This window comes from Ostrea edulis, chromosome 8 (genome assembly GCF_947568905.1).
Source record: "Ostrea edulis chromosome 8, xbOstEdul1.1, whole genome shotgun sequence".
Lineage (NCBI taxonomy): Eukaryota > Metazoa > Mollusca > Bivalvia > Ostreida > Ostreidae > Ostrea > Ostrea edulis.
Window position 1 is genome coordinate 58,206,527 of NC_079171.1, and position 61,153 is coordinate 58,267,679.

Below are 61,153 nucleotides of genomic sequence, written 5' to 3' on the forward strand. Positions count from 1 at the left end.
ATTCCGAATCGTTTTAATCAAAACATCAGTAAAGGTCATGTCCGGCCAAAAAAGTGTTTTAGATGAAAGAAAATTACATTACAACACCCATGATCCATACTGTAGTACAAGAACACAAACGTACGACACCTAGGCCTAGTCTAGATAGGGCCTAAATATGTGACAAATCTGTCAGTGTATGATCTAAATTGAACACCCTGAAATCATTAGACACAACAGAGATATGCACATACATTGTACATGTACATGTATATGCACATTTATTATGAATTCGGAAGGCATCGGAAGCGATTTTTGTCGTGTAAATAAATATAAAAACTATGATTTGCAGGGGGGGGGGTTACAATGTCGGTATAGCTTTAGAGTATGCATATATTTTATTAAAATCCTGACAACATCGGTCTTATTCTTTCAGGTTTAAATAAATTGAAGGGAAAACATAAGAAAAATATGTGACTGTCAGTATATGTAGCACACAAAAATTAGCATTTTGTTGAATAGAAGATTCGATATTTCTACCCATCATTAATGATTAGAAATCACACAAAACAAATGGCCTACAATAGATACATTGAAAGTTGGCAACACGATTTAACATCATAATCTGTAATATTTGCAGAAATCTCACGGGAATTACTGAACGACTGTGTGTCATAACGCAATGTGTATGGAGAGTTTACGACTTCGCGGTGTATATAACTATAAGTATTTTCTCTCCCGAGCGTTGTCTTGTATAAAACCGGCTTGTTTGTATTATTGCGATTCGTATGTTGTTTTTTAATTCTAAATTTTTGTTGTTTGCATTCAAACAATCAGTCTTAATATGGTCTACAAAATTCACCAAAATGCCATCGGGTTCGTTGAATGTGTGATAACGTTCGTGACTCGTGAATAACGTTTGAAACGTTATTTGACGTGGTATGGGGAATTACCCTAATTTATAAAACTTACCTTAAGGTACGTGTGTATACATGTATGATGAACTTTAACAACGAACAGATGCCTTACAACTCCGCCCAAATCTATTAGAATCCTCACCGTAATCTCTGAAGAACAGACATTCTCGTCAGCGTTATACTACATGTATATCGTCAATATCCGGTTTAAGTGCAATAACATGCATTGTAATATTATTCATCATTTCGATGTAAAACTAGTCAACAGGGGATGCTTACACCTCCTAGATATCTGATCCAACTTATGATATTCTCTAGAGTAAGTGTTTGACCCACTCGTAACTGTATATTCCTTATAGGATCTATAAGATTGACTGCTATTGATTGTCAAAACTTCATTTTATTCGATTTTTTATCATTATTCTTTATCATTTTGTTTCTTTATTATTATTATCAAGATTATCATTATATATTATTATCTTCTTATCATTTTCACCAACGGGATGATTTCAGCTTATCCATCGTCAACTTCCTATATTTATGTAACAATATTTCATTATCATCTGCATTTGATGTTTTTATCTCTCAATTGATTCAATACATAAGAGCTTGATCTGCGTATAATGAGTTTCTAGATTAAGGCAGGCTCCTGAAAAACAAGTTGATGCATGGGGATTTGCAAGTCTCGTTTAAAGTCAGCATTTCGTAAATTCTATTGTCGTTATAACGATCTAGTTCGTGACTACAACCTATCATTGGGTCAAATGCTGTCTGGTGTGTTCCATACCGATTGTTAAGTCGTTCTTGGCACACTGATTTTGACTGCGGATAGCTCCATTTACCTGATCAGGATATAGAGCTCACGGCGGGTGTGACCGGTCGACAAGATATGCTTACTCCTCCTAGGCACCTGATCCCACCTCTGGTGTGTCCAGGGGTCCGTGTTTGCCCAACTCGCTATTTTGTATTGCTTGTAGGAGTTATGAGATTGATCACTCTTCTTTATCCTCACCTTTGATAGATAAAATTAAATTATTCATTTATATAATAAATCCATTCGGAACTTATGTCTCAGTTCAAACATTTTTGAAAATAAATTTAAAACACGTGTATAACAAGACTTCGTCAACATGATTTGGGTTTAAGTCAAGCAATAAGCGATATATGTGATTTTTATCGTTACAAAAGAGGGGTATATGTAGCCCCGAATTTCAGACAAACTTTCCCCGTGAAAATAATATCTTAAGATGAACATGTTCTTCGAGTTTTCCACTAAACACTATTGCTTTGAAACTTTGTTTCACGGGACCATTTTCTTCTGTAAATTTCAAAACATTAAAATGATTTTACTAGTATCAATTTCAACTACATTTGCACGTAATTTTCCATAGGCTTTTATTGTCTAATGCGTGGTTAAGTGGATAAGGTCGTAGAATTTAATGTGTATATAAGTTTTCTTTCTTAATGACCTCACGGAAACAAGATTTGTTTTTATATATCATGTTTTCCTTCTAGATTTTCTTTCTTAATTCCCACATTTCAAGTCTTTGTTTAAGGTTTCGTGTCATATCTTTGTTTGTTACAATGATCACTGTTCGTTATATTTCCTATCAATGTGCCGAGCTTGAATTAAACTGTTAAACTGGACAATGTTCACAGCAAGCATGTGATACCTGTGTTTCAATAGTTAATGCTGGCAGCGAGAAACTTTTACGTTTTTCTGAGTGAAAAGTGTTGACAAAGGTGGCATACCTTTCACGAAAAACTGTTGTGAACTTTGCAAATCTTTGAAAGAAAAGAGTCAAACAATGCATATCGGGGATTATTCTGCAATTTACTGCTGGGTTAATGAAACTGGTAATCAATGATAAATAAACTTGGCATTAATGTCCCTATGAATATGACTGACAGGACCAAAACTCTCAACAGAAGAAAATTTACGACCATGTATTTAGATTAAACAATGATAATCTAATTATATATGTATAGGAAAATATGACTTGTACTTTTAAATTGAATTTCATGAAAAATGAATAATCTTCCCTTCCTTGTACATAGATGCAATATAGATCACTTGACTCTAGCAAACATGGAAGTGTTTATAATGTGTCAATGAATTATTTATATATATAATATTAGTGAACGCATATATCTCAAGGTTTTTTGGATTCTAATAATATATCATGAAGGTCAAAGTTCTTTCAACTTCCAAATACGGATGATGGATATGAAAAATAGAATTGGTGTCATTGATATCATATTTAATTGAGTGGAACATATTTCATTGACAAAACATCAAGAGTATTAGACAGAAGTTACAAAACCCAGACAGCGCTATCCCAGCACTATCCCAACAGAAAGGTTTATTGACAAAATCTCAACAGTTATAAGACAAAAGATGCAAACCCCAGACAGCACTATCCCTACACAAAGGTTTATAAGACTGTCACACAATATTACTAGTCTAAAACACAAAGGTTTATAACACTGTCATACAATATTACAAGTCTACAACACAAAGGTTTATAACACTGTCATACAATATCACCAGTCTACAACATAAAGGTTTATAACACTGTCATACAATATTACTAGTCTACAACACAAAGGTTTATAACACTGTCATACAATACCACTATAGTCTACAACACAAAGGTTTATAACACTGTCATACAATATTACTAGTATACAACACAAAGGTTTGTAAGACTGTCATACAATATTACTAGTCTACAACACAAAGGTTTATAACACTGTCATACAATATTACTAGTATACAACACAAAGGTTTATAACACTGTCATACAATATTACAAGTCTACAACACAAAGGTTCATAACACTGTCATACAATATTACAAGTCTACAACACAAAGGTTTATAACACTGTCATACAATATTACTAGTCTACAATACAAAGGTTTGTAAGACTGTCATACAATATTACAAGTCTACAACACAAAGGTTTATAACACTGTCATACAATATTACAAGTCTACAACACAAAGGTTTATAACACTGTCATACGATATTACTAGTCTACAACACAGAGGTTTATAAAACTGTCATACAATATCACTATAGTCTACAACACAAAGTTTTATAAGATTGTCATACGGATTACTAGTCTACAACACAAAGGTTTTTAACACTGTCATACAATATTACAAGTCTACAACATAAAGGTTTATAAGATTGTCATACAATCTTATTAGTCTACAACAAATACAGAGAAGTACACTAAAGGTACAAAAGTACAATTATAATTGTTCCGCCTTAGGTATATCCAGGGGTCCGTGTTTGCCCGACTCTCAATTTTGTATTGCTTATGGGATTTATGAGATTGATCACTGTTCGTTATCTTAACCTTTCATTACTCTCCATTCTTTTCACCTTTCATAGGGGCCGTGTTACTATTTATCATTTTTTTTCTTGAAACGGGCATCCCATTAATTTAGATAACATTTCTTGATGAAAATACATATCAATCATTTTTACATCTCATTTCATATTTTATGAAATCATATTTGAAACAATCAAAGTATTGTTAAATTATATATATATATATATATATATATATATATATATATATATATATATATTTAGAAAAAACAACTACATTCATTCACAAAACGTTGAATAACCTTGAAACGTTTTTATACACCAGAAAGAGAATATATCCCTTCCAATACGTGTAAGGTTATAATTTATACATCACTGAATGATACACAATGTATTAGAGTGTTCATTAAAAAACTACCTTGCTGCTGAATGAGTTTCATATATGCAAGGTGAAGATAACGAACAGTGATCAATCTCATAACTCCTACAAGCAATACAAAATAGATAGTTGGGCAAACACGGACCCCTGGACACACCAGAGGTGGGATCAGGTGCCTAGGAGGAGTAAGCATCCCCTGTTGACCGATCACACCCGCCGTGAGCCCCATATCCTGATCAGGTAAACAGAGTTATCCGCAGTCAAAATCAGTGTGCCAAGAATGTGTGTATAATTACGTGGGATGGTTTTCCATGCTTTAGATAGCACATAGAATATCAATGCAAATAATGAATATGAATATGATATCCATGATATCAAAGTAATATCGATATGATGTCAACGTAAGAATGAGGTATCAATGAGATCTTAACGTCAATTGACATCAGTAGAATGAAAGGTGAATGTCAATATGACATAAAATATACAACAAATTAGGCCCCATATCCCATATAACTGAAAATATAGCGCCTAATGCAAAGTGCTCAGTTTTTTAATATTCCACATGAAATTCATCTATTACTAAATGCACGTTAAAATCAATATCATGGTCGTTGTGAAAGGTGAAGATAACGAATAGTCATCAATGTCATAATTCCTATATGCAAGGTGAAGATAGCGAACAGTGATCAATCTCATAACTCCTATAAGCAATACAAAATATGTAGTTGGGCAAACACGGACCCTGGAAACTCAGCTGGGATCAGGTGACTAGGACTTGCATGGTTAACCTTCATCAAATGTCACAATTCACCTTCTCAAACCTTAAATCTGATCTCATGGTTAACCTTCAATGAAGTGTCACAATTCACCTTCTCAAACCTTAAATCTGATCTCATGGTTAACCTTCAATCAAGTGTCACAATTCACCTTCTCAAACCTTAAATCTGATCTCATGGTTAACCTTCAATCAAGTGTCACAATTCACCTTCTCAAACCTTAAATCTGATCTCATGGTTAACCTTCAATCAAGTGTCACAATTCACATTATCAAACCTTAAATCTGATCTCATTTTAAAGGTATTATTGCATTATATATTTACATCACACTTTGTAAGAAATATAGCAAAACCATAATTTCCATCTCGGCGTAAAACTAAAACGATCTCTGACATACACTGTTCGTTATCTTCACCTTGCATACAAACGAAAATGAGTCTAGTTTTTTTGTTTTTTTTTACTTAGGAAGTAAAACAAATATCTCCCGGAAATAGGATGGTAAAGTTAATCTGTTTATGTATTGCATTAAAGCGTTCTTTCCAGGGCAATACTTTGCTTATGTGGCTATAAGTACTCAGCTTTATTTATAATTTACATTTTGTAGCAGATGTAGAAAAAAAAACTAAAGATGCATGCTTTGCTTCTGCAGAAATTTTGAATGTCCTAATTTTCCTCAATGTTTGTTTTGTAAAGATTAGAAGTATAAATAAATTAAAGGACTTTCCCCGCAAAATCTCATTTTATGACATTGGAAAATATGACAACGAATACGGTCTGAATTTTTTTTTTCGCTATGAATAATGAAAGTAACGTCAAAATACAATGATTCAATTATTAATCATAATATCTGCAAATGTAAAAAAAAAAATGATTTACAGAAATATAAATGCAAAATCAAAGCTAGTTGGTAGGATCAAAATATTTTCTTTTCATTCAAATATAAGAAATCCAGCCTGTCTCTTCTGGTTCATGACATTATTCTTCATTTCGAAATAAAATATTGAATAGTAATGATACTATCCTTTATTAATACAAGATTATACAATTAATTATAGAAACTGTTATCAAATCCCTGTTAAATTCACATCATATTCAGGAGGAAGATGAAAAGCGTGATGTACATTCTCTCTGACTTTTTTTTTCTGCAGACGTAAAACATCTTATTCTTTTCTTGTACATAAATAAAACCGAAAAGTTGTATTTTTAATGCTTTTAAAGGGAATTTTTGTATCTTCAATCTACTTTCGATTTCGAGATACAATGATGACCAAATAATCTCAGAAAAGTGTTGGAAGTAATTACGAACACAAAGAGAAACCCCGATGATTGTTGTTTGGTATAATCTCGACAATTAAAGAATATACTAGATGCACCCATGTTTATTTCCTTTTATCAAAGAATGTGTTCTCAACACTTTTCAATTAATGTAAAGTAAGCTTTATAATGATACTCGGCGTGCATATTGCTGATATCGTTGCACTTATACGATTATTACAATCAGTTTAGTTGGCTCTAAATTTATAATGTAATGCGAGAGTAAACAACTGCCTCGATGAAAATGTATGGAAGTCTACTGGGTATCCATATCGACATCGATTTGTTCTCGGATATTTCTCATTAGATATTATCCATGTAAATCATTTAGGACTGTTTTATGTATATGTTTAGCTTATTTCTGTATGGGGCACCATCATTAAAATGAATAGTATGAAAGGTGAAGATAACGAACAGTGGTCAATCTCATAACTCCTATAAGCAATACAAAATAGTTAGTTGGGCAAACACAGACCTCTGAACACACCAAAGGTAGGATCAGGTGACTAGGAGGGGTAAGCATCCCCTGTATACGTTTATACATGTACATAAAACTGAACATATATTAGACCTGGGCATATTTTTTAAATAATATGCTTTCTTTGTTGTTTCATCGGGAGATGAACGTAGCTAGTCAATGCATATTTTGGCCTTCCCGACGCTCACTTTTTATTATACCCCCCGCAACAAGTTGTGGGGGGTATACTGGAATCGGGTTGTCCGTCTGTCTGTCCGTCCGTCCGTCCGTCTGTAGACGCAATGGTTTCCGGGCTCTAACACATTATCCTTTCCACCTACCGTCACCATATCATATATATGGACTACCCATGGGATGAAGATGTTCCCTATCGATTTTGGCGTCAAAAGCTCAAAGGTCAAGTGCATGGACATCGAAGTAGCAATATGGTTTCCGGGCTCTAAAGCGTTATCCTTACCACCTACCGTCACCATATCATACATATGGACTACCCATGGGATGAAGATGTCCCTATCGATTTTGGGGTCAAAAGGTCAAAGGTCAAGCGCACTGGACATCGAAGTAGCAATATGGTTTCCGTTCTCTAAAGCATTATCCTTACGACCTACTGTCACCATATCATACATATGGACTACCCATGGGATGAAGATGTTCCCTATCGATTTTGGGGTCAAAAGGTCAAAGGTCAAGCACACTGAACATCGAAGTAGCAATATGGTTTCCGGGCTCTAAAGCGTTATCCTTTCCACCTACAGTCACCATATCATACATATGGACTACCCATGGGATGAAGATGTTCCCTATCGATTTTGGGGTCAAAAGGTCAAAGGTCAAGCACATATAACATCGAAGTAGCAATACGGTTTCCGGGCTCTAAAGCGTTATCCTTTCCACCTACAGTCACCATATCATACATATGGACTACCCATGGGATGAAGATGTTGCCTATCGATTTTGGGGTCAGAACGTCAAAGGTCACGCGCACTGGACATCGAAGTAGCAATATGGTTTGGTTTGTCATGCCATTTGTTTTTACACTCAGAAAAGAGGTAGTTTATACCTATTACCAACACCCTTTGGGAGATTGGGGTAAGCGGGGGGTATTCTTAGTGAGTATTGCTCACAGTACCTCTTGTTTCGATACTAAAAAACCAGATCAAACAAGTTTGCAAGAAAAATGCATTATTTGTCGCATTTGAAAGGAATGTAAATTTCACTTTAAGGGAAATGTGAACTTTCTAGAGCAGGCAGAAATCCATTAGATCAGGAAGAAAAGTTTACAAATGATACAGTGCGCCCACGTTCAAATTAAATGATATTCCTCAAAATTATTTTATAGGGTGTATATTCTCATAAATTGAATACAGTGGCAGATTTAAGAAAGATCATCCAGGGCGCTTCCTCCCTACCACTTTATAAATACTTGTTAATGAAAGATGAAGATAACATTAAATTGATGCTTTATAGAATAATACATGACCGTGGGCCCAATGGCTGATATTGGTTGAGGGTTGATGTGGAGTGTAATACAGATTTGACCATGTATTGTTTGTTTATGTATTTGAAAATAGTTAATTTTTAGGGTTCATTAACGGATGAAAATTATTGTTACATCTTGTCCAATTTTATAAATATCTCAAGTTCTCCATTTCTTTACCCCATTTCTATCTTTCTCCATTGACTTACAAAATCATATCGCCTGCTTCCAAGTGGAAACATTCCGATGTACTCTGAATGAAAACTACAGAGGTGTTCCAGGAACGTCCGATAAGGGGCGGAAATAACGGCTAAATAAAAGGTGCTGATACATGTGTGTCTTTGGTCAGGGATGCAGAAATCCTGTATTTGTATAACAAAATATATAATAAATGAATTCATCATTCGATGTGGTACTTAGTAAGTATTATTTGTCATAAACCAACTGTAATGTAAACTTACATGTAACATATCATCTATAACAATATGGGTGTGCAGGGCGGGTACTTGCATATTGTACATATGCTGTAAATATGAACCTTAAAGAAGAAATATGGTTAGCAGAATATCACTATCGGAGTGGTTTGTTTGCGGAATGCCTACACATAGATGTTTAATGTATAAAAAGTTTTAAATGGTGATATTATACGGACCTATTCAAAATTGTTCTAAAGTAGTCAATTGTTAGGGATAGTTCAGAAATATGAGTTCTGCACGTAATTTGACTACGCCAACATAGTAAGAATGTGACATATTTTCAAAATTGCTGTTTATTTATTTATCTTATTTTTTTGTGTACCTCCGTCATTATTTTTGCAATGTAAGGAATCCCTTCATTGCTAAGAGAAAAAAAAAGTCACGGGTCCAAATATGATATATAATACCAAATAAACTTGGTTCTTTTATCCAAACTGATTTATTTTTAGCTATCTTTTTTTCTATATATTATTGATCGAATTGAAAATTTACACCAGAGAACATAATATAAAACTGGACGTTGTGGCTACTTATTAAGTTGTGTCTTGTCCGAACTTCACGAAACTTTGCATTTTTTAAAGATATATTTATATAAGTATATCAAAGATCGCCAGAGTTCACCAAAGCCATAGCACTCATTTGATATCTAAGTTAAATACTAGTGTACAGGAAGACTGAGATAATCGATACAAACGATGGTAAGTGGCGTTATTAAAATTCAGGAAGAAATGATGAATAGCTAGAATTGTTTAACAACAAGTATGTGTAAACTTTAACTGTCTTATATAATGTTAAATAATTACCCTTAAAATGTTCTATAATGTTATATAATTGCCCATAAAGTGTTATATAGTGTTATATGATTACCTTTAATGTGTTGGATAATGTTGAATCATTACCATTAAAGTGTTATATAATGTTGTATGATTACCCTCAAAGTGTTATGAAATAATATAGAATTACTCTTAAAAGTGTTATATGATATTCTATCATTACGATTATTTGTCATAAATTTTTTGACCATCCATTACTAATAAAAGATGTCCTACGTTTCATTTTACACACAATAAAACATAAATTATTTGAAGAACCTCTTTGTTAAAAAGAATGTGTTTGGTTCTCTCTCTCTCTCTCTCTCTCTCTCTCTCTCTCTCTCTCTCTCTCTCTCTCTCTCTGAAACAGACAACACATAAACAGCACACAGGCAATACATAGACAACAAACAGACAACACATAGACAACACATATAGAACACACAGAAAACACTCATACAACACATAGACAACACACAGAGAAATACATATACAACATATAGTCAACACAGAGACAACATATAGACAACACATAGGCAACACACAGACAAGACATAGACAACACACATACAACGCACAGGTAAAAGACAGACACCAGACATATGATAGACAGAAAATAAACAGACAGACAGCAGACAAGCAACATATTCACAATAGTCAGACAACACACAGACAACACACATAAAACACCCAGACAACGTATAAACAACAGACACATAACAAATTACAATGCAGTTATGCTTTTAAAAAGTTCTATCATGAAAACAGCCAACGTTTGAAATGTAATTTGGTATGATATTTAAGATATGTTAACAGTTTGAAATGTAATATGGTATGATATATAAGATATGCAGTTTGAAATGTAATATGGTATGATATATAAGAAATGTAATATGGTATGATATATAAGATATGTAATATGGTATGATATATAAGATACGTAATATGGTATGCTATATAAGATATGTAATATGGTATGATATATAAGATACGTAATATGGTATGATATATAAGATATGTAATATGGTATGCTATATAAGATATGTAATATGGTATGATATATAAGATATGTAATATGGTATGATATATAAGATATGTAATCGGTCTCAGATGAGGATATGGAGCGTGGAATGAACTTACTTTGATCGATACTCAATCAAAGATAGATGAAAATATAAACTGTTCAAGAATGCATGACTTTCAAAACTATATCTACTTACTGTTTCAGATTATTATATTTGTGAGTATTTTTCTGAGCCTTGTGGAGGGCGTTCTCAACAATCCCATTCAGCCACAGGAATCTCCCAGAGTTATCTTCTCCTTATCAACTCTACTTGACATTTCAAAGTTGATTGACGAAGCTAACCGGTGCCCTAGCCAAACCCAAAACATACTCTGTTCCTGGACCTGGGAACCCGAGATAAAGGAGAACAGAATACCGAGGGTTATTTATAAGGCTCAAAAACGCACAGACTCCCTGTGTGAACGCAACCCCAACACAGAATGCAGAAGCGAAAAGAAACAGTTCGATGTCATGTACCTTACCCAGAATTCCCAAGGAGTGTATGACCTTTTACCTCACGTTGAGGAAATACCGGTTGCCATGACTTGTGTTCAAAAACAGAGAGAGTATGTGGTGAACGGCGAGGACGTTGATTATAACGACTTTGACTAGGAATATGTCACATAGTCCCACACTGACTTCATTCATACGTGGAGAATAAATGTAGTTTATTGGGGCGGAATGTTTATTATCTGCCTAATTTTATCTCAATACTTACATTGTAGAGGTATTAAAACAAAGACGCATGGGCGGGTCCTAATAATTTTCAAAGAGGAGAGGTTTGAGAAGAGCGATTATTGGCCGCGAAATTGTTATTAGTGCTTAAATTGTTCAGGCAAAGGGGGTGGTACCTAGTCAAATCCCATAATCCACCCCTTCAGATCCGTCTCTTACAAAACTACGTCGAGGCTCAGATATATGCATGCTAGTGTGGTATTAAGTATGTGTGTGTCAGTGTGTTCGTTAAGTAGGTATGTGCGTGTTCGTGTTTGGGTGGTATTTGGTATGTGCGTGTTCGTGTTTGGGTGGTATTAGGTATGTGCGTGTTAGTGTGGTAGTAGGTATGTGCGTGTTCGTGTTTGGGTGGTATTTGGTATGTGCGTGTTCGTGTTTGGGTGGTATTTGGTATGTGCGTGTTCGTGTTTGGGTGGTATTTGGTATGTGCGTGTTCGTGTTTGGGTGGTATTTGGTATGTGCGTGTTCGTGTTTGGGTGGTATTTGGTATGTGCGTGTTCGTGTTTGGGTGGTATTTGGTATGTGCGTGTTCGTGTTTGGGTGGTATTTGGTATGTGCGTGTTAGTGTGGTAGTAGGTGTGTGTGTGTGTTTGTGTGCGTGCGTGTTAGTGTGGTAGTAAGTGTGTGTGTTCGGGTGGTTGTAGATGTTTGTGTGGTTTTGGTGTCAAATAAAATACTACTAGTGAAACACACCTACTTTTGTACTCTTATTTGGCAGAGTATTCTAGATTATGTACACTTACTCGGCGGGGTATTCTAGATTATGTACACTTACCCGGTGGGGTATTCCAGATTATGTACACTTACTCGGCAGGGTATTCTAAATTATATACCCTTACTCGGCGGGGTATTTTGGATTCCTTCGTTGCATTTTGTCAGCTTCAATAACCCAACAAATCACGTCTATGATGTCATTGTCCCGATTTCATTTTCTTCTCGCATCAACCACCATTGTATAAGGGCTTTTTCACATATTCATTATTTTGTATTTTCAACATAACTACATGTAAATTTTACAAAAAAGTAATAAATATGTGCAATCCAGTGATACTCTTTTATGTTTATTCATTTCAGAAATTAATGCAGTCTATTTTCTTCTTGTTCCACATGATTGACAGCACATTTTATTTCAAGGGTTCATGGGAAAATGCATCATTAGACCCAGTGTTTGTTTATAGAAATAAACTGTTTTAAACTGCGAGCTCCAAACCGAAAGAAGTGTAACTTTCACATTTACACATTTACGTTTGGCGGTGACGTCACTACCTATACTTTATGTTTTCTGTTTGACGTGATAAAGGAATGAACGGGTATTAAATCCATAGCCTTCCTAAATGTTTCTCCTTTTTTGCACATTTGAATACAAATGTATGAGAAAAAACCTGTAATAACGGTTTTCCACCATTTGAGGGAAAGTTAAATATAACTCACAAATATCAATAACTCTAGAATAAGTATCGATCTCATGAATAAGAATGAAATTGTTGTGTAGTTTTGAAAATATAGAACGGTTTCGCGCAAGTAACGTTCTGGGTAAGCTATTATTAGATCGGGGGATTTCCGAATGGTATAACCTTACTGTGACATGGGACCTCGGTTTTTCAAGTCTCATCCAAACATCCACAAATTCCTTCTAAATGTCAAGCGTTTTGAAGAGGAAGCAGTCACTAAATATTTCTTACGCCTTCAGGACAAAACAGGTGCGAGTTGGGCTCGAAACCCTGACCTCCTAAAATTAATATGATTCATCATTAACTCTTTCATATACCTCTTTAATAAAAGGTGAAGACAACGAACAGTGATCAATCTCATAACTCCCATAAGAAATACAAAATCGAAAATTGGGCAAACACGTACGGACCCCTTGATACATCAGAGGCGCGATCAAGTGCCTATGAGGAGTACGTATTCCCTGTCGACCGGTCACACCCGCTGTAAGCCCTATGTCTTAAGCAGATAGATGGAATAATCCGTCTTCAATCTCAATGTACAAAAGAACGGTCTAACAATGGGCATGAAACCCGTCAGAGAGCATTTGATCCCACGAGAGGTTGTGTTGACAAACCAGATCATTATAACGACCATATAATTGACTTTGATTCATCCATCATTGTTTCATTCATTCTTTATTTCCGCATTTCGTTAGGTGGTCAAAATGTGTGTCAGGTTAGGAGGAACAAAGTTCTAGGCGAAAACTGTTTAATCAGATAAGAAAACTTCCGCATGGTATATTTAGTATTGACAGTCAGAGTTCAAGAGGTCGCATTCCGTTTTCTAGAGAAGACAGACTGGTGTCGCTAAGGACAGGGCATTTCTGTGTACTATATATAAATTAAACGTATGTATATATTAAGACTTTTTCCAGAAGAAATAAGATCCCGAGAGAAAAAAAAAGTGTTATGTCATAAGTAATGGATATCTTAACTTCATTCATAATTTAAGTAAGTAATATGATATAAATAGTGCGTGTAGTTGAGGGTAACATGGAAATTTTTCACCCCGAGAAAACCATTGTCAAACGAGGAGTATCCGAGGTTGACAATGGTTTATCGAGCGGTGAAAATTTTCAATGTTACCCTCAACTACATGCAATATTTGCTTTATTATACTGAATGTTATATAAACAACAAAGCAGAAAGACTTACGTCTGTTGACATTTGATCAATCACTGTCATGTGATATTTCGTATATCGATGCGGGTATTCGTGTTTGTTACAAACGCTCAAACGACGTCGTCTAACAATCTACGGCGAACCGTACGCGCATAAATTTAACGCATGTGATATTTTTTTTATAATATCACCCGTTGTCAGGTACTATTATCCCTTGCTAGATACTATCACCCTGCAGGGCGTGCTTTCTGTTCTCAGAGGGTAACGCTATCTTTTTTCAAATGCTTCTCGACCAATCAGATTAGAGTAGTTTACATGAAAGTATAATAAAGTGAAAATATAATGAAAAATCAAAATATGGGACTTTTTCTTGGCCTTTTTTTTTCGTTTTTCTTTTGCGAAGGGGGGGGGGTGCCTAACGCTTTATTTTGTATTTCTTATAGGAATTATGAGATTGATCATTGAAAAATGAAAATATGGTGGTTGTTTTGGGGTTTTTTTTTCGTTTTTGTTTTTTGGGGTTTTTGGGGCTGTTGTAGCTGTTGTTTCTTTTTTCTTTTTCTTTTTGTTGTTGTTGTTGTTTTGTTTTGTTTTTTTGCCTAACACTTTATTTTGTATTTCTTACAGAAGTTATGAGATTGATCATTGATCACCGTTCATTACCTCCACCTTTCTTTTGAATCATTTAAAAAGAACTGTCATTGTTAGAGTTTGTTGTAAACAAGCGTTTATAATTGAATTTTACAAGTAGTTTCACCCACACAGAAAATTATTCCTGGAACAAAGAATTATATCTTTAAAAGATTGACGGCTTCGGTATACTTTATGGATTTTATGACCTAATTTGTATTTAATGATTTTTTTTTAATTTTTCATTGTTTTACGTCACTCCGAGATATATCTTTTTAGCAATATCAATGCGTAACTATATGTAGCACATATTTTAACCTTTGACCTGTACCCGGCGTATAAGGATTGTAGCTGTGTGTGTTCTTCATAGAAATGTAATCATGTATTACAGTGACATGTAAGGTGAAGATAACGAACAGTGATCAATCTCATAACTCCTACAAGCAATACAAAATAGACATGTGTAATGTTTGAGTAATATACATGTTGATATGATATTGCACCCGACCCAACGGACCTTTAATAGTATATGTCACTTTAAGAAATTTTAACACCATGAATGATGACTTCGCATTTACAGGCATTTGAATAGATACTGTTATATATAATTGAATGATGTGGCTTTCTCTAGATATTTTTGTCTTGTATCATAAGTTCTTTAAATAGATTATGCAGCTTGTTTTGGGAAACTACAAGAAATATTGATAAACACTGAGCCACCAATTGGTTTTCAATTTAAATTAAGTCCAGTTTCATTATATAGGACCTCTTTATAAAAGGAACAAAATAAAAGAAACTGGATTTTTTTTTTTGATGTCAATTTCAGTTAGGTCACTCATAAAACATATTTTATCCTCTAATGGTTTTCCTTATCTGGAGCCGTCTCTATCTGAAGGGGCAGAGTTCTACATCTGAACATGACCATAGTATATCTTAATGGTTTGGAATGTCCAATGTTATGTGCCTTTCTCCCTTCTAGCGTGATTTCAAACTAGTGTAAACTTTGAGTTCTGGAATATTGTTCGAAATCAATAAGTCAGTCCATTTCCATATTCAAACCTCTTTTCTCCTATGTATGCTGTCAAATATAAGGTGTAGATTTTTGCAGATATTTTCAAGGTGGAGAGAATCCATGATGTTTCTTATTTACAAATTCCAGTTAAATTGATTGTTTTGGGCCGTTCCCAGAAAATTACACGTTTTGTAAGTCGCCAAATATTTATTTCGTGACGACAGAATGACATCGTCCATCCACATTCCCCTTGGACTGCTAACAATAGGGTAAAACGATGAACAGCGAGGAAGCATCTTAAAGCCTGGTTGTGAAGCATCTTACTCCATTTCTTATATACCCAAACTCCGCTGCTGTAGTCTAAGACAAAGTTGTTGATTAATATTTGTCAGATGAGAATCCAACATATTCAATTGTCTCAATGTTTGGAATGATTTATCCAAGATCCCGCCCCGTTTGTTTGTTCTATCTTCTTTTTTTTTTTTTTTTTTGTCGAACATAACTTTTGAATAGTTGTTTGTATGACGCTTCTTAAGAATGAAGAACTATTCCCTATAGAAAATTAAAGTACCTCCATTTTGATCTATAATTCCTTAACTTAACTACTTTGGATTTCTTCACGTTCATTCACAGTCATCATTTGCCACATTAATCACATACGGCAAGGCCAAAAAAATATATGTTGGTTTCCACTTTCCCGACCGACCTTAGAAATTTCTGCCGACCCTCACACATTTCTTTCCATTCTCAGAGATTTTGCGAATGTCATCACTACAACAAGAGTATATTCATTGACTTATTATGTGCAAGTTATTTATTATGAACTAAGAGATTTAAAGTACCGTGGAAGAAATAAATTGATTCATCATATAACTTTTATTTGATTACCAGACAATCACTATGTTTAATGCATAGTAGAATACTAAATCATTAAAAAATAATTCAACCTAAAAAAAAAAATAAAAAAAATATCAACCTACTCATCCTTAAAAATTTTGAGGTGAAAGTGGAAACCAATATATATTATTTTTGGCCTTGTTGGTTGATAAATTGTTTAACGTCACACTCTAGAATCAAACGTCACCATTGCCGATGAATACATGTAGCTGCAAAATATTGGCCTATGATCGGCGCTTACGGACTATGAGCAGGAAGGGATCTTTATCGTGCCACATCAGCTGTGATAGGGAGTCTCGGTTTTGAGGTTTCATCCTATGGACCGCCCCATTTAGTCGCCTCTTACGACAACCAAGGGGTACTGAGGACCTATTCTAATCCGGATCCCTACGGTGTTTGGCATGAGTTGTATATCATTTTCAGAGTGAGAGATTAATTCAACACAGTGATGTCAGCATTCAGAAGTACAGTTAAATGGTAATTTTTTGTTTGAACTCCTCAGTTGTTTTAAGATTTCAGTTTCACTGCTAGATGTATATAAACCTAGTAAACAATGGAGGAGACAACCTGTCACCCTGCCGAACTCCAGCGCTACATCCAAACTAGTCTGTGTATGTAGATTAACTTAATATTGTACACGTTATATCATACTGTATCAACGGCTGTCACGACATGGTATATAGCTTTATATGCCTGAGTTTTGCTGTCTTGTCTTTTGTTTTGTTTTGGCAAGCATACCGGGTATGTGTACATTTAAAGCTGAATTGTTACAATCTTGTAAATATGCGAGACATTTGTTTTTGTGGGTTTTTTAATTCCATACCATCTTTCATTCACCTTCGCCGGATACCCATTTCAATAATAATAACTTTATACAGTGCCTTATACAAAACAAATTACTCTAAGGTCCTTTCCAAGGGTATAAAAATTAGGAACTCTACAGAAAAACAAGTTACAAAAGTCATGCGTCACTTTGGGCAACGATCGGATCACGCACTCGTCTTTTTCCGTTCATTTACGGTTACGGAAATAGCCGAGTAGTTACACAAGTTTGGTCAACTCATGTATATATAAATAAGTCATGCTAAAGACGACTGATTTCTATACTATACTATATTTATCTAGAACTTCTACATTCACACGTGCATTGCTCACAAGTGTAGTACATCTATGAGGAAATGCTCCACATTACAAATTGTAAAGATATCAAAGGTAAACACTGTGGAAATGTAGATATTGAGATACACAACCCATACTGAAGGATAAAGAAGATATTGTAAGATATTATAATTGATAAAAATCAGTGAGAAATTAATGTTCAATCAGTTAAACTCACAATCACAAATGTATGTTACACACCACAAACACAAATACATGTTACACATCACAAACACAAATACATGTTACACATCACAAGTACATTTTACACATTACAAACACCATTACATGTTACACATCACAAACACAAGTACATGTTACACATCACAAACACAAGTACATGTTACACATCACAAGTACATGTTACACATCACAAACACAAATACATGTTACACATCACAAACACAAATACATGTTACACATCACAAGTACATGTTACACATCACAAACACCATTACATGTTACACATCACAAACACAAGTACATGTTACAAATCACAAACACAAGTTACAAATCATAAACACAAACACATGTTCCACATCACAAACACAAGTACATGTTACACATCACAAACACAAGTAGATGTTACACATCACAAACACAAGTACATGTTACACATCACAAACACAAATAGATGTTACACATCATCAACACAAGTACATGTTACACATCACAAACACCTTGCTGGGATATACACATGACTGTAATTAACAGGCAGACGTAAGTAACGAAACGATTGTAAATAGCACTGTTTTTTAATACACGCAATGAACATGTTTTAGACATGTAATTAACACTGTGTAGATATATGTTATTAACACTGTGTTTAGATATGTAATTAACATTTTGTTAAGCTGTATAATTAACAATGTGTAGATATATGTAATTAACACTGTGTAGAGATATGTAATTAACACTGTGTAGAAATATGTAATTAACTCTGTGTTTATAGATATTGGATTTTCTTCACTTTAGCAGTGAACCACTCAGCCACAAAGAGGTTGTCTCTGATATCCATACATAAACTGTATGGATACTCTAAATCACAGTGAATGTAACGGAGGAACTGTCCGTCCTGATCTAGGATGTGGATACGGTGAATGTACCAGTCTGCTGTCAGGATGTGACTCTGGCTGTCTGTAGTGATGCCGACTGGAGTAAATGATTGCTCGGTATTGGAGGGATGACCAGTGTATCTAAATCGGAGTTTTCCTGACTGATTGACCACCACTACTGCACTAGCTGACTGGTCAGCCACACAGATATCCAGGTTCCTGTTCTCACTTATATAACCATCAGATGAATAGAGAGGACGACCCTGATCATCAAACTGAATGGTTTGTGTCTCTGTGGAGCCGGAGTAACGCACGACTTTGTATTGTTCTCTTTCATCACTGATCATGGTAACCAGGAGATCATCAGAGGCGGTACAGCAGACAGAGAAAGGTACCCACCCCTGTAGTGTGATCAGGGTCTGTATCTGTTTATTCTTTACTAAGTTCACAGTTCCATCATTATCGTCAGTATAAACAAGATTTCCGCCCCGTGTCACTGCTATGTCTATTGGCATTCTCCCTGATTTGGTATGTATTGATGTAAGCAGTTTACTCTGGAGGTTGAGGAGCTTCATGATTTCGTTTTCCCCGCATGTCCAGATTTGATCTTCACTCAGACAGCTAACACTGCTTGGTGTGTATGATTTATATCCAGTGTCTATGGTGGCGGTGAGGCGCGGCTCATCAAGCAGTGGTTTGACTGGAGGAGACGATACAACTTTTGCTGACTTCATCGTGTCGCCATGTTCTGTGTTAATGGATAATGGCGACAGAGAACCAAACATTTCATTGAGCTGATCTTTGTTTATTTTATGAGCAATAAAACTTGGTACTGCAACTCGGACTTTAGGCGGTAATGTTCTAAATTCGGAATTCCTAGATTTGTAAGTAGAGGTTAAAAAGCCTTCATTTGATTTTAGGATTGATTTCAAGTCGGAAATGATCTGTTTGAGTTCAGTAATTTTCTGTGTGATTTCGTCTGTATTTTTATTCAGGGTAGATAGGTGTTTGTTTTTCATCTCCTGAATCTCAGATTTCCATCGGTTGACAATGGCGGTGATCTCCCGGTGTAAGATTTGTCCTTGTTGATCGGCAATTGTTGTTAGATCTCCGTAGTTCGTTTCTAACTCGGCTTTTTCAGTTTGGACATTGGACGCCATTTCTTCATATTTTGGGTAAATTCTGGTCTCGAGTTCTTCCAGATCTTTTTGTAAACTTTCTGTTTTAGCGTTGAGTTTTTCCACAAATTCTGATAATTTGTGACCTTCATGCTTGATAGAGGTGACGCAGGTAATACAGACAGGAATGTCACATTTTTCACAGAACATTTCACAGTGTTTATGGGCGTGCTCTTCACATTTCAGATAGTTAGGAGTAGATTTTCTGTGTAAAAACGGCACGACTTTGTGTCTTTTAGATGATACTGAGAGATGCTTTCCTACACAGTTAACACAGATATTTATATTACAAAGTTCACAGTGACTCTGTAGGGGGACAGTTTCACAGAGGTCACACAGTAGGACTTCCAGGGCACTGTGCCGGGAATGCATTTCTGATGTCACACAGGAAGTTCACTGTCATAAAAAAGGGAATCTCAATTAGCGATTTGACAGGTCAAAGTAATTGACAAGTTAGAATTAGAGCAACATATTAAAATTGGGTTCATTAACTTTAATATTTCAGTTTGGGGGAAATTTGATTCAAAACTTAAACTTCTGTAAAACACATGGTTGTGCCCTCGATATACCAAGTATCCCCCCCCCCCCCCATTTAAAAAATGATCAGATCTATCCCATTGGTCTCAGAAATATCGTTATTAATGGCTCTACAATGTCCATATGCGTATATGTAATTTTGTCTCACCTTAAAATCCAACATGGCCTCTCTGTTCTGTCGACTTTCCGTCTAGTCCTGAGAATTAAATACCTATTGTGTTAATAGCTTTAAAGTTTGTATTGACCTAGTTTATGTTGGGGAGCTTTGTCAACGTTGACTTCAGAAATCATAAACAATACATTTTGTATATATAGAAAATCCCTGTGTATATTAAACCCTCAATTCAATTTCAATTAATGATTTATTTCTTTGCGCCAATTGATTCATCAGAGTGACAATTAAGCATACTAATAATTACAAGTAATTCAGAGAGAGAGAGAGAGAGAGAGAGAGAGAGAGAGAGAGAGAGAGAGAGAGAGAGAGAGAACAGAGTTAACAGGTTAAAATTAAATATCAATGTGACTTTTTCTTGACAGCAGCACTCGTACATTTTCCCATTTTCAAAACATCGCTTTAATACTTGATAGTTGAATTGATGTAATAACTTTCAGACAGTACTCCACCCCGTGTAAAAATACTGCACTATCAGCTGAAGGGGGGGGGGGGGGGGGGGGTACCAAGCTTAAGCTATTCACAGTGGTGAGATCACTTTACTTCAGCAAGATGACATATGTGTCTGCGTGCATTGGATAAAGCAGTCGCTCATTTTAAATGTTCCCCCGTCACTCTTTTTTATCCTTACATATATTAATTGCTTGTAGCTGTATGAAAATACCTTTTATATCAATTATGTATTGATGAGTTTTCTAAAAAAAAAAAAAAAAATTTCTGTTGTAGAATGAGCTGAGTAGAATAATGAACCTTCAGATGTCTATGCACATGTGTATATTTTATTGTATATATATAAACTTATGTTGCAGTCGCGCATGCGAGATTACTCTACATTACGTGCTCGAGTTTTATTTCCTGAATATGTATGCCTCCTTCAAAAAAGAGAGGAACAACGGTTTGTACCGGTCGGTCGGTCGGTCGGTCGGTAGACCACATGCTGTCCACTTAATATCTTGAGAACAATTCATTTGATGATAATGACATTTCACATGTGGGCTGGTAATGAGTATGTGACAGGAAGGGAGAAAATGCAGCGGACCAGACCGGGATTTGAACCCGGGCGCCCTGAATCTCTAGTCAAGTGCTGTACCAACTGAGCTATCTGGCCACCGGCGATCGAATCCGGCTGACCGCTACAAGTAGAAGAGGATCCCTGTTGTTTGTCAAGTCAAAAGGTAAAACGTCAAGGGTCAATCTACTCAAGACATAGGAATGTACTGTCCACTCAATATCTTGAGAACCCTTTGTTTGACAGACATCAAACTTGGTACATAGGTGTATCTTAAGAAGTAAACGACCCCTATTAATTTTGAGGTCACGTGGTCAAGGGTCAAACTGGACATGGTAATATACTGACCATTCAATATCTTGAGAACCCTTTGCTTGACAGACATCAAACTTGGTACATTGGTACATCCTAAGAAGTAAAGGACCCCTATTGATTTTGAGGTCACATGGTCAAGGGTCAAACTGGACATAGGAACATACTGACCATTCAATGTCTTGAGAACCATTTGCTTGACAGACATCAAACTTGGTACACTGGTACATCTTCAGCAGAAAATGACCCCTATTGATTTTGAGGTCACATGGTCAAGGGTCAAACTGGACATAGGAATGTACTGTCCGTTCAATATCTTGAGAACCCTTTGCTTGACAAACATCAAAAATGGCACACATATATATATGCAGGAGAAGATTACCCCTATTGATTTTCAGGTTGCATGGTCAAAGGTCAAACTGTACATAGTAATATACTGTCACCTCAACATATTGAGAACCCTTTGCTTGACAGACATCAAATTCGGTACACTGGTACATCTTAAGGAGAATATGACTCCCATTGATTTTGAAGTTCATGGTCAAGGGTCAAACTGGACATAGTAATATACTATCCACTCAATATCTTGATAATCCTTTGCTTGACAGACATCAAACTTAGTACTAGTGGTACATCTTCAGGAGAAGATGACCCCTTTTGATTTTGAGGTGACGTGATCAATGGTTGAACTGGCCATAGTAATAAATTGTCTCCTATGTTTTAAGAATTATTTGCCAGATTGGCACCAAACTTGGTAAACTGGTACAGCATAAGGAGTAGATGACCCTGTTTGATTTTTAGGTCACATGGTCAATCCACTCTTGACATAAGAAGATATTGCCTGCTCAATATTTGGAATTGATGATGCATTTACTACTATCAATTGAATGATGTGTGTGTATAACTCATTTCAATTATGCACCAGGGGGGCATATGTGTTTTACAAACATCTCTTGTTTATATTCTGTTTAAGCCGAACTTGTCACCAAGCATGTTTTGTTAAGAAAGAGTTAAGTTTGTACAAAAGAAATGCTATGCCTTAGCACGAATTGTCTATGGGTGAAGGGATTCAAATATCTCCAAACGAAGGGATATGCTACATTTAAAGGGGAGATAAGCAAGAAAGAGCAAAAATAGAGTGTAGTCATTTCAAAATCTCAAGAACCACAGAACCAATTTTAATCAAAGGGAATTCGTGTTTGTTAAACAAAAGACTTTTGGGGTGGGATGTTGTGTGCTGTCTTCTGAAACGTGTACCCTCCTTTAACTTCAGAATGGCGAGTGGTAGAACTGTGATATCTCATAGGTGTATTCCTTGTGAAAAAGCCTTTTATGGCATCAAAGTTTGTTTTACCTTGACCTTTGAGTCTGGCCTATTTTTAAGAAAATCTAACATAGGCAATATATACTGAACTATTTAAGATAAGGCTTTCACATTTTGTATAGATATTACTTATGTCAAGAAACATTTTCTGATGCCATGATGTTTGACCTTCACGTCGACCAAAGTTTTAAAAGTTTGATTTAAACATTTACCTGCTCGCAACTTTTCAATAATGAATGATACATCTTTCATGTATGCATTCATTGTGACAAGACTTTTCTTGATTCTGACATTGTAACCTTGATCTTGGATTTTAATTGACTTGTAAGAAAAGTTAATTGAAGCAATATCCTATGAACTGTTTAAGGTAGGAATTCCATGTATTGTTATGGAAAGACTCTATACTTTGTACCTTGATTATTTAACTTTTATCATAGATGTGTCGTGACTATGGGGTTAGGTTGGAACCACAACAAGGTTCTAATTCTTTCATTGGAATAAAGATTACAAAAACCCCTTTAAACAAGAGGCCCATGAGCCACATCGCTCACCTGAGTCGCCTTGGCTCACATTTAGATATATTTTCTATATATTTGCATATAAAACTTTGATCCCTACAAATGCATATTGCGGTCTCCAACCTACAGCTGGGCCCATGATCCTAACAAACTTGAATCTGCACTATGTCAGGAAGCTTTCATGTATATTTGTTCGATTTTTTAAAGATTTTCCCTACATATTCCAATCTGGAACTTTGATCCCTTCTTATCGCCTCAATCTACCCCCGGCTGTCACAATTACTTGAATCTGCACTATGTAAAGAAGCTTTCGTGTAAATCTCAGCTCTTCTGGCCCAATGGTTCTTGAGAAGATATTTAAAGACTCAATTTATTCCCATGTAAAATTATGATCCCCTATGGTGGCCCCAACTACTCCTGGGGGCCATGATTTGAACAAAATTGAATCTGCACTATGTCAGGAAGCTTTCATGTAAATTTCAGCTCCTCTGGCTCAGTAATTCTTGAGAAGATTTTTAAATGACCCCACCCTATTTTTGCATTTTGTGATCATCTCCCCTTTGAAGGAGCATGGCCCTGTATATGAAGGTTGCTTTTGGCCAAGTTTGGTTGGAATTGGCTCAGTGGTTCTGGAGAAGAAGTTTAAAATGTGAAAAGTTTATAGACGAACAGACACACGACGGACAACAGGCGGTCAGAAAAGCTCACTTGAGCTTTCAGTTTAGGTGAGCTGAAAATTCACAGTAGCTGAAGAACAGATGGTCAAGGAGATTCAAGTGAGTGATGTAACCCAGGGGTCTCTTGTTTTATAGGTCAATGCCTGCTTCGACACAGTTCCTGCATTTTCAAAGGGCATGGACACAATTTGAGCTGAAGAAAATTCTTATTTTCTTTTTCCCTTTTTAATGTTTAGGATGCTTAACTAAGGTATTTCTAATGGTCAGCAAAAAATTTGAATGTCAGTTACAGAGCTCATAATTCTTTGATATGTAAACAAGGCTCATGCCATGGTTTTATTTACATGCCAGGTTAAGAACTTTTAGTAAACTTGAAATCGCAGAATTTTTCCCAAATCAATAACATTAAAACCTATGACTTTTCAACACTATACACAACCATTCCCCACGATAAATTAAAGACTAGACTTTTTGACATCATAGACAGTTGCTTTTCTTCAACAAAAACGGAAAACGGAAATATTCATATCTAGTGATCAGTCATTCAAAAACTTACTTTGTTAAATACCACTCTGATTCCCCGCACAAGTACTCTGGAGTTGAAATAAAAAATATGCTAGAGTTCCTCATTGACAATATCTTCGTGGTCTTTGGTGATCAGGTCTTCCAACAGTCTGTTGGAATTCCCATGGGCACGAATTGTGCTCCTTTGTTAGCTGACCAGTTTCTACATTTATATGAAGCAGAATTTATTCAAAAACTTCTACGCGAGAAAAAATCTCTCGCCGTGGCCTTCAATTCGACATTTAGATATATCGATGACATTTTGTCTATTAACAATAATAGCTTTCATTCATATGTCGATTTGATATATCCCTGTGAGCTCGAAATAAAGGACACCACAGAGTCGTCCACTTCTGCTTCATACTTAGATATTTTATTGAAAGTAGACATCAACGGCAAACTGACAACTCAACAGTATGACAAACGGGATGATTTCAGCTTTTCCATCAACTTCCCATATTCATGTACATGTAGCAATATTCCAGTATCACCTGCATATGGTGTTATATATCTCAACTAATTCGATATGCAAGAGCTTGTTCTACGTATAGTAAGTTTTTAAATCGAGGTAAGCTACTGACAAACAAGTTGATGGTACAGCGGTTTCAACAGTCTCGATTGAAGTCAGCATTTCGCAAAGTCTCTGATCGTTATAACGATCTAGTTCGTCAATACAACCTCACATTAGGTCAAATGCTATCCGACGTGTTTCATGCAGATTGTTAAGCCGTTCTTGGCACACTGATTTTGACTTCAGATAACTCCGTTTACCTGATCAGGATATAGGGCTCACGGACGGGTGTGACCGGTCAACAGGGGATGCTTACTCCTCCTAGGCACCTGATCAAACCTCTGGTTGTCCAGGGGTATGTGTTTCCCCAACTATCTATTTTGTATTGCTTATAGGAGTTATGAGATTGATCACTGTTCGTTATCTTCACCTTGCATCTCACTTCTAACTCAAAAACTGACATTCAAATTTTGGTTGACCATTCGAAATACTTTACTTAAGCATTGTAAACAATAAAAATGGAAAAATAATATTTAAACAAGAGGCCCAAGGGCCACATCGCTCACCTGAGTCACCTTGGCTCATATTTAAAGATTTTCCCTATATATATTTGTTTGCAAAACTTTGATCCCTCCTTGTGACCCTATCCTACCCCTGTGGGCCATGATTTTAGCAAACTGAAATATGTCAGAAAGCTTTCATGTAAATATCAGCTTTTCTGGCTCACTGGTTCTTGAGAAGAAGATTTTTAAAGATTGTCCTTATATATTTGTATGTGAAACTTCAATCCCCTATTGTGGCCCCATCCAACCCCCGGAGGCCATGGTTTGAACAAACTTGAATCTCCATTATGTCAGGAAGCTTTCATGTAAATCTCAGCTTTTCTGGCTCAGTGGTTCTTGACAAGAAGATTTTACCTATATATTTGTATGTAAAACTTTGATCCCCTATTGTGGCCCCATCTAACCCCCAGGGCCCATGATTTGAACAAACTTGAATCTGCTCTATGTCAGGAAGCTTTCATGTAAATTTCAGCTTTTCTGGCCCAGTGGTTCTCGAGAAAAAGATTTTTAAATGACCACACCCTATTTTTGCATTTTTGTGATTATCTCCCCTTTGAAAAGGACATGGCCCTTCATTTGAACAAATTTGAAAGCCCTTTACCCAGGATGCTTTGTGGCAAGTTTGGTTGAAATTAGCACATCGGTTCTTGAGAAAAAGATGAAAATGTGAAAAGTTTGCGACGCCGACAGACAACGGTCAAACTTTTATCAGAAAAGCTCAAATCATGTCCATGCCCCTTTGATGTCCTATCAGAAAAACCCACCACCCTAAATCTCTAATAATCACTTAGTTTCGCCACAACATGAGGAGGTATCAAACCCACAACTTTCCTGTCATGTAAAGAGCAAAGCAATCAAACCACTGAGCCACCACGATCTGTCGAATAAGTTTATAATCACATGTATTATATTTCAAATGACAATCACTCAATAATTACATGTATGATATTGATGTCAATCTGCCAATAAATATAATGTAATATAAATGCAAATCATCCAATACAACATGTATTGTAGTATGTCAATCATTCAATAATTACAGGTATTGATATGAAGAAGTCGACTATAACACGTACAATCAATAATAATTATTAGTAAACATGTATTGTATTATGCAAATAAATTGATAATTACAAGTATTATGTGAAAGGTGAAGATAACGAACAGTAATCAATCTCACAACTCCTATAAGCAATACAAAATAAAGTGTTGGGCAAACATGGACTTTAAATTAGTCAATAGATAAATGTAAAATATCTCGTGTGTTTTATTCGTAAAAATAAATTGATATTACAAATGAATCGTTTGATACAATATCTCATGTTTTTTCATCATATAAATAAATTGATATTACAAATGAATCGTTTGATACAATATGTAGACAAAATTGACGCAGAAAAGCAATAAATCTATCAGGATATGTAAAAATGTTAAAGTTCATTCAAAACAATGATGAGCTTCTAGTAAAAAAGAAATCAACTTTATGAGAATTTAAAAAGAGTGCTTTTAAATTACTTTTTCATATATAATTTATATGTGTCAATAATATGAATGATTAAATTCATCGACAATACCCGTATGAATTACACTAATATTAAATAAAATAGAGTTCCAATTCATGGATTGCGGATTTCTCATCTTGAAATATTAACACAATTAATATGTTACACGTAGAAAGGTCCTTGAAGTTGGATTGCACTCGACAAAAGAATAATACAATTTGAATATACATGTATTTGGTTCTTGGAAATTCAACAAAAATTAAGATGCCAAGGGACAACACTGGTGACATATACATAACTACGATTACATACATGTTGCACAAAATGAAGCAATTGAACATTGTTCACAGAGAAATTGATATGCATAAGATGCCAAATTATAAACATGACCCGATACGACTAAAAAATGAACGGGATGAGGGATTTCCGGTTTGGTGGATAGGACTCGAACTGTGATTTGTACCTGAAAAGTTTTATTAAAACACAGATTAATAAAGGACAAAAACAGACATGTATATTTAACAGGTAAATGTCTAAAACAGAACATGAGTTACATGTATATTTAACAGGTAAATGTCTAAAACAAGACTAGAGTTAAATCGTGATGTTCATTGGCTACTTTACGTGTCCTTACCAGGCGTGATTATGCCGTGCTCTCGGGAAAAAAGTCGCCGCTGCAAACAGTGTCCATACCAGGCCAGCTGCAGACCACGTGGCGATTGTCCTATAAAATTGAGAGATCTTGTAGTTATCAGACGTTATGGGGATTAATGATCTACAGAATATATAGAACGAAACATGAAGGCTTGTTATTGACTGTCTGTGTATTTTCATTAATTGTATAGTTCTTGTCTTCTATAAATGTTTATCAGATTACCACCCCGTCCATTCTAGGAGTTCTCCAAAGTAGTTCGGACATGTCACTAGTTCAAACAGGCCTCCATATGGTATATAGTACCCCGTGCATCCTGTAAAAACAGAAATACAAATACAGGAATAAATCAATCTACAATAAATTAAGGAGGCATGCTACGCCTGAGAAATGGATGAAAGGTGGACGAAATGTAAAACAATATTTTAAAATTGAAAACTTTAAAATTTACTTTTTTAGTCAAAAAATGCAGTTTTAGTAGAGAGCAATTTGAAAAGCAAATTAAAACCCCTGCTGGTCTCGAGCCCGCGATCTACTGTACATTCAGCTCTGCAGTTGACGTGCTAACCTCCTGAGTTACTCAGTTAGGCAATGATAATTGAAATGAATAGGGTCTATTGCTGATATTCATATTTTTATCCATGTTTTAATTATAAGTCAGCCATTTTGATGATGAGGAGTACCTCAATATTTAAAGAAATTTGATTTGACAACATAAGAAGACAAAACAAGAAGCCAAGATTTTCCCTATATATTTGTATGTAAAACTTTGATCTCCTATGGTTGCCTCATCTTCCTCCCATGGGTCATGATTTTAACAAACTTGAAGCTGCATTATGTCAGAAAGTTTTCATGTGAATTTCCACTTCCCTGGCCCAGAAGTTTTTGAGAATAATATTTTTAAAGATTTTCCCTATACATTTGTATGTAAAATTTTGATCCCCTATTGTCGCCTCATCTTACCCCCGGGGCCATGATTTTCACAAACTTGAATCTGCACTATGTCAGGAAGCTTTCAAGTAAATTTCAGCTCTTCTGGCCCAGTAGTTGTTTAGAAGAAGATTTTTGAATGACCCCACCCAATTTTTTTCATTTTTGTGATTATCTCCCCTTTGCAGGGGGCATGGCCCTTCATTTGAACAAGTTTGAAAGCCCTTCACCCAAGGATGCTTTTGTTTAAGTTTGGTTATAATCGGCCCAGAGGTTCTGGAGAAGTCGAAAATTTTAAAAGTTTACAGACGACGGACAACAGGCGATCAGAAAAGCTCACTTGAGCTTTCAGCTCAGGTGAGCTAAAAAAAAAATGAAAGTCCTACCTTAAAGACTTCAAAAAATACTTCAAAGTAGGTCAAACTTTAAGGTCAACTTGGGTACCAAAAATAGTTTAATATCAAGGAATATGAAATATGAGTGTCTTATCATTCACTATTAAAATTTATGCGTTAGGTTAGAATTTGGGTCAAGGTCAAAACATCATGTACAAAATGGAGGGCCTTACCATATGGAATCTAAATGCAAATTATGAAAGCCCTAAATTAAATAGTTCTGAAGATATTGAATAGATTAGGTTTGGTTTTCTTTAAATGTAGATCAAACTCCAAGGTCCTGGTCACATGGTTAAAATCGTTTGTACCAAAAAAAGTGTCTTGTTACAAGGACTGTGGATCTGAAATATGAGAGCGCTATCATCCACCATTCAAACATCATGAGCATTCAAGGGTAACATTTCAGACAAACAGGACAAACAATATGCAGCTCTTGACAATAGTCACAGGGATGTAAAAATAACCTTAAATCCACAAAACTAGGGAGGATTTGCATTTCAATATGATTGATTTCTGCTACTTTTGAAAAGAGTTTGAGATGGAATAAAGTGTCCTTTTCCAATTTCTTTCCCCCAGAGTACAAGTCTGCCTCTAATCACCTTAAAAACCCCTTCCACATCATATCATCACCATGTCATAATGTTTTACAGTGTTCAGATGAGAGCTGATCCTTAATATTTTACAACACGACTTTAGACAATTGATCTATATTCATAAAACACTGGAAATAAAAGGCACTCGACATACACAGTGTTTCGTGAGAAAAAAAACATTTAAATCAAGAAATAAATGAATGTAGGAATGAAAAAACTTGTCTAGTTATCAAAATTATTTGTGGTACGTTTCAAAAAGATTTATTTGCGGGTTTTTCTATGAAGTAACACAGTGACAATGACATTTTTCAGCAGATCATGTGACTCACATGTGTAATCATTGGGTGGTACACGGTTTACGACAAAAGCTTCGTTCACTATTAACATCAGTAGAATGTTTTAAAAATGACCACTTGAAACCCAGCTCTGATTAAGCAAGCGACCTCGGATGAACATCCCAACACCACGAGAATATTGCAACATACAGGGCGAAATAGTGTGGGGAAAAGGGTTGGTTCTTTATATATTGTTTAAAGTCCCAGTCAAGAATATTTCACTCGTATGCAGACTTAACAATTGCTGGTGAAGGGCTGCATTTAGGCCTATGATTTGAGGGAGGAATTTTTCATGCACACCTGCTGCAACATGGGCCTCGGTTTTTGCGAACTCATCCAAAGGACCACACATTTAGTCGCGCTTACTGAGGACCTATTCTAACTCTGACCCCCAAGAGAATAAAGGAAAGAGGGATATACAATATAACAGCTATACTGTACGGCCAAGAAATATACAGCGGACAGACATGACATCAGCTTATCACCACAGCTTCATAAAATGCAAGAATCTATGAATTATTCTTCATAATACAAGCTTAGGGGCAGAACTAAATTATCTGGAGATGTACAAACAATGGATAAAACAAACAAACAAATAATTCTCAACAGATGCTCATAGAAAGACAGATAAATAGCAAAAAGACTGCTAAATAGCGATCTTACTTAGCATGCATTGTTGACTACCAATTTTTTGTTAAACACGAACATCCACAAACCATGACAACTGCATGCACTAGACTAGCAATTCCCTGTGAAAACATTGCGCATCCACGAAAATTGGATACACGTTGAACTAATTATAAAAGAAATTATAAGCTTTATGTGTTAGTATGCATTACAAGTCAAACACATATATGATTTCTACAGAATTTTACCTGGTGGTTCGTTACTATGCTCTTCTTTATTTGTACTTAGAGAACCGTAGCTCGCGGCCCGCTTACTTTGTTCATCTGAAGAATCGATCAAAATGTCGAATGTTATGTCAGCAGAGAGAACCGATAACTACTACTATGAGTATTGTGTGAAGATTTATATAAAGGAGAAGGGGGGATAAGGGTCTTATGTGGCCCCTATTTTGAGAAGTCATCATGGACAAAAACTTCGATCAATTTTTAGTAACCTAGGCCAGATCATGTACATGTAATCTTTAAACTGAGAACTCTCCAGAATTGGACGAACACCTATGATGGGTTTTTAGAGAGAAGAATGTTACCACGTCATTGACAGTTTTCTATAGCTCTGGATTAATTATTTACCGTGTTGACACTGACAGACAAAATCTAATTATATGAAATATCTGGAGTCTGTAATGTTGACATCAACAAACAAAGAAAATAATTAGAAAAGCTCTGCCTTACTCAGTATACGAATCACCTCCATGAAGACGTGAATTTTTATGTTACTGTGGAATCGCTTTAATTCGCGGGGGCCAATGTTCGTGGGTATGCAAAAATATGCTGGTTCTTGGGGACATAATTTCGTGTGTAAGCGATACAATGTCACTAGGAGATATAACTCTACTTGGTTTAAAAATGTTCAAGGACACATAAATTCGTGGGTAAGAGTGACCCACGAAATCTACGAACATCAATCCCCCACGAACAATGGTGATTCCACAGTAATCAGTGGCGGATCCAGGAATGTTTAATGCAATTATATTTCTATCACACGACTACATTTTCTCCCTGTGACACATCAAAAGTCGCATAGTGTGTTCTTGAACGTCATTGGTTGTGTGTTGTGATGTTGGTTTTGGTTGGTTTTATTGTTGTGGTATTTAATTACTATGTTAAACGTGAGCAATTGAATTCGATTTTAGTAGTTGTAGATATAATTCTGTAGACTTAATGTAAACTACAGAGTCCACATCCACGTCCACAATCAATACTGTACACACTGTATTTGTATGTGGAAGCTTTTTCCCATTGAATATTTAAAAGTTTAATGATAATGTATGTTTATGCCTATTTAAGGGAGAAAATCTGTTCATACCAGTATATGTGTACAGTGTATGTAACACCTAAGAGTTGCCTCCCTTGACTGTAATTTTGAGATATGCGATATATCTATCTTGATGGAAATAATTGTAAATCCATATACACTGTGATATGACATAAATCTTATGCATCATGTACTTCACTCTGTAATCTCTCTCTCTCTCTCTCTCTCTCTTCTCTCCCTCTCTCTCTCTCTCTCTCTCTCTCTCTCTCTCTCTCTCTCTCTCTCTCTCTCTCTCCTCTCTCTCTCTCTCTCTCTCTCTCTCTCAGTATGTATATAACATGTTTTCCTTGACAGTGTATTTGTATGTTTACCCTTTCTAAGTTTATATGTATATGACGTGTATGTGTGTATATGTATATGACTTGTATGTGTGTATATGTATATGACTTGTATGTGTGTATATGTATGTACATATATATGTACATGTATTTATATATGTATGTGTATGTATATCTATACATCTACTTATTTTGTGTTCCACTTTCATTCTGGCCCATGGTTGTCTAGAGGTAGAGCATTTGCCCCACATGCAGAAGATGGGGGTTCAAATCCCGGCCATGACAAACCTAAGTGGTTATAACAGTTCCATCGCCAAGCGCTCGGCATCAGGTGTGAATGTCACGGTTCCTCGGAGATGACCTTAAAAACGGATGTCCCATGTCACAGTAGGTGTGGCATGCTAAAGAACCCTCACTGCTCAATGGCCGTAAGCGTTGAGTATAAGCCTAAATTTGAAGCCCTTCACTGGTATTGGTGACCTCTCCATATGAGTGAAAAATTCTCAAGATAAAGGTTAAATAAATTATAATCAATCACTCAATCCATTTTCAACTTGATGTGGGAAGAGATCTAAATAAGCTGTGCCTGCTGCCCAATCCCATTCATTTTGAATAAAATACTGTTTGAATAAAAAATGTTATACAATATTTCGCAATGTGGTTTTAAACTCCCTGAACCCATACAAAAGTTATTCTATTTAACTACAACCCTGGGATCACCTTGAAATTCAATTTACCAGGTCTTATGGTTTTCAGCGTATTTTAAGTAAATGTGGTGACATATGGGGCCCTTCTAATTTTACCCCGATTAATTTTACAACATATTTTACAGTTATTTTATGTCATTTCATGAATACATAGTTTACAGTTATTATATGACAATACATTATGACTAGTACATATTTACAATAACGTTATGATTGCTACTTATTTTACGACTATTTGATGACTACGTCTAAATGACAAAATTATCTACACTGGTATAGTGCAATAAAATGTTTGAATTTTGCTGACAGTGTGCATGCTACATTTCGTGTAAAAATTCAAACAAAGTTTACGTCCACAATTATCATGCAAAAGCTTAATCAAATAAATTGCACAAATTAATTGAGAACTGTTCCTACTCCAAGCCATATAAATACACCAAGCAACAATGCCCACTAAAACAATAAATCATATTTCTTTACATATCATCAAATTCACTAATTATCCTCTTTATACAGAAACACTGGGTTCAATCTGAAATAATTTCACTTTCAAAATGCATTTGAATTTTATACATACTTAAGTAAGATGGGACAGTTTGCACATTTTATAAACCACATTCCAGTTTAGGATGTGACAACTGCCCCATCTTACTTTATTATGACATTGTATTAAATACGTAAAAATTATGTTCATTTCCTTGAATAACGCCAACATCCAAATTTAGGTCGTTCCCTAATGCATTTATCATTGTTTTCCCTACACACATATAAAGCCAGGCACATGCTTCAGTGCAAACACTAAACTTGTTTTTGTCACGACTATACATCTACTGTAAATTTCCATACCTTTAGTTTCCCGTAACGATCGTAATTTTAGATCCGCCCATCTGTTGATGATGTACCCAGCACAGAACATTATAATACCAACCAAAAAACGAGGGTCACTGAAAAAAATAGCGTAAACAAATATTTACCTTTTCGTCATTCAAATGTAAAACTCAAACAACTGTCTATCTCTTACAACACATGGAAAATCCTTCTCCAAACAAGAGGCCCATGGGCTGTCACCTTCACCTGAGTGTTGCTCTTTACAAATTATTGTTACCTATGTTCTTTTTATATTTCTCTATTTTCGTATCTTGTACAAGATGATTAATATGAATTGTTTAACTATCATACACATTTGATCATTTAGACTTCTTTTATATGTGAGCAAGCCTAATCAAATCAAAGTTTAACAGAGAGAAGTTATGCCTCTGATGGGATTTGAACCCGGGTCTCTGGTACACACGTCCAGCACTCTACCAATCGAACTAAAGGGTTAACCCACCAGCCACAGCAAGTACAACGCAATATTACTCACACTACCACAAAAGCAAAACGCAATTTTCTTTTTGGGTTCTTAAAGTGCAAATTATTTTTCTTTCCATTTTTCAAAGAGGGCTCATATTGCTTATTACGGGAAATCACACAAACAGTTTGTCAGCTTGAGGTCCTGGAGTAAAGATTTTTTAAAACTAGATTGCATTTTCAACATATGATCAACTAAGCCCCACCCTGAGACCTGAATCTTCTGATATAATGTAATGCATTTTCAATATTTGACCAACTCAGTCACACACTGAGGCCTTAACCCAGGGATCATAAATTTCACAGTTATGGTAAAGGACTCATTGCTTATCAAAATATTTCAAATAGTTTGACTGCTTGATGTCCAGGAGTACAGAAAAAGATTTGAAGATTACCTACTACCCCTTGGACCCCAGAGAGGAAGGGTCCACGAAATTCACAATTTTGTTTCCGTTGATCCATAGAAGTTATATCGTATGTACCAATATTGGTTGAAATAGGTCAAGCCATTTTTAAGATGAAGCTAAAAATGTTCAAAAGTTTACAATCGACTCCCAACTCATGACGACAGACAAAAATAGATAGCAAAATATCACTCAAGTGGCTAAGGTGACCTAAAACTAGAAACAAATCTATTGCCTACTTTCTGAAATGATGTTTAAGACCAGAGAGAAACTCCACTATTTCCATGAGTTTTGAGTTACTTGTAGACACTTACTAGTAATAATTTGTGTAAAATTCTGCTGATCCTATAAAGTCAGCATTGATAAAATGATAAAGACAATTTGGAAAAAATCCTCCCAGCGTTATCCTGAAAAATAAAAGATAAGATTCAGAGATCAATTTCTATCATTGGATGATATCAGATAGACGAAAAGACATCAGACAGATGTGATCCCTCCGTACCCATCATGCTTTGCAGGCAACACAACACAAAGACATGAAACATGAGATAGTCCCTAAAGGCCCGATTTTACAAAGTTAAGATAAAGACTTCTAAATGAAATAAAAACATCGAATCGCAATATCATAATTACACAAAAACTCTATATAAACTTGTTTTATCTATACTTTAGGAGAAAGTTAAAATTCTGCTCTTCTAAAGTTCTTAAAATATATGAAAATAGACACTAAGACTTCACAGAAGAATTATATCAAAATCTGCAATCAATTACAAGTTCATTGCCACTTTGACCTTTACCCTCTATGACCTCAAAATGGGTGCAAAGGTGTCATTTTGTAACTATATGACTGTCCACGATGACTCATTATGCAGAAAATGAAGCAAGCAGTTTGACATCTTCAATCATTTCGTTGCTGGGCCAAATGAGTGAAATATTCTCGAGAGGGACGTTAAACAATATTCAAATATATTCATTGCTGGGCAGAAGAATGAAGTAATTTTACATGTTTGACGTCCTACCGGTCGCAGTAAAGCAGCGCTCAGAAACAGGATGTTTAACATAGAAAACTGAATGGTCCTGATCATGCATAGTTATTGCCGCTTCACCAAACACCCGATATTATTAGTGAAAGATGCTGGTCTTTTAAACATGACCTTGAAATAGGTCACATGTCATGGTTGGCATTGCCATAATAAAGACCCCTCACTGCTACCACCTTAAGTGCCACACATTGTTTAAAACTTTTTGGCACCTCATGATATCTACAACTGGTGATGTCCCTGTGCAAGTGTGAAATTCTTCAATGTAAAAACAAACAAAAGACATCTTCAATGTCGTACACTTACCCTAAAGCCACTTTAGAACTTCTGTATCTCATTATAATAGGGTGTATTATACCTCTGCAACAGAACAAATAAAAATTGTTTATTGATTCATTTTTTTCAATTGATATTCAATTCAACAACTTTCTAATTTTCCAATTTTGTCTTCTTTTTTGCTTCAATTAGTAACTCTCAGAAAAGCCAAAATCATTTACTATCAAATTAATCTTTTTATAAATCAATACAATTTTACAATTATAAACACTTTAATTTTTCAAATAAAAGTATAAGAAAACTATGATTTCACATTAATATTGTAGATAATCCATGCCTAAATCCTCACGGAATTAATTATGTAAATGTCCCCTCTGATTAAGGGAGATAACTCTTAGGTATACTTTCACTAATATCTTACCTGTATGTTTATCAATTAAATCTTACTTGTTTATCACCTGTATTACTTACATGATATTACCTGTCTGTCATGTATTAACTACCTTACTATCTTACCTGCATATCACCTATTTTACCTGTGTATCACATATTTTACGTGTGTTACTCCTATTTTACCAGTGTTACTCCTATTTTACCTGTTTACACCTATTTTACCTGCATATCACACATTTTACCTGTGTTAGACCTATTTTACCTGTGTTACACCTATTTTACCTGTGTATCACCTATTTTACCCATGTTACACCTATTGTACCTGTATTACACCTATTTTACCTGTGTTACACCTATTGTACCTGTGTTACACCTATTTTACCTGTGTTACACCTATTTTACCTCTGTTAGACCTATTTTACCTGCGTATCACCTATTTTACCTGCATATCACTTATTTTACCTGTGAATCACTTATTTTACCTGTGTTACACCTATCTTACCTGCGTTACACCTATTTTACCTGTGTATCATTTATTTTGCCTGCATATTAGCTATTTTACCTGTGAATCTTTATTTTACCTGTGTTACACCTATTTTACCTGTGTTACACCTATTTTATCTATGTTACACCTATTTTACCTGCATATCACATATTTTACCTGTGTTACACCTATTTTACCTGTGTTACACCTATTTTACCTGTGTTACTCCTATTTTACCTGTGTTACTCCTATTTTACCTGTGTTACACCTATTTATACTTGTGTTACATCTATTTTACATGTGTTACTCCTATTTATACCTGGGATACATCTATTTTACATGTTACTCCTATTCATACCTGGGATACATCTATTTTACCTATGTTACACCTATCTTACCTGCATTACTCCTATTTATACCTGTGATACATCTATATTACCTGAGTGACACCTATTTATACCTGTGTTACATCTATTTTACCTGTGTTACATCTATTTTACCCGTGTTACACCTATTTATACCTGTGTGACACCTGTTTTACCTGAGTGACACCTGTCTTACCTGAGTGACACCTGTCTTACCTGTGTATATAGTGTGACAGAAACATGGCCAGGAACACATAGTTCACATAGGTTTTGTTCTGTATTCCATAAAATATGAAAACCTGAAAGTGAAGTGAATTTTCGAAATCAAATGTATCGGTATTTCCCTTTTTAATGTAAAATGTTCTATTTCTTTCTTTTTCTACATCACCATACATTATCTTACTAGTTTATTTTAAAAAAAATGTTTCTTGAAACAAAACTTAAAATCATGCATATTTAACAAGAGGTCCATGAGTCACATCACTCACCTGAGTCACCTTGGCTCATATTTAAAAATCTTACCTATATATTCACATATATGTAAAACTTTGATCCCTATTGTGGCTCAAACCTGCTCTCGGGGCCATGATTTTTTTCAAAATTGAATTTGGACAATGTCAAGAAGCTTTCATGTAAATGTAAACTTTTCTGGCCCAGTGATATTTCAGAAGATTTTTAATGATTTTCCCTATATATTTGTATGTAAAATTTTGATTCCCTATTGTCATCTCATCTTACCCCAGGGGCCATGATTTCAAATCTGCACTATGTCTGGGAGCTTTCATGTAAATTTCCACTTTCCTGGCCCAGTAGTTTTTGAGAGAGATATCTTTAAAGATTTTCCCTATATATTTGTATATAAAACTTCGATCCCCTATTGTCGCCTCATCTTGCCCCGGGGGGCCATGATTTTAAAAAACTCGAATCTGCACTATGTCAGGAAGCTTTCATGTAAATTTCAGCTCTACTGGCCCAGTGGTTCTTGAGGAGATTTTCAAATGACCCCACCCTATTTTTGCATTTTTTTGATTGGCCAAGTTTGGTTATAATTGGCCCAGTGGTTCTGGAGAAGAAGTCGAAAATGTGAAAAGTTTACAGATAGACGGACAGACGACGGACAACAGGCATTCAGAAAAGCTCGCTTGAGCTTTAAGCTCAGGTGAGCCTAAAATGCATGTAACAAAAAGGAGATCTATAATATTCTTTTCACTTATATATTAGAGAATGAATTTATAGACTGATGTGTCAATTCCCTCAGAGTACCTGTATGTCAATTCTTACCAATGTAAATAGCACCACACCAGGAACAGTCAATTTCTTACCAATGTAAATAGCACCACGCCGGGAACAGTCAATTTCTTACCAGTGTAAATAGCACCACGCCGGGAACAGTCAATTTCTTACTAGTGTAAATAGCACCACGCCGGGAACAGTCAATTTCTTACCAGTGTAAATAGCACCACGCCGGGAACAGTCAATTTCTTACCAGTGTAAATAGCACCATGCCGGGAACAGTCAATTTCTTACCAGTGTAAATAGCACCACGCCGGGATCAGTCAATTTCTTACCAGTATAAATAGCACCACGCCGGGAACAGCGTCACTTACCAGTGTAAATAGCACCACTCTGGGAACAGCGTCACTTACCAGTGTAAATAGCACTACGCCGGGAACAGCATCACTTGCCAGTGTAAACAGCATCACTTACCAGTGTAAATAGCACCACACAGGGAACAGCGTCACTTACCAGTGTAAATAGCACCACGCCGGGAACAGCGTCACTTACCAGTGTAAATAGCACCACGCCGGGAACAGCGTCACTTACCAGTGTAAATAGCACCACACAGGGAACAGCGTCACTTACCAGTGTAAGTAGAACCACGCCGGGAACAGCGTCACTTACCAGTGTAAATAGCACCATGCCGGGAACAGTCAATTTCTTACCAGTGTAAATAGCACCACGCCGGGATCAGTCAATTTCTTACCAGTATAAATAGCACCACGCCGGGAACAGCGTCACTTACCAGTGTAAATAGCACCACTCCGGGAACAGCGTCACTTACCAGTGTAAATAGCACCATGCCGGGAACAGCATCACTTGCCAGTGTAAACAGCATCACTTACCAGTGTAAATAGCACCACACAGGGAACAGCGTCACTTACCAGTGTAAATAGCACCAAACCGGGAACAGCGTCACTTACCAGTGTAAATAGCACCACGCCGGGAACAGCGTCACTTACCAGTGTAAATAGCACCACGCCGGGAACAGCGTCTGATAGGATATGTCCAAGTCTCTGCGGAATCTTGGGACCCCAGTTCCCATCCTAAAAATTAACCTAATCGATTTAGCAGTCATATAAAATGTAAACCAACCATTTTCACTTCTGTAAAACATGCAATCCCTTTGTCTACACTATTAAAATAGCAATGATAGAAATTTAATAATATTCAAAATCTGATTGTCTCGGAATTCATGAGAGATGCACCAGGAAAGAGGAAAATGCTATGCTTGATTTTATTTATTGATTGTATATTGTTTAACGTCCCTCACGAGAATATTTCACTCATATGGAGACGTAACCACTGTCGGTGAAGGGCTGCAAAATTTAGGCGTATATTTGGAGCTTACTGCCTTTGAACTTTATCGTATCACACCCGTTTGACATGGGCCTCGGTTTTGCAGTCTCATCCGGAGGACCATTAACCCAATTAATCACCTCTTACGACAAGCAAGGGGTACTACCGAGGACATATTCTAACCCGGATCCCCACAGGATCACTGTACAAATGATTTCTCCGTGATGGTGAGATTTATGATATAACTGTTACCATGATCACCATGGTTACATGTCACACTGTACAAATCATATGCTATATATGGCATTATTAGCGAGGGTGTTCAGATCGCTAAAATTGAATATCGCTAACAATTTATTCCTTTATCATGGTAAGCCTAATACTTATCTTAAATTAGCTCTCGCTAAATACATAAATATATTTTCATGGGAAAGTAGTCAAAGAACTTGACCCACAATATGCCATTTTTGGCCTACCAAATTTGGAAAAATTAAAGAACACTTTCTTCTAAATCTAAGAGGATATTTTTCATCCATAATGTGAACAAAGTTATATTTACGCGATCGTTTCCTGACACCGGATGTCTATCACAATACGATAAATGCCCAAACCAACGGCAGTTTAATGTTTTCCGGGAAAATCGCAACATTTTGCAAACTTTAGTCTTGAAATTCACCTTGACTACATTACTCCTGACTCAATTTTTAAAAATAAAATTAAAATACAGAGTTAGATTAACATTTTTAAAGACAAAAAAAAGGATGTCTCGTTACGATTTCCACTTCTACAGTATACATTTGACTGATTACATCAACAGAAGGAATGTGTATTGGTGTATGATGATTACACCAACAGAAGGAATGTGTATCGGTGTATGATGATTACACAACAGAAGGAATGTGTATTGGTGTATGATGATTACACCAACAGAAGGAATGTGTATCGGTGTATGATGATTACACAACAGAAGGAATGTGTATCTGTGTATGATGATTACAACAACAGAAGGAATGTGTATCAGTGTATGGGGACTACACCAACAGAAGGAATGTGTATCAGTGTATGATGACTACACTAACAGAAGGAATGTGTATCAGTGTATGATGATTACACCAACAGAAGGAATGTGTATCAGTGTATGGGGACTACACCAACAGAAGGAATGTGTATCAGTGTATGGGACAATGCTCTACCACCTAGATTTGCTTTGTGAAATAATGTCATCATTTCAAGATGCTACCACACTCACCAGCTGATGTCATCTATGGGACTTCAAACTGCATGGTGCACAAAAAGCCCTCTCTCTCCATCCCTCTATCTCTCTCTCTCTCTGTGACTGTCTGTCTCTTTCTTTCTTGCTCTCTCTCATAAGAGAACAAAGTCTTACCCTTCTCTCATGTTTTCCGTATGGAGCTGGATCGACCCACTGTGCCACTGCGGTAACTACTGCTAAGACAGCACCAAGAATGACCAGTCCGTAGTGGACCCAAAACCGGGTCGTGTCCGAGCTATACAGCGAATATGGATGTACTGAAACAAACAATCAAGACTTTAAATTCAGAAAAAACGACTAACGTCCAAGTGGTACAACGGATCCGAAATGTGTGTACTGAAAAAGAATCTAAATTCAGAACAACTGAGTCATGTCAATGTTATACAATAAAAACAGGGATAACGTTATCAATGAGATTTTAAATTCAGAACATCGGGATCCGGGTTAGAATAGGTCCTCAGTGCCCCCTTGCTTGTCGTAAGAGGTGACTAAATGGGGCGGTCTTTCGGATGAGACCTCAAAAACCTAGGTCCCGTGTCACAGTAAGTGTGACACGATAAAGATCCCTCACTGCTCAATCGCCATAAGTGTCGAGCACAGGCCTAAATTTTGCAGCTCTTCACCAACAATGGTGAAATCTCCATATGAGTGAAATATTCTCCAGTGGGACGTTACACAATATTCAATTAATCAATCAGAACAACCAGGTCATGTCAATGCCATATAATAAACACAGAGGTATCAACGATATAATATAACCATCGAGAAATTCACACAAACCAGGTCATAATAGCATACGATTAACGATATAATATAACCATCGAGAAATTCACACAAACCAGGTCATAACAGCATACGATTAACGATATAATATAACCACCGAGAAATTCACACAAACCTGGTCATAACAGCATACGATTAACGATATAATATAACCATCGAGACTTTAAATTCACACAAACCAGGTCATAGCAGCATACAATTAATGATATAATATAACCATAGAGAAATTCATACAAACCAGGTCATATTAACATACAATGATTGTAATTAAATAATCAATCCAGATTTTATATTCAGCCAATTTGATTTCAGTTCCGATCAGCATATATATATATGGTCTGGTCCATTGCATTTTCTCCCTTCCTGTTACATTAAATGGTGCAGTAGACCAGCTAATGGAACTAACAAGAGAAAATGCCTGCCATTCGATTTAAGATCCTGGGTTGATGTCTTCAACGGCTCTTCAAGTGTGAAGACATTTAAGGAGGGAGGGATGTAGCGGTCAGCCGGGTTCGACCGCCGGTGGTCAGATAGCTTAGTTGGTAGAGCACCTGGCTAGAGATTCAGGGGGCCCGGGTTCGAATCCCCGTCTGGTTCGTTGCATTTACAGGTAAATTTAGTACACGTGACTCATGTAAACAATGTTACATAACTAATCTAAATACTACAGTAACACTTTAACATAAACAAACAAAAAGATGAGGATGACGTAGGCATTCTTCATAGAACTAACGCTGTAGAGACATTCTTTGTCTCGGTGACTTTCTCCTGGCTCTCTCCACAACATTAAAAGTAATCAAACGCCCATCAGCGACAACACATACTGAAAGCGTACTTTCACTTTCATATTGGGTAATTTCGTTCCTAAAATGTTTCGTAACCTTTTCCCCGCATAAATGTTTACCATGGATTAAAAGTGTTGGTATCTGGTATGATATACGTAAAAGTCCTTTAATAATGTGCATGTTTCAAATATATTGTCAGTCATTGTCCCCCAATGAATGAAATTAAACCAGCAACACATTTAGCCTGGTCCCAGGCCCCGCCACTCCTTGATCACTCGTTTTGTGGGAACCAGACTATTGATGTCTGTACATCTTGAGGGGCGGATCGTGAGAGGAGGAGAGGCTATCTAAGAACTTAATGATGTTGCAGATACATTTCTGTTTGAGAGGCGGAAATTATTATAAAATAGTAAATATTTCCTATAGACAAATTCAAAGGCACAATAATTAAACTTCCATATCCTAGAAAATGTATCATTTCTACTTTTTTAAAGGTGAATTTTCAGGTGAGTGTTAAATGTGGACAATATTTAATCCTATTACGAAAAAGCTTAAGGATGATATTGAGCACAGTATTTCAATTTACGCAATCTAATTTTTCAAAAATTGGATCCTTTGATCCGCTCATTTACTCCATAGTAAATGAGCGGAAAAGGGGATTTGATACAATAATCGAATCAAAGATATATTCAAATGATTACTAGTGCCAAACGAGACCAATATCCATCATTCATACACAGAAATCAAAAGTCCGTGAAAAATATCCGATGATTGATTATAGACATTGTGTATATACTGTACATGTAATGGGGCTCAGTTAATCTATGAATGAAGGATAGCATATTCTAATAGGATTAGATAATGAGATGATACATCACTCGATAAATTTGATCCGCCAAGTATGCATATTATAGGATGTGTATATAAGTATGTAACTATTGTGAATATTATTTATTTAAGATATGTTTTCGGATTTTGAAAGTATACATATGAGATAATATGCCTCGTGATGCGGTGCATGAAGTCACAGGTTAGGCCCTCAATGTCATTTTTTCAAACAATGAAATTTATTATATTTACACTTTAATCAATATGATATTTACACTACAAAATTCCCAGTGCCATCCACCCATGATTTATGTAACGTTTAAATGGTTGAAAAGTACCATATTTGTATTTCTTTTAATTATTTTTATTTTATTATAGAAAAAGAATATTATTAGTAGGTACTTTTTTTTTAATCGCAGAAATCAAACATGCAGGATCGCGTTTAAACATTTTGAGGGTGGTACAGCCTTAAATGCTTTCCTTAAGCTTGCTGCCCAAATAATGATAGATGTTTATTCCCAACCAACGAAAAGGGGAGATGGAGCCATGCTGTAACCACTCTCAAGATGAGCAAGTTTGGGCCCGGGAGGATTATATATTACACAGGCTTACATAGCTGTAGGCTGAAGCTCTTTGGAAAAAATAAAATATTGGGACAAGCCTTATCTGCAGCTCTATAGCAAAAATAATGGGACAAACCTGATCTGTAGCTCTCTGGAAAAATATTGGGACAGATCTGGTCTGCAGCTCTCTGGAAAAATATTGGGACAGACCTGGTCTGTATGCAAAATGCCAACAATTTGTTTAGTTAATGTCATGAATGTATTTGACCAAACAGTTAGGCATTTAAGGTGGATTGACCCTCGTGATTTATCAACATTAATGGTTGAAAGTGGAAAAACTGTATTAATTCCCATTCAATATAGTTAGATTTAATTAATAACCAAAGATAATGTGTACGTTATCACATTTTTAAAGCTGTCAGACATGTAAAAACAGAAGTATATGTTAACATCAGAAAATCACTTTTTCGTTATACAGAATATTTACAATAGATAAAAACTTGATGAAATGACAAATTTTAAATGTCAACAGTTTTTAAAAAAAAACACTGCTAATTCATAAATCTGTATAAATCAATTGTGGATATTGGGGAAATCATGCATAATAAACTTGCAGTAAAAGAAATACCAGCATAGGAGTTATTGCCCTTGACGACAATTCTTTTTTTCATCATAAATGATTGATTATCTATGGAAAATATAAACTTTTTCAGTATCAAAAGTTTACCAGATTTTTTATTTTATGCAATGAATAGAATTTCTTTGAATGATATATTTCTAATATGCGCAAATTTTAATTTAATACAGTTTTTGCAAACACCTATGACATCACAAGAGGATCGATCAACCTTAAATCGCCCGCCTGTTTCCGTTCACGATATCGCGAAAACATTTGGTCGCATGTATTAATCGTTAGCGGGCGCGACAGAATCCTATAAGTTTTGAACGGAAAGAACATGTTGTTTTGAGTAGAATTACGTGTTTGATATTTTTTTTTTTTTTTTACCTCGGGTTTTATAAATTAAGGTACATGTCTCTACCTATAGTTGGACACGTGCACCTTCCCGGTCAGTGATTCAGGTGAGAAATATGGTGGAGGATCACAGATTTTGACTTCGGAAGAGGAGGAATAAAGCAGATTCTTATTAAAATATTCTAAGTTAGTACATATTGTAACTTGCACAATCTCTCGCTTATTGAAGAAAAATGAACATTTTCCTTTTCTTCTCTGATTTTTGCACGTAAAAAAAGATTCGACCTTACCCAAAATGACCATTCGGTCTTTTTCAGAGAACACGGGAAGAAAAGCGAGGAGTATTAGAGACCCTGCATTATACCCACATTTTACTGCAGACTTTAAGTATATAATTGATACAGTGTATATAACAGTCACGAGATCCCCCGAGAACAAACGCCGGGAAAAAATATTGCATCGATATCATTGTCATGACAATAAGGCTGCAGTCGTATTTTGCTCGCTTTTTCCCCGGGAGAATGAAAATGCATTATTGTGTATCAAAGTGCTTGAATATTTCATCAACTAAAAACAATTTGCCGGAGAACATTTTAATGAAGCCTGCATCTATGCAGAAGAGATTAATTGTGGAGAATGGAGATGCTTTTTCCGGGTTTTAAGAGATGGGCTACATGTGAGTGATGCGCGCGGTCAGCATTTCGTAGTCTCGAGAAGATTTCCGACGTGTTTGCTCACTATTTTTGTTATTAAGGAGGGCGGGGCCCATTTGTTCGATCTGTTTTTACCTGTTAGAAATTATTCCAGTTGTGACTAGATTTCCACCAATGAAAATCGTTCATATATTTCACTTGTGGAGGCCATCTTAAATAGTTTACTCCTGGGAGATTTGTGTGAATAGCTGTACATTTTCTCATCAAAGGTAAGGATATTTCATAAAATATTGAAAATGTTAAATCTTTTCATAATGAAGTAATATTTCATTCTAATTCAACACAAATTAAATCTGCAAAAAACGCACAGGTGAAATGAATTCTGAAATACTTCTAAAGTACATTAAAACAAAGTTATGCACTTTAGAAAAAAATCAAGATCTAACATGTTTTATTTTGATAATTCGAAAAATTTGGAGTGTATAATTTCAGTCAGTTTCTAAATAGCTGAAAATATTGAGGGCAAAATGGAAGTTAATTCGTTCAACTCTTCCACGCTGAAATTTACGTACAAGTGTATGCACATATATACATGTCGGAAATTCCCAATTGACCTTTGTTCTTGATGTAAATGTCTATTTAAAAGTTGTCAATATACATGAAAATCAGACATTATACAGGTACACAGAGAGACATGATTAGTGGATAAAATATCGCACATACTCCGGGCGGAATTCGATCGCACGAGAGATATAAAGGACACATTGTTCACGTGAAGCGTATTGTATTACCATGCACTGGCTAGCGACAGTAATTAATGAATGAGAGAGAGAGAACAAAATCATTAAACGAAAAACATCTATGAGCAAATCCTCCGTATGAACTTAAAGCTGGTAAGAATCTCTCTCCAGCATGTCCTTGCATATAATGGGTATAATTGAAATAAATTGATGAATATTCAATTTTTCTATATATTTTTTTTTTCTACATACCACTTCAAATTAAAAATTTTATAAGGTGTATTATTTTTATCTTTTTTTCAAGCAGGCACTGTATATATATGCAGTACAGTGTTTTCTATTCTGCTACACTTTCTATTCTGCTACACTATATTCTGCTACACTTTCTATTCTGCTACACTTTCTATTCTGCTACACTATATTCTGCTACACTTTCTATTCTGCTACACTTTCTATTCTGCTACACTTTCTATTCTGCTACACTATATTCTGCTACACTTTCTATTCTGCTACACTTTCTATTCTGCTACACTTTCTATTCTGCTACACTTTCTATTCTGCTACACTATATTCTGCTACACTATATTCTGCTACACTTTCTATTTTGTTACACTTTCAGTTATGTTTAGATTTAAAAACTCACAGAGTAAAATTGTTGTGAAGAAAATTGTGTAATCACTGTCTGGAATGCATGTAATATTAACTCTCTTTTTCTGTCTCTTTTCACATGTTCGTTTTCTTTCACACACACACACACACACACACACTCTCTCTCTCTCTCTCTCTCTCTCTCTCTCTCTCTCTCTCTCTCTCTCTCTCTTTAAGGATTTTTTATTCATGAATTATAATAAGATTTCTTAAAATCTTCTTTTTTTCACTACGCTGAATACACGAATGTATGACATGTATAAGATTACATAGATACAAAAAACAAAACAAAATCCTAAACAAATACTCATTTCTGTGTTGTAAACGAAAACTACTTGAGTTATAGTAGAATAAATCACTCAAAACGTACAAGGCATCTTCCTGTCTTCGGTTTGTATGTTTCCTGTTTTAAGAAGAATGTGCTACACCTGGTGTCGGCTTTTCCGTATTGACTAAGTGGTTCTATATCAAACTCCGAGCCGTCATATCTCAAAACCTCCCGCGGTACTCTTATCTAAAGAAAACGCGCGCGGGCGATCCCGAGTGCAGTTAAGTATGTTTCATACTCTTGCGCGTGCAGGATCCAAAGATAAATTGTTGAGGGTAAAAACAGATAGTCTACTTTGAAGCACTTTTCCTTACCCTCAATATTGATGCCAAACAACGCACTAAATCTCAATCTCTCTCTCTCTCTCTCTCTCTCTCTCATCATATGAATTCAAGTGTTTAAGCTTCTTTCATACAATAAGTTCATTTGTTATATCTATATTGATATATATTAATATTAAGACTGGTCACGGTGGCTAAGTGGTTAGAGCTAGCGTTTGCTTTGTGGCCAAGAGGTTGTGAGTTCGAACCCCGTACATTCTTTGTACATGAGAAATAGGGCGGGCCTACTTGTTCGGTATCTAGAAGTGAAAGTTGTGGGTATTTCGGTTGATAAGTTAAACTGATGTCTCGCATCGCCTTGGTACGATAAAGCACTTTGTGCTGTGAGCGCCCTGATGTGAATTTGTGGTTACCTACCATCACCTGATGACGTCTCTGTTTGAATAAACTATCTTGAAGGGATGTAAAACAAGCTATTGATATATATGCTTCAAATAAAGCAACACATTATCATTATCTGAAACCAAGTTACATCTGAGTGCAAGACCAAATTGCGGGAAAGGTTCTACACCACAAAATGTGGGTATGGGGTTGGTTTTTTGTTTTTGTTTTTGGGTTGTTTTTCTTCTTCTTCTTCTTCTGTATACATGTACCATGAAAGGTGAAAATAACGAACAGTGAGCAATGACAAGATTTCTCATAACTCCTATAAGCAATACAAGATATCTAACTGTAGCTCACTAAAAAAATATTGGGACGAATCAGAGAGCTACAGATCTAATCTCGATTGAAATTCGGCTCGGCTGAATATTTGGACTGACGCCTTCAGCAAATCTCGGAGCAGGCCTTTATAATTCATGTCTGGAAATTTATTTTTCGTTTCGACCAGTTCTAGCAATTAATGTGCACTTAGGTGACACTGCTGTTCGCTTCAAATAAGTTAGTTGACTATCAAACCAACTCTATAACACTATTTATGCTGCATTACTTACCGTCTATGTATGTAAATTCCATCAAACAAACTACGCCTATCACTACATTTTCCAGTCCATTCAAATTATCACTTCTATGGCGCAATATTTTATCTTCTTTGAAGAGTTGCTATAGTTTTTTTTTAATAAGCGATGTACAAGTAGGTATTTGGAGATACTATCTCTCGGTAATTTGATAAAACAGACCGTAGGAACTCTTCAATTTCAGGAGATAAAAATTGTGTTATGGAAGTCTCCATTTGAACAGAAAATTTAGTGCCTGTTTTTATTTTGGTATTCTAATACCTAGACGGTAAGCAATGCAAAACTGATAGCGATAAAGAGTTAGTTTAACAGTCAAATCAATTATTTGAATCGAACAGCAGTGTCACCTAAGTGCACATTAACATTGCTAGAACTGGTCGAAGCTGAAAGTACTTGTAAATTTCCAGACATGAATTATGGAGGCCTGTTCCGAGATTCGCTGAGGGCGTCAGTCCAAATATTCAGCCGAGCCGAATCTCAACCGAGATTACTAAAGATCCACCCCTTATAAAAACCTTACATTTACACGGTTGAGACCTTGTGTCGCTATATTCTTGCATCGCCGTCTCATAAATTTAATATAAAAAAAAATTCCTAACATATTTTCCTCTTATACGTGTGTCTAAACATACCTTCAAATATACATTAGAGCCCCATACAACACTGGTATCAAACTGATGATAGTAACGATCGTACTATCATCAGTTTAATACCAGTAATACAACCCGAAAACTCATTTAATGATTTCGTTTGTTGATGTAGCCATGTTAGGTCGCCAGTGAATTCGAATCCCAGTTGATTTCCATACATACACAATAATGTAGATTTGCTAAGTCTCTATGTTGTTTTTATTACTTTATCATTTCATCCAAATTTTACTGTGTTTTAGAAATCTAAATCTCTGCTCTCTACCATACCGGTACTTAAATGTCACCAAACATAGATTAAAGAGAGCACTGATTATTAAACATAGAGACTTGAGCAAGTCTAACAATAACGCCTAGACGTGAACTAATATCTCCACAAATATTTTTAGTCAACTATTTTAGATAGTAAATCAACCCAGTTTGGTTAAATGATAATTATTCAAATAGGTAAACCCACGTTTACGCGGCTTTCATTAGTATGGCGCGGTCCCCATCCTTGTCACACGGGCGTAAGGGACCACACTAGGCTTTTGTATCATTTTCAATATATACATATATAGACAAAAGTTTATTTTACCTTAAGATAAACTACATTTTTAAAATTTCTATCTATCATTCATGCTTATCATAAATGAAGAACAAATACATAACATGTATCGAATATTGTGAATAGATACCAAAAGCTATAGGGTTTCAATTGACTGGCTACTTAACATGGCTACGTCAACAAACGATATCATTTGAAGCTTTGGGTTTTCGGGTTGTATGGGGATTTAATGAATCTTTGAAGGTGTGTTTGTACACAAGTATAGTAGGAAAATCTGAAGGAATTTTTATATTAAATTTATATATGAGACGGTGATGCAAGAATAGAGCGACACAAGGCCTCAACCGTGCGCATGTTTTCGTGCGCCGTAAATCGAAGGTTTTACTAGGGGTGGATCTGTAGCTCTCTGATCTGTCCCAGTATTTTTTCAGAGAGCTACAGTTCTGCAGCTATACAAAATAGAGAGTCAGGGCTCATCATTAACTTTTTTTCCTACTTGTCCATTCGGACAAGAGACAAAGATATTTACTTGTCTGAATTTCAACTTCACTTGTCCGAAAATTTTTTTAAAAAGGATATAATATCGTCAACTTGAAAACTGTATTTAATTTACTTAATATATAGTCTATTTTTATATCTGCTTGATTGATTTTTTTTATCTTATTCTCTTGATAAAAACAACAAACGCATAAAACAAAATTTTATCTAGACTTCCCATCTTGAATCAATGACTTCGTAAGATTCATGGATGCATTCTCTCACCAGAGGGCGCGCTACGTTGTGGAGCGTAGCGTAACGCTCTCTGGTAAGAGATTGCAATGGGTGATTGAAAGTAGTACGCAATAAGTGAACACCAATCCCGATTGAGTTTGACTCAGCTAGTTTACATAGCAATCGAAGTTCATTTTCCATGCATTATACATGTACTTCCGACTCTCAACTACCGATAAACTTTTCACAAAATTGTTTGGAGACTTCTTTACATAAAAAAGCACTTGTGCAATCGGACAAGTACCCATCAATATTCACTTGTCCGAAATGTTTTTCCACTGGTAGCGGACAAGTGTAAATGTTGACCCCTGGAGAGTTGGGCAAACACGGACCGTCGGACACACCAGGGGTGGGATCAGGTGCCTAGGAGGAGTTAGCATCCCCTGTTGACCGGTCACACCCGCCGTGAGCCATATATCTTGTTGTGTTTTTTTCTTTGAATTTAGAAAATGGTTGAAGAAACAGAAAATAAAAACGTTAGCTCTTCATGAAATATGCCGGCGTAAGTGTTGCAGTCCGTACCCTCATATATTTTTAAAAACTGAAATACATTTCTGCATTCATTTCTGCCGGAATCCCCAGCCCTGAAAATAGACGCACCACATTTATCAAGATTCATACGCTCATTGTTACATGGAGGCTAACAAGTGGAGCTACAGCGCATTCACGAGGAATTGACTATCACTACATTTTGTATAGATATCAGAGACAATACCATTGGAATATTAGTTTACAGCCAAAGTATCATACGACATACATTATGTACAAATTCCAGGCTTTATCCCGGTGAATTACAATTTTCACTCGGGGTATGTATTCTGTATGTCTTTAAAGACCAACATTACAATGTATGTTTATTTTTCAGGATCTGAGGATGGCACAGGAAATCATTGACCTAGAAGACATTGTCCGAAAGTGGGTGAACGACTTCCCGCTGGATAAAAGTCAGAAAAGGGACGCAGACGACATTCTGTCGGCTGACATCAATTGGCGTTATATGCGCGTGCGTCATGGGAATACGGAATATTACGATCAGATCCGAGGCAACACTCCGAAAACGCACGTTCTTTTCACCGCGCATTTCAGCAACGAAACGAACCAGAACCAAGTTTACACTTTGAAAACAGAACGCCGAACAAAATCCACGTGTGCAATTTCTTTACAGAAGACTTATACATACGGTTTCAACATAGACCTGAAATTGACCCCGCCAAATCCTATCATCGAGGCGAATGCAGGGTTCAAAGGTGAACTAGGTCTGTCAAAATCAGCAGACGAGACATTCGAGGAAGAATTGGTTTGGTCCGTGGATAATCAGATTACGGTCCCGGCTAAATTCAAAACCAAAGCAGACCTGGTAATAAAGGAGGACGAATACACCAGCCATTTCAAAACCGAAAGTAAATTTGAGGGTAAAATTCATGTGACATTACGAAACAAAAAGGACAATACACCCTTAGCGACCGTAAGTGGTGATGTCAAGCAAATTTTTACCCAGGATAAAGGATTCCGGGTTGATAAGACCGGGGTGTATTTTGTGACAATTGGAAAGTGTAAGTGTAGGTTTGGCATTGAGCAACACGTCCGACTGAGTCAGCACGAATTATCCGACTCAGAGGATTTAGATTCGTAGGCCATTTCCATTCCTATCCGAATCAGAGGATTTAGAGTCGTAGGACATTTCCATTCCTATCCGAATAAGAGGATTTAGAGTCGTAAGACATTTCCCTTCCTATCCGAATCAGGGGATTTAAAGTCGTATTACTTTTCCATTCTTATCCGGATCAGAGGATTTAAAATCAGTACTTTTTCATTCTTGTCTGGATGAGAGTTGCTCTCATTGTCGCCCCTGTGATCCAAATGACCTTGATCTCGACATCCGTTTCCCTGTATGTCTCCCCGTTAAATATTTTAAGTGTTTCTTTGTGATTGAAGTTATATATTACAGTGACATGTCCGTTAGACAGAAATGTAATGTAAATTTAGTAATGCGGATTGTAGATAACTCTTACAATATTTGATTTTTGATAACTGAACCAACAACACAAACAAAACAGAAAGATGGTTATTTTTGTTAATGTTTGTTGGATTTTGTTTTGATAATAATGATTAGTGTTATTATTGTTAATATGTTTTACGGTGTGACCGTCGAGACGAATGAAGATCCTTAACATCTTGCAACACGACTTTAGACATTGAATCCGCATATTCAGTTAACGTTGGAGATATAGCGCAGTGGATGTGAATTTACAGTGCATTTTGACGTCATATTACCTGCGCTGATAATTTCGATTATTAACATTTTTCTTGCAAACCAAGCAATTATCAACAATAACAAAACGTACAAACGTATGAGAAAGCTTGTCTGGAAATAAAAACGTTTTTGGTACTTTCCATACAATTTATTCCTTTGATCTACGGGGTTATCGGTAAAGTATACCGTAGTGACGGCGACATTTTTACAGAGCGCTATGGGTAATCCTCGTCATATACTACAAATCACGTAACTCCAATGAGTGAGCTCACTCCCATCTTGCTAGGCAAGAATTTATGACCAACTCTGCATCTCGATCTACTACAACTGTTGTAGAAAAACGAAGTGAATCGTAAACCCTTCAGTGGCTAGAGAAGATGGCTCGCTTCGCGACAGGAGATTCGCTCAATATTATTTTTCAAAATATGCCCCAGCTCTTTCATGTAATTCATTTTATTTTATTAGCAAACCATGAGGATGATAAAGAAAATAAATATATAAGTTGGACATGCTAAAAAAGTCCCTCTCTCATCAAAAGTATGGCGAATCCCACTTATAAGTACAATAAAAGTTAAATAGGTTTTGATTCAATGCCTTTTAAAATTCATCAGTTCTCGGGTAGCACAGTGGATGGAGGCGTAGCGCAGTGGATGGAGACACAAGAATGGCAGTAAATCTCGAGCCACCCAGAGGTTGTTACTATTTCACAACTACGGTATATTATATTACATGTATATATATTCTACATTTTGTAGTCATTACAATATTGATATGTGTATTATATTTCTGTAAATGCAATCTATGAACAATATATATGTTGTTTTGCCAAGAAGAACTGATTTTGTGGGGGGGGGGGGATTACAAAGTTACACTTGATGGAATATCTCGTAACCCGTCCTTTGTATTGAGGTATAAGTTGTGGGAGCTGTTACTGTATGATAGGTGCTACATTATGATTCGTTGTACAACACATGGAAGTGCAGTATCCATGGTGATAAAGGAAACGCTTCATTGAGCTTGTAAAGTTGTTGTTGAAAATAAAATATTATGAATTATTTTTTTATGTTCTGTGTACAACATATGAACGCGTGCCGTATCCATGGTGATAAAGTAAACAGCTTACTTGAACTTGTCAATTTCTTGTTCAAAATAAAATGAATGGAAAAAAATCATGTTCTTTGTACTTGTACAACATATGAACGTCCCGTATCCATAGTGATAAAATAAACAGCTTAATTGAACTTGTAAAGTTGTTGAGAATAAAATTAATGAAAATAAAAATACATGTTACTTTTACCATTTAAAAATAATAAAATTGTATCTTCATAATTTTCATATATATTCGGAGCACCTCGTCATTTTACTACTCAAATACAACGACACGATTATATAGATGTCAAAAGATTTCCGATGCACCACCCCACCCCACCCTCTAATATTATGTAAAACTTATACGGTACCAATTTTGATGCACCAGATGCGCATTTCGATAAATAATGTCTCTTCAGTGATGCTCAACCGAAATGTTTGAAATCCAAAATAACTATGAAGCGTTAGAGCTAAATATAGCCAAAAACAGCGTGCCAAAAAAGTGGAGCCAAATTCGTCCAAGGATAAGAGCTATGAGGGAGATAATTCTTAATTTTGAAATGAATTTCTAAATTTTATAACAGCAATTAAATATACATCCGTATTTTCAAGCTAGTATATATACCGCAGACTGTTCACCCAAAGTAAGACAGCTATATGTGTCGGAGGTATTTAGATAATTTACGTCTATGACCGAATTCCAGAATAGAATTATGTATTTAGAATTGAAACAGAATATGTTAAGTATTTGATTTGAAAGTCGTGATGAAAATCATTGCTGCGATTGTGATTTAAACGAATATGGTTTCAATTCCACATTTGGTAATCCAATTCATACTCCAAGTTCCCTTGATAAAGACGATTGGTTTTTTTCAAAATGATGTTTCAGTTTTAAAGCCATTTGATATCCCAGTCAGTGGAACGAATGGATACAAGAAACCGCACCAATACTGGATTCCTAACCTTCACAAAAATCCTGACCAAGATACATTACAGGATCAGGTTCTACCATGCCTCTATCTTTACTCCTCATAAAGATCTCGAGTGGTGGATCGAGAAACTTCAGATGGTATGTGCCAGCCCACAACATAAGCATGGAGTGGTTAAAACAAAATTAGACGTGACACAACATATACAAGAAGGGGTTTAAATTAAATGTGGATTCTAAAAAATTCGGCTGATTCGATATGCGGGAGCATGTTCTAATATGTATGATCAATTTTGTAATCTAGGCAGACTTCTACATGCACTGACAAATTTATAAGTTTATGCTGCAGGAGTGGGTCGATCAGTGTCTTGATCTTTGTAAATACAACCTGACTGTGCTCATAGGGTTGAATGATGTATGGCGTGTTTTATACAAATTGGTAGACCGTTCTTTACATACTGATTTTTACACCGTTTACTTGATCAAGACAAAGTGCTTACTCCTCCTAGGCACCTTATCCCACTCCTAGTGTGTCCCGGCCGGGGTCCGTGTTTGCCCAGTTGTGAGCGGTTGACAGGGGATGCTTACTCCTCCTGGGCACCTGATCCCTCTCCTGGTGTGTCCCGGGGTCCGTGTTTGTCCTATTTTCCATTCTGTATTCTATATAGGATTTATGAGATTGATTATTGCTCGCTAATTATATCTTCACCTTTTCATTCGGGGTTGTTTTTTTCTCTTGTCGGAAAGTCTAATATTGGTTTATCCTGCTGTCCAATCCCATTCAGTATTGACTAAAATATTGTTTTTCATGCGTTATTTTAAGTGGTGTCCAAAACGTTGCTTTTATAGGTCACATACAGCGATTGTTACCAATCTCATACATCCGGTCACAGGGACTAAGTCCGTTTTGGGCCCGAACTCTGTGATACCATAAATATAGATATTTATGGTATCACAGAGTTCGAGCCCAAAACTGACTTATAGTTCCTGTGCATCAGGTGACAGTAATAAATGTACATTCGAGGCGATTTTCGTGAGGTTGCGGGAAATATCTGAAGAGTTGTGAATGTATGGAACCTTATGTATTTGCCTCAAATGAATTTAGCAGAAACAGAGGGTCAAATGTTTGTATTGAGTTCTATACGAAATGGGTGGGTACTCTAAAAGTGTAGTTTTTAGCGTCCTCTGGCGGAGAGCGAAGATGGGAACTTCCTGATAGACTTAATAGTGTGTCTTCATGTGCAAACAGCATTCACAGTCTGGTCTCGTTCCCACAATTCCCTCCGCGCACTCTCTACATTACGAAAATGTAATGTACGGGAATCAGACTAACAATACTCGTTAACTACTCGGCCATTTCCGTGAACTATAAATAATAAATCAATGCAATCTCGCTTATCCCACAAAATTCTCAGTGTTTATAACTGTTTGTCTTTCAAAGAAAACTTATTTTCAGGTTATTCGCACGCAACTTCATTTTAAGAACTATTTGCGGAGTAGCATCCGGCGAACAATTTACGAACTTCTCGGTTATTTCTCGTTCGCGAAAATGGCCCAGCTGTCATGAATGATCTTGCATTACCCTGAAATGAAAACGTCTCGGCCAAGTACATGTTATCAATTAAAAGATGGGTATTTTCTTCTTCCAGGGAAGCCTCCATGTAACCCTGTGGGAGATAACAGATGTAACATGTACACAATGTTTGTAGAAATTATCACTGATTATGATTAAACAATTTAACTACTGTAATAAAGGACTCATGTCATGTAGTCACTATAATAGAATATCAGTACTAGACACAGAGTGATGTCCAGACTTCTAACCTGTCCCGTGGGGATCCGGGTTAGAAAAGGTCCTCAGCACCCCCTGCTTGTCGTATAAGAGGCAACGAAATGGGGGATTTTTTTTTTTTTGAATGAGACTGCAAAAACCGTGGCCCCGTATCACATTAGGTGCAGCACGATAGATATAAAAAAAAATATCCTTGTTTAAAGGCCGTAAGCACCGAACATACATACATGTAGGCCTAAATATTGCAGCCCTTCACCGGCAATGGCGACGTCTCCATATGAGTGAAAAATTCTCCAGAGGGACGTAAAACAATCAGGAGCGGATCCAGGAATTGCGGTTAGGGGGAGCAACTGTTTGAGGCAGGTGGTCTGGGGCTGCCTTGAGGAACCCAGTGGGTCCAGAGCGAAGCCCTGGTGGGGGCACAGGGGGCGAAATCACCGGAAGCTTCTGGATTTTACAGATTTTATAGGACTTGAAATATGTCTCCTATGCAGTCACTCTTACTATTTTCTGTAATTTTTGATCAGGTGAAATTAATAATATGACGCAAATTTTAAGGGTTTTTGGAAAGAAATGTATTTTCTCCCAATAAGTGAAATTCAATAGATTAAGAAATTTTACTTTTCATTTCTCCGAGAGTGGAAGAAATTATTACTTCCTTTATCGTTTTATTTTTCTAACCAAGAGACCACGATTTTGGAAAATTTAGGGGGTGGGGATGGGGGTGGGGGCTACGCCCCCTTTAAACCCGCCACTGACAATACACAACCGTTAGTTAGTGTTTTACTCAGTATAATAATTGATACATTACATGTTTGTACATAACATTGTATGAAGGTTTCAGCGAGGCCACACAGTCACTGCTACATACGTTATTTGAGATAGAGAGATAGAGAGAAAGATCATCTTCATTCCTCTTTTTTCTTTATAAAAAGAAATATATTGTCATTGTCCTCTTAAAAACGCAACAATTATTCCTCTTTTTTTCCATTCAACGCATGTCATCTTCTATACCTCGATCTCCTACATCGATTAATTAGCACTACTAATTAACACAGCTAATGGCATTCATCATTTCTCCTGAATACGATCGTCAAACAGATATGAACATCGCCAAATATGTACTGTTATCAATGGTTGCCATAGAGACATATTGGACCCTGACTTCCGGATTACCGGCGCTTTAAGGACCTCCGCAGACTCCTAATTAGGACATTATTAGCTATATCACGGGAGAAGAATTCCATTTCTCTGCCCACCGCCGTTGATCATTAATTAGCTAATGAAAATTCGCATTTTATTAATCTTTCCTCGTTTATTGATCGGAGAGGTTAATAATGTGTCGTCATTACATTGGACGCTAAGCGATATCCTGAGTCCAATAACGACCACCAACGCGTTGTCATAGTAACCGATTTCCATTAATTTTGTGACTAGGCTGTATATAATTCTGTATGCAGGTGGTGATAATATGATGATGGATGCAATGTACTTTACCTGATTTACAACAATCATCGGGAAACTTCTGTCCTCCGTGCGAATTTTGTTGACGTTATATTGGAATGAGATCAAGTCATTGCTTGCTGGAAAATACAATAATTTTTTATCGACATTACTTTGTCATTACAATTTACAATATATGCGTTGCATGGCGCTACTTCTTCATAATAAAAAGGGGGATTAGTAAATTAGTAAAAAAAAAAATTTTACCCTTGAATCATGCCTGAAATTATTTTTTCCTCATTTCAATTATTCATGTAATTAGTTTGTATTGATTGATTTTGAAAATATCAATTTCAGTTTATCATGTTTGAAAATGTAGTGCTTATTAATTAGTTATAGAACGCAGTACTTATTAATAATTAGTTATAGAACGTGGTACTTATTAATTAGCTAAAGAACGTGGTTCTTATTTAAAATTAGTCACTGATAGGTCGTGTCCTTTCAGTAAAAGTGAGTTTGGATGACCACCCGACAACTCAGCGGTAGAGCGTTCGCTTCGTAACTGGGAGGTCGTGAGTTCGAGTCCCGCGCTCGCGTCATGGCCGCGACAAACCTATGGCATTAAAATATGTTGCTCCTTCGTCAAACGCTCGGCATTTAGAAGTGAGAATCTAGCTTTCGGATATGACCTTAAAAACGGAGGTCCCGTGTCGCGGCAGGAGTTGGCACGACAAAGAAACCTCACTGCTACGGCCTTGGGCGCGAATTATCTAGGTCTAAATTTATGTTACTTCAATTCACCTACAGTTGGTGACGTCTCAATATGAGCGAAAACTTCTCGACGAAAATCGACCAATCAACTGCGTTATGTCACTCTTTTAATGGGATTGGTCATTAAGATCAAAAGTAAAATATGTTTCATTGAATGTGCCTCTGAATCCAGCGAAATTCAAATATAGTATGGAAATATGTCTTTCAAATTAAAGTTTTGATGCGATATAATAATGGCCAATGGAATTAAAAAGTTATGAAAAAGTTGAAGCAGAGAATTCTGTTGAGGGGAATTATCGTTTTAAGTGTTTCAGTGATTTTTCCGATATCTGTGTTGATTCTTACTTGTAGGGAATTTAAAATTAAATTTGTATCTCTTTGACAAACGTATTGTCTTTCTCTTATTTTCGGCCTACCTGTAGACGTCTAATAAGTTATTGGGTTTACCTGGCACTGTCCAATAAGCTGACAATAACTGTCCATTATTTTTAAGAATAGACAGATCTGTCCATTCTTAAAAATAATGGACAGCAATTGTCAACTTATTGGACACCTACAGGTAATTAACCTTTTCGCTACAAGTGGACTTTCTCCTATATAAAAGCCCAAAAAGACAAAGGATTGCGTAACAAAAATGTTTTAACGTGTAATGTACGACGCGGTGCCGGGGTCGAATACTTTAAGATAACAAATGGAGACCAATATTTGATTAACTATTAATGCACCATTTCGAGTTTCCGACGAAAGACCCTTTACATGATTAACGCATATTTCATGGGATTTTCGCCACAAAATTATTGTATAGCAGTTCCTTGTCCATACCGTCCGCGAACTAAAATAAATATAAAGCGACGTACGAAGGACCACGTGCTGCACCACAATAGACTCCTCTCATGCGTATTCATACGCTCCGACAGATATTTGCATATTAGTCACCGGTGCGCTGGCCTTAACGACCATTTTGGGGAAAGAAATCTACATAAAATCATTCAGACGATATAACACACTAACCTTGATATATCATCATAGAGAGTCGGCATTGAAGAAATGCTCAAGAATGGACCGGAGATATGCACAGAATTTTCTTCATTAATGTTGCAGCCAAAACATTGCCGTTCAGAACTTTCTTTCTGAACGCTTGCCAACACATATGGTGAATATTGGCACGACACGTACAGTGTTATTAAATGTATGCATGCGCAATTTTCATGTTTCCATGAAAAATGCAGTTTTCGTGTATTTTTATATAAAGCACTTTACATTTTTATCTATCCTAAGATG

General features: G+C 36.1%; 3 protein-coding genes across 4 annotated transcripts; 1 reads left to right on the plus strand and 2 right to left on the minus strand.

Moving 5' to 3' along the window:
* Window positions 1-18,006: 18,006 nt before the first annotated feature.
* Window positions 18,007-20,520, minus strand: LOC125662420 (uncharacterized). Its single transcript, XM_056146885.1, has one exon. The coding sequence runs from the start codon at window positions 20,438-20,440 to the stop codon at window positions 19,004-19,006; it is 1,437 nt and encodes a 478-aa protein (XP_056002860.1). The 5' UTR covers window positions 20,441-20,520; the 3' UTR covers window positions 18,007-19,003.
* A 6,831-nt stretch (window positions 20,521-27,351) lies between these two features.
* Window positions 27,352-43,697, minus strand: LOC125661906 (uncharacterized). Of its 2 annotated transcripts, XM_048894054.2 has the most exons (11): window positions 43,549-43,697; window positions 42,147-42,289; window positions 40,423-40,506; window positions 38,399-38,481; window positions 36,971-37,024; window positions 35,939-36,031; window positions 34,717-34,814; window positions 31,760-31,834; window positions 28,857-28,947; window positions 28,614-28,703; window positions 27,352-28,442 (listed from the first exon to the last, which is right to left on the minus strand). In XM_048894054.2, exons 1-11 carry the CDS (start codon window positions 43,559-43,561, stop codon window positions 28,379-28,381), a joined length of 888 nt encoding a protein of 295 aa, XP_048750011.2. In that variant the 5' UTR covers window positions 43,562-43,697; the 3' UTR covers window positions 27,352-28,378. The 2 variants fall into 2 exon arrangements, with proteins under 2 accessions (XP_048750011.2, XP_048750012.1); XM_048894055.2 differs by lacking the exon at window positions 31,760-31,834.
* Window positions 43,698-46,380: 2,683 nt separating this feature from the next.
* LOC125661908 (uncharacterized) lies at window positions 46,381-54,906 on the plus strand. The gene is made up of 2 exons (XM_048894057.2): window positions 46,381-46,886; window positions 52,461-54,906. Exon 2 carries the CDS (start codon window positions 52,470-52,472, stop codon window positions 53,226-53,228), a length of 759 nt encoding a protein of 252 aa, XP_048750014.2. The 5' UTR covers window positions 46,381-46,886; window positions 52,461-52,469; the 3' UTR covers window positions 53,229-54,906.
* Window positions 54,907-61,153: the final 6,247 nt, after the last annotated feature.

Excerpts from the sequence above, each read along its gene's own strand:
- LOC125662420 (XM_056146885.1), bottom strand. The coding sequence starts at position 20,440 with ATGTTCTGTGAAAAATGTGACATTCCTGTCTGTATTACCTGCGTCACC.
- LOC125661906 (XM_048894054.2), bottom strand. Across the intron at positions 40,507-42,146 it reads ACGGAAAACATGAGAGAAGG|GATGGGAACTGGGGTCCCAA; the intron begins GTAAGACTTTGT and ends GTTAATTTTTAG. Across the intron at positions 28,443-28,613 it reads GCACGGCATAATCACGCCTG|GTACAAATCACAGTTCGAGT; the intron begins GTAAGGACACGT and ends AAAACTTTTCAG.
- LOC125661908 (XM_048894057.2), top strand. The coding sequence starts at position 52,470 with ATGGCACAGGAAATCATTGACCTAGAAGACATTGTCCGAAAGTGGGTG.